General features: G+C 37.4%; 2 protein-coding genes across 2 annotated transcripts; one reads left to right on the forward strand and one right to left on the reverse strand.

Moving 5' to 3' along the window:
* The first annotated feature begins 28,468 nt into the window (after positions 1–28,468).
* On the forward strand, positions 28,469–52,630 carry LOC120525820 (zygotic DNA replication licensing factor mcm3-like). Its single transcript, XM_039748423.1, has 17 exons — positions 28,469–28,665; positions 32,173–32,285; positions 32,372–32,580; positions 33,718–33,848; positions 35,485–35,723; positions 35,828–35,936; positions 36,833–36,986; positions 38,967–39,098; positions 41,921–42,129; positions 44,464–44,638; positions 44,725–44,851; positions 44,955–45,105; positions 45,330–45,470; positions 45,717–45,817; positions 47,680–47,759; positions 50,559–50,643; positions 51,551–52,630. Exons 1-17 carry the CDS (start codon positions 28,591–28,593, stop codon positions 51,747–51,749), a joined length of 2,430 nt encoding a protein of 809 aa, XP_039604357.1. The 5' UTR covers positions 28,469–28,590; the 3' UTR covers positions 51,750–52,630.
* An 11,128-nt stretch (positions 52,631–63,758) lies between these two features.
* LOC120526866 (interleukin-17F-like) lies at positions 63,759–69,468 on the reverse strand. Its single transcript, XM_039749982.1, has 3 exons — positions 69,320–69,468; positions 67,546–67,730; positions 63,759–64,613 (listed from the first exon to the last, which is right to left on the reverse strand). Exons 1-3 carry the CDS (start codon positions 69,341–69,343, stop codon positions 64,379–64,381), a joined length of 444 nt encoding a protein of 147 aa, XP_039605916.1. The 5' UTR covers positions 69,344–69,468; the 3' UTR covers positions 63,759–64,378.
* Between the last annotated feature and the right edge of the window lie 2,621 nt (positions 69,469–72,089).

Consider the following 72,089-nt stretch of genomic DNA (forward strand, 5'->3'; position numbering starts at 1 on the left):
AAAGTCATAAGACAAAGCTTTGCCCTATAAAAGATTTAGGACACCGACTTCTCGGGCAGATGAAGGGCAGGTGTCCTAGGACTGTGCTTCTCTGTCATTCTTACCTTTGCCTGGTGTGTATTAATAAAAGATTTTTTACTAACTTTAATTATATCTCTCTGTCTTCAGTCACAAGAAACGACACTAGAGAAAAAGTGTCCACAATAGATAGATAGATAGATAGATAGATAAATTGAACAGAGAAAAATTGGTAAAGGTTATTTCCACAGTGAAAAAGAAAAAGGGTACGATACATAATAACATCTCAGGCTCATTCGCTCACAAACAACCACATTCACGGTCACATAGAGCCAGTTTGGAAGCTGATGTACTTGGAGTAAAATCTATGCAGACAAGAGAAACACGTCCACACTCCCACACAAGTGTGGGATTCAAACTTAGGGACATGTGAACCAGCAGTGCTAACTTCTGTTCCACAATGTTGCCAGTAACTAATAGCATTTATGTGAGACATTGATCATTTTGGGATAGATAGATATTTAAAAGTACTAAACTTTGAATACCCTGGTAGGCACTGGTAGAAAACTGTTTTAACTAATGCTCCATGTAAGCACCATTTTTCTCTGATTACAGCAAAAGCTGCAAGTGGTCCTCTAACTTGCAGGGAAATCATGGGGGTTGGTGGCAGGATTGACACTTCAGTCACTGTTAAAAAAAAACTCGCGCAGCTCTGAGACAACAGACACGACTCCTTTCTGTTCTCAGTGGGAGTAGTTCTGCTGCAGCCAACAGAAAGCTGCTCACATTATGAAGTGGATGGGGGAAAGCCCTCGAGAGCCCCATACCAGGAAGAGTCAAAACTGTTTGAGAGCCAATGGGGTCAGGCCTGTCAGGGATCAGAATTGGTGTGGTGCTGAGGCGTTGTCCGCTGGCGTCCCCAACGAACTGGAAAACAGGACTTGTTGTCCCTGTCTGGAAAGGGAAGGGTGATCGCCTGGATTGGAGCAAATATAGGGGGATAACACTGCTCTTGGTGCCAGTTAAGGTCCTTGTTAGGGTCGTCCTCAATAGGATCCGTGATCAGATGCTCACCTACCAGCGACCGGAGCAGTTTGGTTTTACGCCTAAGAAGTCAATTGCATCCTGGCACTGAGGGTTCTCATGGAGTACAAACGCGAATATCGGCAGAGTTACAAGCTTGTTCGATTCACATAAAACATTTGACTCAGTTGATCGAGCTGTCCTGTGGGATATCCTGAGACTTTGCAGGATTCCCTCAAGGTTGCTGGATATCATAGGCGGCCTGTACACTGGTACTGTGAGTGCTGTGCACAGTGGAGGCAGAACCTCTGCGTTTTTCCCAGTTGTTTCTGGGGTACATTGCGTCTATTCAGTGCTTGAATGGACATGGTGTTGGGCAAGGTTGTGGGTTCCAATGGCTGTGGGGCAATCTGTTGGTGAAGAAAGATTCACTGATCTTGACCTTTGTGATCTTCGCGGAGTCAATGGAGGCTCTTATCGGGGCTCTCAAGAGACTGAGTGAGGAGTCTGAATGTCTGGGCTTACGAATGTCCTGGATAAAAACCAAGATCCTGACCTTTAATGATCTCTTAGCCACAACCATCAGCAGTGTGTCTATCTGCAGAGAGAGTGTTCACCTTTTCAAGAGGTTTACTTACTTCGGCAGTGACATTCATGTCTCTGGTGACTCTTCTTATGAAGTCAGTAGATGGATTGGGGGGGGTGGGGGTTCATGAGGTTATTGGAAAGGGGTGTGTGGCGCTCCCGATATCTATGCAAAAGGACGAAGGTCCAAGTCTTTGGAGTCCTGGTGCTTCCTGTCTTGCTATATATGGGTTTGAGACTTGGACGCTATCCAGTGACCTGAAATGAAGACTGGACTCCTTTGGTACTGTGTCTCTTTGGAGAATCATTGGTTACTGCTGGTTTGACTTTGTGTTGAATGAGCAGTTGCTCATGGAGTCTTGAATGAGGTACATTACCCGCATTGTGAGGGAACGTCAGTTGCAGCACTCCAGCCATGTGGTGCGATTCCCCGAGGGTGATTCGGCTCGCAGGGTCTTCATTGCTGACCTGAGTGACTGGACCAGGTCAAGGGGACACCCTTGTAACACCTGGCTGTGGCAGATAGATGGTCATTTCCGGAGGGTGGGACTGGACAGTGTGTCTGCCTGGGGGGTTGCTGGCCAGGATCCCAGGCTGTTTTGTCGTATGGTGGGTACAACAACATGCCGTACCAGTGCATGCCCCCCAACCTGACCTGACCTGACAGCAAAAGGTCCTTTTGGGTAGATCGCTATTACTTTAGCACCCCTTAGTTTTGTACTTTTTTCACACTCTAACTAGTAGAAAAATTTAAGCTCAGTGAAAGGGCATCTTCCGGGCATGGCCCTCTTTTGTCAGTTCTCAGATTTTATACAGGATAGTGGTCAACATCCTACTTTCTTAAGTGAAAGTGCTGTACATTGAGTTTCAAAAAGTAATTTTGCAAAGTATAATTAAAAATGCAGTGTGTCCACAGGCCAAAAATACACATGCTGTGGGATTTAAATGGAAGCATCTAATCTGTAAAGAGTGCTAAGATATGCACTGGCTTTTTACTTTAGTGGTTTGAATTCAGGTTTGTTCTTGAGCTCACCTACTGTATTCTGGATTTTAATTGTGTTTCTTTCTTAAATTGGCTTTAAGAATTGCTTCTTTAGTTTAGATTGACTGAACTATCAATAAAACATGCCGATATATAATCATAATTATGATGAAAGTAACCAGTATTTACATGAGCAATGTTCTGACAGTCTTCTGTAGTCTGGGTTAGTTTATTTATTCATTTTCTTAAGTGATAAAACTGCGATGTGGAAGCTCTGTCATTTTCAGGCGTGTTTATACTTGGGATGCTGGCCTTAAGAGTGAAGAATCTCATTTTAGCTTTAATTTTAGCTAAAACATTCATTCAGATTTTCAACAACTATTTTAAGCATTGCCATATTTTAAAAGTATATTTCATTTTATCGCCTAATATGTGATGGATGAGCGCCCCCCAGTGCTGGATTCTGTCTTGTGCCCCCCTGAGACCCTAAATTAGAATAAGTGGGATATTATCTTATGCCATCATCTAGTTTCTATTTCTTCTTACCATTCTTTAATTTTACAGAATAAAACTGGAAACATGGCCTGTCCATGATTACTTAGTTAACAGTCTTTACTAAATCTGTTCTTCCCAATATAACTGTGTTTCTCCCATTCAAATGTAATGTAAAGTACAGGTCAAATCTTTATGAAAGGAACCCCACTGGACTTAAACCTGCACCCCTCCATCCATCACGAAGATCTTAACAACATCTTGAACCCTTTGATTTTTTCAGTGTTACTTGGGCTGGCATGTGGCTCAGGCAGAATTTCTACTTCTATGCTTAGGCTTTTAACACAGAGCTTTCAATTGGTCCTACAAAAGTAGTAAATACACTTTCTGTCAGATTGTATTGCACTAGCCCAGCAGATATTGCAAAAATGAATAGCATTGAAACGATGTATACATCAAAAGAAAAGAGAAAAAAGGTTTTGAAAGTAGCAACAAACTTTATAAAGGGAAAATAAGTTAAGATCTGCATGATGGGTTGATAGAGGTGAAAAAATGAAAAGTACATACAGAAATGACACACAATTCACAAAGTCTACTGCCAACAAAGATCAAAGTCAAATAATCCACTTTCCATAATCTGTTTATTCAATTCAGTTTCTAAAGTTCTCCAGATTCAGTTTAAAAATAAATGTGGCCCTTTGGTATTGCGTTAAGAATGAAACATCTGAAGCTTGAATAATTCTTCTTGCAATGCTTTGCTTGGGGGAACTTATGCCATCTAGTCAAACTCATTAATACAGAAAAGTGGTAACTTTAGTATCAGGCAGTTCTTGTAGAAACCCTTAATGCTTGTCACACCTCATATACTATGTGTAGTGCTGTGGACCTGCACAAATGAAGAAACCACATAGCTATTAACTAGGAACTGCTAGTCTTACTTAGTGGTACTGACAATACCAACTTAACTTTGGAGAAAACAGTTTTACTGGGTACCATTTTATTTATATACCCTAGTTGCTAGGAATTTCTTTTGGTGATAAATTCATTCACATAACAAGATATTTAGAATTAAATAACAATATTCAACACAGGACGTCATCACATCATTATATAACATAGCTAAAAAACACAAATATATAACACTAAATATAAATTATAATTGCACTCTAGCCAGTAATACATTAAGTAAGTCCAAAATAAAATAAACACAAAATAAGCATAATTTGTATTGAATGGAGGAGTTACAGAAATAAGTAAAATATGACTACAGTAAAAAAGAAACTGTTTATATGTCCAGTAGTTCTTGTCTTTTGCAACCGGTAACATTTCCTCAATGGTCACTAAAAGAGATAGTTACCCAACTGTGTAGTCTTTGATTATATTTCCACCATGTTTTCTGATTTGAGATGTATATAGGACCTCAATGGAGTCCAGTTTACAGCATAGAATATTTTCTGCTGTCCTAATGTCATGCTGAAGGTTTCTATTGACTGTTATGGAGAAATTGAGGAAGCTTTCAAAGGCAGCTTGCTAAAACTAAACCAACACTAATTGACGTTTGTTAAACTTTTTAAGTTGGCAGAGAAGAACACATGTTGCTGAGGTTTTTTGATAAGACCAGATACGTTTCCATCCCAGTTCAGACTGTGAGTGATAGTTACACCAAGAAATGTAAAACATTCCACTCTGTTCATGGTGACTTAATTTATGTCTAGGGGAGTACAAGGTGAGGAGTGTCTCCTAAAATCCACAATCATTTCTACTGTTTCCAGGGGGTTCCATTTTAATTTCAACATACATTGTACAATAACTTTGATATCCCAAGTTCAAATAATCATAGTAGTTGTAACAGGCTAAAGAACATCTTCAACTAGATTACTTGTGTAGCTGACGTACAGAAGGGCTAAGAAAGTGAGGGTCACTCCCTGTTCTTAACTGATGAGTGGAATATTAGGGCTGAACCTGACACTAGTTACTATCATTTATCTTGGACATTACAGGCTTAAAATGACTAGGCTGTATATTTTCAAATGAATATTGCAACATAATCAGGTTGATTATATGTTTAATGTCACAGTAAAGATGACTTTTAAGTTTGGCTCTATTATTAAAATTTCCCTATGATGTTTAGCACTTAAAATGATGTTTTTACTGGAATATTTTAGATAAATACATAGAAATGATCTGCATTCTAAAGCCCCTTTAAAATAATGGACATAAACAGAATGCAGATGATATCTAACTGGCTAGAGTATTAGTAAAAAAAACTTTCTTAACCTACTGTAAAGTATGATCCTGTGCTGAATGATTGTGTTTATATTTACCTAGCTTTTACCACAGGTTTTAATGAAACACTAGAATGGTAGGCAGAGCATTCTCCATAGCTATAATGGAGTGGAGTGGTGGCTCTAAGGATCTGTGCTGGTATCCAAAAGGTTGTCGGTTCAAATCCCCGTCACTGCCAAAAACAGATTCTATTCTGCTGGGCCCTTGAGTAAGACCAGGGGCACTGTACAATGGCTGACCCTGTGCTCTGACCCCAAGGGGTACATGAAAACTAACAAATTCCTAATACAAGAAATTGTATAAGGTGAAATAAAGAACAAAAAAAATAACAACAAAGAACTAGAAGTCAGGATGTAATTAATTATAAAGTCAGGATGTAATTAATTATAGTTTTCTTTGCTTACGGTAATATCATTCAAAGACAATATTCCTTTGTAATTTCGTTGTAAGTCTTAAGAAGAATAGACCTTTCAATTTTTTCTTCTTCTTCTTCTTTCGGCTGCTCCTGTTAGGTGTTGCCACAGCGGATCATCTTGTTCCATATCTTTCTGTCCTCTACATCTTGCTCTGTCACACCCATCACCTGCATGTCCTCTTTCACCTCATCCATAAACCTTCTCCTAGACCTTCCTCTTTTTCTTTTTCCTGGCAGCTCTGTCCTTAGCATCCTTCTCCCAATATACTCAGCATCTCTCCTCTGCACATGTCCAAACCAATGCAATCTCGCCTCTCTGACTTTGTCTCCCAACCGTCCAATTTGAGCTGACCCTCTAATATACTCATTTCTAATCCTGTCCATCCTTGTCACACCCGATGCAAATCTCAGCATCTTTAACTCTGCCACCTCCAGTTCTGTCTCCTGCTTTCTGGTCAGTGCCACCATCTCCCATCCATATACCATAGCTGGTCTCACTACAGTCCTGTACACCTTCCCTTTCACCCTTGCTGATATCCGTCTGTCACAAATCACTCCTGACACTCTTCTCCACCCATTCCACCCTGCCTGCACTCTCTTTTTCAATCCCCATTACTCTGTACTATTGATCTCAAGTATTTAAACTCATCCACCTTCGCCAATTCTACTCCTTGCATCCTCACCATTCCACTGACCTCCCTCTCATTTACACACATGTATTCTGTCTTGTTCCTACTGACTTTCATTCCTCTGCTCTCTAGAGCATATCTCCACCTCTCCTGGGTCTCCTCAACCTGCTCCCTACTATCGATACAGATCACAATGTCATCAGCAAACATCATAGTCCACAGGGACTCCTTTCTAATCTTGTCTGTCAACCTGTAATCAACATTGCAAATAAGAAAGAAAATGTATTGATTTTTTTAAATATTTCAGTAATACTTGGTTTTCTCCTTTCTTCCCCTAGCCGCATGAAAGGACACTACTCTGATGTTAGAAGTGGAATTTGAAGTTATGCCTCCAAGTGAGACTGCGAGAGGTGCTACAGAGGTTGCTTTAGCTGGACTGAAACAGCACCCAGGAAAGTGCCGCCTGTTACAGAAAGAAGTCACTTACCTCAGTCACTGGGTAAACGGTGACAGCCTAACCTATAAAGACTCCAAGATACAACCCATCCAAGACAGGTCAGCCCCAGTTAATCAGAGACAACTACAAGGATTTTTGGGCATAGTCTCTTACTACTGGCGGTGTGTACCTCATTTTGCCACCCTGGCTAGTTACTTACACCAACTCACAAAAAAGGGTAAACTCTTTCATTGGTAGGTGAACAAAAGATTCACTGTGCCTGGACCCCTGTTCTTGCTTTGGCTAAACCAGCACACCTTACCTTCCGCATACTTGGAGCTGTGCTGTCCTAAATTTACCCACAAGGTTAGTGCCTATTTTAACTGAACATTGAGAAAGGTGGAGGGAAATTTTTGTGTCACCTGCAAGAAATTGCTGGTCATTGTACAGGCCATTTGCCACTTTAAACACCACCAATTCCATTTCACCTATTCTCTTTCTCTTCTCAGTACTTCAATGTACCACCTGCCAAGTTGTTCTGCCTGCCTAGGGTAAAGTCATCTCTGATGGAGGATTGCAGGAATCGTCAGGTAGAGGGGTCCTTTCATGGGATTGGCTGGCCCAGTGCTGACTTATCTATAGAATGGCCAATAGGGGGAGGCAGCTTGATTCCGAGGTCTCCAGGTCTCTGAACAAATCCAAATCATATTATGTAATATTATATACTGTTGAATTCTGCTCTTTACTTATAATATTTCTTTTGCACTATTATATTGTATTGAGGATTACTTGTGTTCTGTTCTGTGTATTGTATTGTATTGACCCCCTTTTTACTGACACCCACTGCATGCTCAGCGTACCTGGGAAGGGGTCTCTCTTTGAACTGCCTTTTCCAAGGTTTCTTCCATTTTTTCCCTACCAGGGTTTTTTTTTTGGGAGCATTTCCTTGTCTTCTTGGAGAGTCAAAGCCTAGGGGGCTGTCAAAAGGCAGGGCCTGTTAAAATACATTGCAGCACTCCTTGTGTGATTTTGGGCTATACAAAAATAAATTGCATTATATTGTATTCTACCTTGGCAGGAGGCCTTTCACACTTCAGAGTGAGCATGTTGCCCTGCAGTGGTTCCTGTCCTTTAAGGAACCTGAAGGTCTCATTAATCGTTGGTTTGAACGGTCACAAGAATTTGACTTTATTTTAAGATGTGGGGAACAACACCACAAGGCAGATATGCTCTCTCAGAACCCCTGTTTTGAAACAAACTGTAAATATCAACGGCACATGACAAGAAGACCATTTGATATGCACATTTTTGACAGATGAGTGAATAGATTGGGGGGAGTGACAAGCACCAGACCTAGAAGTGCAAAAGAAGAGCAGCTGGCTCAAAACGGTCACATGCCTAGTTGGGAAGCGGCAGCACAGGAAGAGTTAGTATTCAAGGGTCTTTAGTCAAAATGGGACAGTTTGCTTCTCCGGGTGGGTTTTTACAATACCGATGGTTAAGGAACCTTTCTATTTTTTTTTTCATTATTTTAACAATCACATACTCTTTCTCTTTTTCTATACACATAATAGGTTGTTACACTGTAATAGTAAAAACACTTAAAATAACAATCTCAATTACATCTGAAATACTGCAGAAAAGCTATTAAATATATGCCTTCAAATTAATATTTAACAACAATATAACCAAGACACTTTAATTATAGATTATCAGATATAGCTATTATTTAATATAAAAAGTACTCCCTAACAGCATTTACACTGACACAGATTTAAATGATACTTACCTGTATGGGCTCACTAAATCTTTAAATTGTGAGTTCTTTATATGTTACATAATATAAAGAATAATATAAAAATAACAATTTTCCGTAAGGCATGATGGATTATTGCATCACAATAGAAATTATATGAAACCTAAGTTTTTCATTTATAACTAATAAAGAATTCCTGTTTATTTGGTTCTGTTGTCATATTGTGGATTTATTTTTTGTTTTGTAATTATAGCAGAATATGTCTTTTTAGCAACATCCATCCATTATCCAACCTGCTATATCCTAACTACAGAGTCACGGGGGTCTGCTGGAGCCAATCCCAGCCAACAGGGCGCAAGGCAGGAAACAAACCCCAGGAAGGGCGCCAGCCCACCGCAACTTTTTAGCAACATTTGCAAAGAATTTGAAAAGTACCTACTGTCATCATGAACATGACTGTCTGTAACTCATCTCCCAGTGGATTGAAATTTGGCACATTTATTCTTCAAAGAAATCTGTCAGGATTGTTCAGTTTCCATTTATATATCTTGAACAAAACATGTTGTACAAATTTCTGAAATTTCAGAAACTCAAAAACAAAAGCTTTGGTGAATTTTCTTATAAAACTGAGAAACATTTGGTGTGACTTTAATTAGCAGTTAGTACAAATTTCACCATTTTATATTTACCTTTGATGATTTTTTGGGGCTTGTATATTTTATGTATTTTAATTTCTTTTTACTAATCTGACAGCTGCTCCTATTGGTAAACTCCTGGAGAATTATATGCGCTGCTTCTATCTGATGCTGCCTGCAGGAACTGTGGCAGTGGCTTGTGTGAACCTCTGTCATATCAGCCAATTGTCCTGATGCCTGAAGATCTTTACAACCCTAAAAGATAAAAAATGCCAGCAACTCATCGAAAATGAATGGAAGGGGAAATGTGGTTCAGTGATGCAATATGCATAATGTATAGTGAATATTCATGTACTTAGTACTTATGTTACACTGAAAACAACCTCATGGCTGCATTATCTGCAGATCATAACAATTGAGTAGGTCTCTAACACTATATTGTATCAGGAATTACTTACTGTTCATCATGGTCTGAAGAAGTTAACATATTTAGTATGAGACTTCAACATAGAATTTAACTCACCATCTGGTACTTCTTTCAAAATGTCACGTTTAAAGACATCTGAGCTAAAATTAGCAAACCATAGACTCTCCACAACCAACAACTAACAATACTACATAAAGTGAAATTTTGACATCCATTTTAGTCAGACTCTACCATCTATAAAATCTTTTTGAGACACCACAAACCTATTTATGATCCATTTTTAAGTATGTCACATTGTAAAGTGCTATTAAAAAGAATTCATTTTATGTACTCTGCTAACACATGAAATGACATTCTGTTATCACTGTTATTGTTGAAAATGACTCACTGTTACCAAAATAAAGTAAATAAAAAACAACAAAATGCTCCAAATTTCAAAACAGTCAACTATGTCCCCAAATGCTCCTGAATGTTATACCATGCATATATCTTCTTCTTTGTTTTCATTTAAGATAATTTACATTAAAGTACAAATGCAATAAACGTATTATCAAGTGAAATTATAACCAATGAAATCTTTGTCAAGGAAGAAAGAACACTACAATTATGAACAGTCCAAAAATTCACCTCACTAATTGATGGGAATTCCTCCAGCATTGCAGCGGTTGTTAGCGGTGTTCCCATGATGAATTCTGCGGTATTTCCTGAGACAGCACAATATGATGACATAGCTAAAGTTTCCAGTCTGACAATGCAGCCAGGAAGAGAGACAATACATTATCACAAGCTTACATAATTGGACTCTGCCTGAATCTGAGAGCATGTATGTATATTGCATATAATGAACACTCTTATTTACGTTACTTTGTATAAATTGTCGAGTCAAGCAATGTAAAGCTTAACGTGGATTAAATTAATTCCATTTTAAATCAAGCAGTATCATATGATTTATGTTTTAAATATATGACTCTAAGACATTTCTCTATATACTCCGTTTTCTTTTTAAGAAAATCTTTTTTATAGATTACATTTGCAAAAGTGCTTGGGTATAAAATTTTATGCCTGGAATTAACGACCTGTATTTACTTCAGTTTATTTGTTCACGTCTGCTGGCTTAACATAGTAAAGGTTTTATATCTTTGAGCATGGATGGCACCGTGAAAGAGTGATTGCGGCCACTGCCTAAGAGATTTGAATCTTGCACCTATTGTCTGCAAAAAGATTGCATGTTCTAGATCAGGGGATCTCAAACTCAGTCCTGGGGACCCCTGTGGCTGCAGGTTTTTGTTCCAACCAGATTCCTAATCAGTGACAACATCTAATATCACTGATCTAATTTAATTAACTGGTATTATTTATCTTTTATTCTACATTTAGAAAAGCACAGCAGCATGATTTTTACATTTATAAGAAACTTAGAAATATTTCTGTTTTTGCTATGGATTTAAATGCTTAATTCTCTTTTTATTATATTTCGCCCTTTCTCTGTGCAGTTTGCTCCCGTCATTGAATCTTAATAATACAATACAAGCAGAGCAGAAACCCAAGCAAACAACACTCAATCGTGAAAGGCTGCAACTACTTTAGCGTCATCCCCACAAAGTAGTAAATAATGGATTAATTAAACAATTAGAACACCTAGAAAAGTAGATCAAGATAAAATAGAATAGAGTCAATATAAAAATACTGTATAGAATCAAGATAAAAATACTGTTAAAAAGAAAAAATATGTATAACTGCTTAGTACATTTTAATACTTTTTTTTTTAACAAGCTTAGTTCTCTAATTTGTATATTGTTCCCAAAACAGGGAATCTGGGAAACAATAGTTCACTTAATTAGCCCAGGAGTCCAATTAAATACAGAGACTGGTTGGAACAAAAACCTGCAGCCACAGGGGTCCCCCAGGACTGAGTTTGAGAACCCCTGTTCTAGATGCTTCTTCATTGGCTTTAGGCTGAAGACATATAAATTAGGTAAATTAATGATTCTAAATTGGGTTTAATTAGGTTTATTGGTGAGTCTAAAATGAGTTTAATAATGGTCTAGCAGCCTGAACAAGAACATTTATTTGTATAGTGCATTTTCGTACACAGCTGAAACTGCTTTGCAAAATTTCATAGAAATAGTTACTAACAAAGAAAAGCAAATTAAAATGATATAAGAATAATAATGAATAAATAACATACGAAAAATAAATAAAACACACTTAAATAAGTTAGATATATAATTAATAGAGAACGTTACTAAGTAGTTCTTTATAGTTTTTTTTAGGCTTTGTCTTTGAGGATTCAACACAGTGGGTCTCAGGAGAAGTGTTGATTCCTGCTAAGGGCCTGATGTTGCTGAGATAGGCTCTGCTCCCTGCCCTAAGTGACTTTGAACTGTATTAAGCAGATTTAATATTTTGCTTTTTCTGAGCACTGAATTTGGTTACATTTTTAACGTGATTATTAGTTAATGTAAGATGCACTTGCTAGCTACCCAGTAAAACTACAATAGTGAAGAATATTTTAATTAGAGTTTCTCCAGCTTTGAAAATCTTAAAGGTCATAGTTACTGCAGAGTGGGTAGCACATTCAGTTTATTACTTATTTAATCTTGTCTTAAAATAATCCTTCCAGTTTTGGATTGTGAAGTCAATCTGGATAGCGATACCTTTATTGATTATTGGGGAACGCTACCATCACAGCAGGGGTTCACTCAAAACCAATCTGGCTCTCTCCAGTACAGACAACTTGCAGGAACAGTTGGTGCCGCTAGAGAAAATTTTGCCTGTACAACATCAGGGTTTGATCATTTTATCTGGGACACTAAAAGTGTTAACGGCAGGGTACTCTGATGTAGTACAGTATGTTGTCCGCTTTAAAAGGACCTTCCACCCCTCAATCCAGTGATCTTAAAGTTGCTGGCTGGCGACAAGGGCTCAACTCACCAGAAGGAGAGAAAGGAGTAACAGAATGATAGAAGGTGAGCAGGGAGAACACAAGTGATAGAGTATCTGGGGTTACTGCTGTTTAGTTATTCCTCGGGGCTGAGGTGTGTGTTATTTTCTTCCTTTGTTGTACTTTGTTGTTCCCCTGTCTCTGTTCACTATTATGTTTGAGGTTTGGAGACTGCTTGTATCCACCCATACAGTCTACAGGAGCTTAGTGCCAAGTACCCAGTTTTTTTGTGTTACAATTATTATAAGGGTGAATCAAAAAGTATACTCATATTAATTTTAATAGTTTATGGTATTTGCCCAACCAGTGAATAAGCATTCAGTTGTAAGCATGAACCATTCTTAGATTGCAGTTTAATATGTGGTTTTCTGCTTTAATTATATATTTCACTAGCAGTAATGTGATTCCTGTTTGATGAAGTTGTTAGACATGTGAAAATTCATTTCTGCTGTTGATACTTGGAAAGACATTTTGTGTACCACATCTATGGATGTGTGTCTTTGGTCTTAAACATTAATCTGCACCCTTAGTTAACATCATAACTGACATAAAGAAGTGAATTACCGTGTTAAGATGGATGTAAATAGGAGACTGATTTGTACGTAGAAACGGTATGGAAGGCACTGTTGGTACATTTTGTTGAACCTGTAAGCATGATGAGTCACTTACGGGTCATTTACAAGGGACATTTTACTGTGTCTCCAGGGATGTGGTAGGGAGGAGGAACTATTATTCACACAGTTTCCATTTTTATTTTTAGAATGTAAGATCATTGCCTGGAAGAATACTGAGTTAACATGATAGACTTTTTGGATATCCAACTTGTGACATTTCAGCTTTTCACTTCAGTGCATTTGTCTGTGTTTCTGTACAGAGTTTTGGAAGAAACGTGAGGTTGTGCTGGAAGTAATTCAAGTTAAACCATAGTTTCTGTGAATATAAAGTGCAAGGTAAATGTGTTGAAGGTGTACTGCATTGCTCCAAATGCAATTTTACTACATTTGTGGCTGGCCAGGTTATATTTTTTACTTAATGCAACAGACTTGTGTTAGATCAACAACACAACTGGAGGATTTAGGTAGCACTGTTTCCTCTGAATTGTCCAACTTGAAATACCAAATTTGCAGGACATTCATGTAATATTTCTGACTTGGAAACGTGGATTTCCTGTCCGATAATAAACGTAAACGATGTAAACACAGACGTTTGTAAAATCTCCACCCTTCTGGCCTGGACAAATAAAGTTGCCATACCACCAAAGGAAGTCATCAAATGCTCAACAGATGTCAAGAAGATGCTCCTAAAATATTTCTTCTCTACCTGCACTACAAATGCTGCAGCATTTCTCCAACCTACTTGTTGCTGTGTTGCCATTTATGATCAGGCTATTAAATGGAAGAGTCATCATGACTAAGCAAAGTCTATTAGAAACTCATGTTAAATGCTGAAAGTTAATTACTGCTTACTATAAAATCACAGTGTAGAAGTAGAATGTGTAAGATGATTGTATTATTCCACAGCAATTCATGGAGAAAGGCATTGAGCTGTTCAGAAATGGACAAAACAATGTTAATTGACCATCTGAAACTGCTTAGTTCATTCACCAAGCAACACAACCAGATTTCTGTCAATGTAAGTCTATATATCATATTGCATTCTGATCTTACCTTTTCCTTTTAAGGTACAAGGAAATAATAATAACTCTTCAAATAAAGCAGACAGAAAGGAATGAACAAAAGGAGTGACAAAAGCAAAAAAATAAACAATAACAAAACAGGTTAGTTACTTGGGTGGGCTCTTTTGGTCTACTTTACTTTCAAATTACCCTTTTCTCTTACTTCCTATACCTTCTTCTCTTGAATTTGTCCTCTCCCATCAGTGGAGGCCTTACTCCCACTCACCTTCCAACTATACATTCAGAATTGTGGACATTACAATTTGACCAACCATTGTAACAGACTAGATCTTAGTCTAATGATGTCCCTACAACACTGAAATGTTTGTAAACTCTACAGTAAATGGTCATTTTTAGTTCTGTTTGTTATCAAACAGTCAGATGGCCGTGTCTCCCCAGTTGTCTAATCCTCGTCCAAGGTTTGTCAGGAGAATGAACATTAGGCACTCTCCAATTCCCAAGCCTCTGCCATTTTCTCTATTTTTTTTTGTAGTAGTCTCTTCCTGACACACATCTAAGATACTTTATGGAGGAAATGCTGTCCCATAGTGTGTGGGATTCTTGTACTGTTATGTTTTAGCAATGGGTTCCTTCATGAAATTAGTTATTATTGTATTTGTTTATTCTCTTTAGTATTGGTTGCATTTTGAATTATTATGTAATGACCCGGCAGTCTGCGCTAACAGCCTGGTGCATTATGGGTATTTCTTTAAGAGTTTACTTTTTATGTTAATTAAGCAAGGCAGTCGATTTCTTTTGTATTAGAGATGTTATGTGTTTATGTCAAGTTAGTTTGGGTGGATTTTGTTCATTTGCAGCCCAGTTATATAAAAGTGTAACAGTTACCATCATGGAGAAAAATGTCTTTATGAATGACCTTGGCAATGGCCTTGCAATGTGTTAAGCTTTGTTTTTGACTCTCTGCTCTATTAAAGAGGTTATAAAGGACAGAGCTGTGTCTTGTTAGATATTCCATCTATGCAATTATTTACAGAGACACTCAGGGTCGTGCGGTGTATGGGACACGAGTGTTCGCCTGCTTACTGAGCTAGGTACAGCTGCGTGTATGGCGCTGGCATTCTGCTAGCTGATAGCTTGGGGGAAGTGCGCAGCAAAGTTCAGCTCTGAGAACTTCAATACTCAACTACCAGTTGTTACAATATTAATTAGAATCATTTTATTTTCTTTCTTGTTGGACTGTTTTTTATTTTATATTTTCTTGTTTATTAATTATTCTGTGTAATTTGCCTTTTCTCTCCAAATTTTGTGATACTAAGGTGTTGTACCGTGTTAGACATTATGGATGTAGTGAGAAGTCAAGAAAAATTACATTTTATTGGCTAACTAAAAAGATTACAATATGCAAACCTTTGAGACAACTCAGGCCCCTTCTTCAGGCAAGATGTAAGTACACACACTCAAGACTAGAAGAACAATTACCTTTAGCAGATGTGGAAGCTGGCCCAGACACAGACAGGCGGACACGTTCATTTCACCCACAAACACGTTTATTTACACTAATTACAGTTCAAAGTGCGCCACAAACCCCCAAAGTCCTGGCCACACAATTCCTTCACTTTCCTCTTCAGGCCGCCTCCTTGCCTCCTCTAGCTCAGTCCACTCCGCTCCCGACTCTCACCTCGAATGAAGGGAGGCGGCCCCTTTTATAATCACCCGGATGTGCTCCAGGTGGGTTCCGGCAATCACCCGCCGACACACCCCTGTGTGGCGGAAGTGCCGTCTGCATCCCCGGAAGCACTCCGGGTGTCCCTGCTCTTCTTACCCCCAGCACTTCCTGGTGTGGCGGAAGTGCTGAGGTCCAGGGCTCCAAAGGCATGGGGGCGCCCCCTGGCGATGACCATGGGCCCCTACAGGGTGGAGCTTCAAAGCTCTGTACCTGTGGCCCCCAAAGGAACCAGGGCGGTCACTCCCAGATGGTCTGGGGAAGACGCAAGCCCTCCTCCGGTCCTCCTGGGCCTCCCGGCCGGGTTGCCACCCCAGCCACCTCTGACACTGTAAACAAAATAATTCAGAGCTCAACAGCATCTCTTCAAGTAAAGGGATTCAAAATACGTATACCTCTAGGAATAAAAGATTCTTAAATATGTTGCTCTTCACCCTTGGGAACCTAAATCTGCAGACTAATGGCAGCAGCTGAGATTTACAAAAAAGAGTATGGCTGCTATCTGTCAGAATTGAGTCTGCCATCTTTCTAACCTCTTTATGATGCTATAATAATTTTACTGTTAATTTTTACAATGTTGTTAAAACATTTTTTAAAATTTGATAAAAGACATATAAAAATGCCATTATCATTTTGCCCAGTTTAAAAAAATTTGAGTTTCCTAAGAAAGAAAAAACATTTCTATTCCCTCTTATAAATTTATTCTGTGTTCAGATCGGGAAAGTTAACCTGAAAGAAAGTTAACCTGTTGTCAATGATTGACCCCAGATATTTGCAGTACTCCACCATGTCCACATTGTCTCCTTTTATTATTGTTGAGAGAGCTGGAGGTGAGGCGCACCAATGTGTACAGCCATGTTCTTTGTCTTAGAGATATTGAGCTGTCAAAAGGAACGATCACACCATTGAACAAACTCATCAACAATAGGTCCATGACTGTCCTGCTAATCTTGTAGATGACTCACAATGACAGAGAAATCTGCAGATTTCAGGATATGTCTGTTCTTGTGTAAACTCTAACAGTCATTTGTGTTTAAGATAAACAGAAGAGGAGACAGAGAGCAATCTTAAAGTGATCCCATAGATATGTTATGACTATCAGAGAAATAGCCATTAACACTCACTCTCACTCTTTCTGTTTTGTTAGTTAAAATGTTCAGAATCCACCCCATCAATATAGGGTTGAAACAGAATTGATCAATTACTTTGTGGAGCTGTGTTGTATTAAAAACTGATGAGAAATCTATAAACAGCAATCTTAAATGTTTTTTTGGTTCTGCCAAGTGCTCAGAGGTGTTACTGTGGCATCCTACACTCCCTTTTTTGGTCTGCTGCAAATTGGTAAGGGTCCAGATAGGCCTCAGCTTTGTTTAGCAGCTCACTCTTAATCAACATCTCAAAGGATTTCATGATACGAGAAGTTAAGGTTGCTGGTCTGAAGTCACTTGCTGCTTTTGTGTGTATAGTTTTTGCTATTGGAATAACATTTACAGTTTCCAGAGTCTGGGCACCTGCTGTAAATCCAGAGGAATCTCAAGTAAGAAATTAAATATTGGAGAGTGTTGCTCTACAGAGGAGCAAAGCAGATGTCCACTTATACTTTCTAGACCAGAATTTTATTTTTATTACTCATTTGAATATTTTTTTAAGTTCCCTTTTGGATTATTGGTGTTTTGGAAACTTTGCCCTCGCTTTTGGTTTCAATTATAATTTTTGGTTTTGGTTTTTGTTCCCTTTCATTTTGTACATATATTTGATTGATTTTACTGAACAGTGTTCCTTGTATTTTGGACCTTTTTGTTAATAAAAATCCTTAAAATACTGAGAAATAGAAGTTGTGTTCTTTGCACCAGGGGTGTTTAAACAGTCCCCCTGTCTTTTAACTGAATTTAATAGACCTCAGATCTTTTGAGGCTGTAGGCTCGAGGCCTGCTTGAAATGTTTAGGCCTGTTTTACATTTTTTGGTATAGAACCAAAACAATAAGAGTTTTTTTTGTTGAAGAATTTAAAAGAGAGAGTAAGAGAAGATTAATTTTTTCATTTTTTAATAAATCTTTAACAAAGATACAAAAAGTAGTCATAACAAGAAAGGTCAGATATATTAAAGATAGAGTTAATAAAACCAAATATAAATAAAAGTGCAAAATAAAAACAGTACTCATTTAACAAGCACCAGATTCAAAAACCACTAAATAAATAATTGATTAGCTTAAAAGTTATGCCGAGAGTCAACTCTGAAAATAGACAAAGACCAAACATTAAGAAAACAGATTTTTTTAAGTAAACCGATAATATTTTATGGTGTGAAAGAATAAAGAGACACCAAGTCACAAAGTAGAAGTCTTTGGAACTTTCCAAAAGGCTACCCTAGTCAGACACCTCATGATTGATTAGGAGGAAACCCTCCAAGAAGAAGGATAATAATTCATAAGGGAGAGAAGAAAAACAAAATACAGAGAAACCTCCTTTGAGATTAGCACATATTATTGACCAGGAAGCTAACCCAGTCTGGCTTTCTAAAATGCAAATAAAAAAAGCTTAAATTCAACAGATTACATCAGAGATTTAATAATAATTAATTTTGTTAAATATTTAAATTTCAACCCTTTTTCAAAAAGAAGAAAGTTAGCTATGAACCATTAAATGCCCAGAGTTAGCGGAGAACAGTATATAAACTGCAATATTTCTCAAAAGAATACAAAAAACAATAAAAGCTATTTGTGCTCTTCTGCTGTGGATTCTCTGCTTTACGGTTTTCTACAGAGGCAGCCTATTCATAGCAGAAGCTTAATGGAGATGACAACTGCCTATTCAAATCAGTGTAAACAGAATCTACTTGAATCACTAGCCTAAAGGCTGCAAAGGAGTCTGTTTAAGATAGAGATAGGAAACAAAAATAATTTTTTAAAGAAAATGGCATCTTGCTGAGAACTGCTGAAGTGTGTGTACTTACCAAAGACATTTTACAGAATGCATTATCAGATATGTGGCCCCTAGTGGTGATATCTTTGACAAAGTCAAGAGGGGTCAAGACAATAATAGGTTACTTTAAAATAAATGAGCTCCCAAACTGGGACTGAGAGCTCTGGCCTAGAATTCAGTGACACTCAAATATTCAGCTCTGAAAATATAACCTGAGTATAGTAATTACTGAGACCAAGCTTTCCTTATTAAGAACAAAAGTTTACAGACTTTTATAGATATAAAAGACAATGAACAAAACACTATAGAATATAAATGCAATAACTGGGTTTCTTTCACACTTTTTCTTCTGTAAAGAGGGTACAAACTTATGAATTGTTTTTTTTTTTTTTTTGTTTTTAATTCACGTCCAAACAATCTCCCAAGAAATATTATTTATTCTGGCCAGGCTTTTAAATACTTTTCTTAGCCAGTGTAATAAGAATGAGTCTTCAGACATCATAAAGGTTTGGGGCAGCCACCCGTATATTATTTCCCAGCTGCAAAAAGTTTTTTGATATTTGAACAGAGAGTCCAAAACAGAACTGATCATTCGGAAGTAAGATGGCAGTTTTAAGGGCTTGGGAAGGAAATGATGTCATCTAATCCGGAGCCGGAAGTGATGTCACCAGAGGCACCGGAATCTGGTGAGATTTCCCGGGAATAGTCTTTAAGAAACTGAGAGAGACAGTCAGCACACCCTGCCACTCCCTGGTCTGGTGTAGTATTACAGTTCCCCAGGCCCTTTAGCTGTCTCCTAAATGCACGTGTGTGACACCAGTTACACTGGTAAACTTTTGCCTTGCTTATAATTTTCTCATTCTAAATATAGCTTGTGTTTGTGAGCATGTGTTTGTGTGATGTGACTACCAAGTCAGAAGTTTACTTCTATCTATCTATCTATCTATCTATCTATCTATCTATCTATCTATCTATCTATCTATGTAAAGAAATTCTGTAAAGTACCAAATTTCCCCATGGGAAGGAGGGGATAATGTTCTATCTATCTAACTTGAAAAATACCGAACATATCCTTTAATCATAATGGAAATAAATAAAAATACTGTTTGCAGGTAGAAATTACACAGTGTGGCAATAAAACCATAGTTAGATTAGTTAAGATAATTGTGTTTACATTGCAGTTTATATACTATATAATCTAAAAAACAGAATAGTGGTAGAAATTAACTACTTAATGTAATAACGAGTGGAAATCAAAACTAAATTGATGTGTGCCTCTGAATCATCATATATGGCAGAAGTGAGAAGATGCCAAAGCTGCTTTCAATGACACATACTTGTGAGTCCTTGCAGATGCAGCCCACTGATTGTTTCATTGAAGAGATATGTTTATTCCTTACACAAAAGGTTGCCCTTCAGCTGCAGGATCACATTGGCTATTTCTGAAGGTACATTGTGTCTGCAAAAAGCAAGATAAAAAGAGAAAGAATGAGAGTAGTGTTCTGAATGCACAGATTGATAATTATAAGAAATGATAGGAATGATCTGCATACTTGCACCAATTAGTTAAACTGGGAAGCAAGCCAACATTCTTGTGGCTCAGGCCATTTTGTATGTAGCAATTTAAGCAACACCAACAAATTTAAAGGGAAATAAACCAACCATGCTGCCAGATTTTTTTTTACATCCAGAGCATCTGCTTTGATGAGTGTTCAATGGTGCTAGCAAAAAGCTCAAGTCCACTAATTACCCAGAATTCCTAAATTCCTTCTCCTTTCTTTCCCAAGTATCTCAAAATTACTTTGTGAATTAGAAAAAAAAGCAATAAATTCTGTACAGTTCAGCCCTGACTGAAGGGTACTGTTGCTATAATGACAGAGATTCTGTACTTATTTACAGTGATCTTTGCATCTTGTGTGGTCTAGTCCTTTGATGATGAGTTTATAGATACATTCATAATCTGAATATTATTACATATTCAAGTAAGAAATTGCTTGTTCCATAGTAAATAAACTATTACAGGTAAGGGTTCTTACTTCCTATTACTCTGAAGTAGAATAAGTGAACTTGGACAAAATGATGGATGGATTCATGAAGCTGTACTTCTAGTCAGGTTGCTATATCCCAATAGCAACAATATTTATTTCTATAACACTTTTACATACAAATGATCAAGTTTGCATAGTGTTTTACAAGATATTAAAGAAGCAGTTACATGAAAAAAACACAAAGTAAAATTGATAAAAAATAATGCATACATAGTATACAAAAATAAATAATACACACTTACATAAGATAGATATTTAATTAAGAGAAACAGAGTCCTTGCATATAATAGTTTTTTAAGTCTCTAAATTATGGTCCAATGATAAGGTAAAAATAAGATAAAAAACTTCATATTAAGTGAATGGGCCAATAGTGATCGGCACTTGATAAAGTGACATCTTACACCTAGGCATTCTGTACCCTTATTACAATGTTGTGCAGATAAGCAGTGAATCTCTGCATAACTTACAGTAAATACTGTAGAAACAACAGGTTTAAAAAAGGTTGGAATGGCATCAAGATGCTGAAGCCCAAATGACTGAAAATACGAGAGAAGAAAGTACAATCAAGATGGACAGAACAGCCTTTCTGCGACTAATCCTACACCAATAGGAATTACTAATGTACGATTTTTGCTTTTGCAGTTTGAATATGGCATTTATTTAGGTACCGGGTTCGCTTCCCGGGTCCTCCCTGCGTGGAGTTTGCATGTTCTCCCCGTGTCTGCGTGGGTTTCCTCCGGGCGCTTCCGGTTTCCTCCCACAATCCAAAGACATGCAGGTTAGGTGGATTGGCAATTCTAAATTGGCCCTAGTGTGTGGGTGTGTTTGTGTGTGTCCTGCGGTGGGTTGGCACCCTGCCCAGGATTGGTTCCTGCCTTGTGCCCTGTGTTGGCTGGGATTGGCTCCAGCAGACCCCCGTGACCCTGTATTCGGATTCAGCGGGTTAGACAATGGATGGATGGATTTATTTAGGTATGGAGTTTATCATTATAGTTATGGATATTATAACAGTTAGCTTTACCTGTATTTTTGATCATCAACCTTTGGCTAACTAGTTTCTAACTATGAGAAGTGGCATCATGGCAGATGAATGCACAGGAATCATAGAAACAAATCCCAAAATAGATCTGTGACAATTCAGGAATTTTAATGGGTGTCATCAGTCACTTTCCTCACTTGATTTTATGTTTTGAGAATGTTCGACTGTAAGATTATACTGTGGTAAAAAAACAACTTTGCTTTTTTGTTAGAGAGTTACTCCAAAATTTGTATTTGCATTATTCAGAGTAACACCAGATAGGGCAACACCTCGTCACAAAAAAGTCAAATGTGACATATTATATTACACTACTCACTTGTCAACCTTCTTAATTGGAACAATGGGAAAAAAGCATCTTATTTTATTTAAAATTCCTCAAAAAGAAAGCTATGTGAGAATCCAAACCTTTTCCAGAATTTGACAAAAATTTGAAATTTCAGAACTGAGCAAATATTGATCTGTACTTTTGTAAAATAAACAAGCTTGACCTACTTTTGTGATGCCTCGTTATATATGTATGTGAGACTACATAGTAGGCTTTAGTTCACAAGCTCAGCTCTCCAGGCTGGATACAGAAGGGTTGCTGAGATTTTATGTGATATGATACATAGATGTAAGGAAGTAGTATTGATTGCATCCATGATTGTTCTCTGCCACATTCATTTAAAAAAAGTGATTTATAAAAATGTATAAAAATAAAAGATACATTGAACAGGCTGCTGCTGCCCTCTTGTGGAATTATTTTAAAGTTTAAAAAATGTCAGTTGTGACTTTCATTTACAGCAGTCTACTTTTACTAATTTATACCATGATGAAGTTCAGTCCTGGGGAACCTCTGTGGTTGCAAGTTTTTATTGTAAGCAGTTTAACAATCAGGGCATCATTCTTACTGGTCATCTACCCATTTGTAAGAAATGTTTATTAGTGAGCAGATGAGTGAAAATGGCAGTGAAGTAATTAGGTTTAATTAAAGGGGCAAACTTTCCATAAAATGTCAAATTACAAAGAACGAAGTAAAAGAAAGGAAAAAATGTATACTATGGCAAAGAATACAAATATTTATACATTTCTTAGAAATATCTGGAGGCAAGACAACTAAACAATGAGATCAATAAAACTAAGAATGATACAGGGATTTCCCAGTTGCTTGGAATACAAACTTGCAGCCAAGAATATGCTCAAGGACTGAAGTACTGTAAAAAAAACACTGCTTTATGCCATAAACAAAAATGTATTTCCTACTGCAGATGCTTCCAAAGAAACACTTGAACATTTTAGCACAACAAAATATGTGTTGCCTTATGTTTGCTACTGTTGTAATTAGTTTCTAGAAAAAAAGCAAGTGAATCTGTTCATCCCTCTATTTTCATGCAGCATGTGCACTGAACTGCTGAAAATGGGTCATTTTTATGTTCTAACATTTTAAGACTAAACACTTCCGTAACATTTCAGACTATTCTGAACATATGGTTAGGTAAAGACAGGATAATACAATATAAGAAGCATTTTGAAAGTAGCACCTAAAAAACAGTTAAACTGAATCATTCTCCAGAATTAAACCAGCAAAAAGATGCCTGGTAAAATCTCTATATATAATGCTCATTTGGATCTTGATCTTTGTTTGTCCGCAAATGAATTAGAAGAAGAAGCACTAGATGGCAGTAGAGAGACAGCTAAAACATAGGCATTGCATTAAGATTCTCCTCCAGGCTTATACTACTGAAGACTGTAGTACTCCAGTCACACCTTAAAACACAGACATTCAAACTAAACAAACTGTTGTGCTTTAAATTAATTAAAGAGATCTTCATTTAGATCTTGATATTTGCTTGTCCGCGAATTCCACGCATGCGTAGACCACCTTCCAGTTTAGTACGGTGTTTTTACTCACAGATGTCAACAATGTGCCGGAATAACGAAAGGGGTGGTGGACAGTGTTACGCTAGTTAGCTCCTGAGGCCTGGTTAGAGAATGAGATTGCCGAAGATAAAAGGTGCGTGCCTACGTAACATATGAATGAAAGAAAGACAGTGGGTAAAATGAATGAAAACGTAACAGCACGTTCCGGAAATAATTATTGTTACATTGTAGCCGGCGAGTGCTGCGCGTCTCACGGTTGTACCGTGGCTTGCTCACATGTCAGTGAAGTGATCCCTATTTAAGCTTTAAAGAGCCTGGATACCTATGTGTCTCCCTTTTATAACCATTGCTCCGTGTATATTGCCTTACTCTTTGGATTGCCACAAAGCAACCTGCGAGATTGGAGAAAGCTTGAGAAGAGATCGTGAGAGGAAATGATAGCGTCATGAAAACGAGACGGACTGTGAACCGACAGAAGCAGAAATGCTCCTACACCACCACATAATTACTATTCGGACAGTGATTCCGAGTAGGCCGTTCATATCGAATCAATATCCAAGGGTTTTCTTTTGTAATTTTGTTTCCCTTATAAAAAATCTTAATGCTGTGCGACGAAGGGCCCAGTTCACGACTGGCAGTCGTGTTTAACCAGGGAGCCCTTCACAGACACATAATAATAAACAGCATTTACAGTAGGTGTGGCAAGTCTTACAGCACTTGGGAACTTGGTTTCAGTCATGATCAAGAAGATGTCAGTGTGGAATTGGCAAATTCTCTGTGTGAATGTCAGTTTGATTTCTTGGCCCCTGTTGTCACACACACACTCAAAGGGACCAGAAAACGGCAAGTCCACGCCAGGCCAGTGGTCGGCGGGTTGCGCTAAACCTCTCTCTTTCTCTCTGCAGACCAGATACGTGAAATCCTGTCTGTCCAGGCCCTGAGGACATTACTTCCTGTCTAGGCTCTGAGGACGTCACTTTCCTGGAACCGACTATAAAAATCCTCATCCTCCATACTTGGGCAGTTCTACTTTGTACTAAAACTTAAACCTTTTTGCAGCCAGGGAAACTATACGGGTGGCTGCCCCAAACCTTCGTTGTATGTCTAGCCATTTATTTCATACTGTATTCTAAGAGTTTGACTGACCCAGTATGTAGGTGCATTCTAGTGTCAGATGGTGCACTATACCGGGCTTGTTACTATGTTTTGCCATTTCTGCTAAGTTATACTTCGACTCTCAGAAAACCTGACCACAAAAAAGCAGTTAAAGAAAACTAATGACTAGTACTGCAATGTTCACATTCTTCTTCAGTGATATTTCTGGAACAATGAATCTTGAACTGTTTTATAACTGCTTCTGCTTAAGGAATACTGAAGCTCTGATATATAGTAAAAGCAGAACCATATTCAGTGTTCCAATGTTTAGCATCACTTGAAATAAAACAAACAAACGTCAGTATGACATGAATGAAGAAATGTATCTACTCGCTCACAGATTAAGTTAGAACTTTTATTTTTTATCATTTTTTATTTAGTAAGACTATCGTTTGCAAGAAACATTTTAGAGTCAACGTTTTGGAACAGATTAGAAATTACACTGTTCCTACTTGGATAATTAAACATATCATAGGATACATCTTTACTATTACTGCATACAAGTGCAGACAGCTGGCAGTTGTCACTGAGATTTCACAACACTGGCCTTTAAATTCTCTTCTCATTTTTGCCACAGATCCAACAAAGTAATACCTTTACTGAAAGTATTATAAAATTAATGTCAGGATTGTTAATTCTTCTTAATACATTCCATTAATGTCAAAACTCAACTTCTAGGTAATTACTCTATGAATATTCTACTGTACATGCTCTGATTCATTCTCTATCAACTTGATCACTTTTACCACACTACCATCTTACTTGATCTATGACTATTTTTGAAAGGTACTGGCAGCTTAGCCTGTCACATGATGCTATTTATAATTTTCATATTTAATTCTTGAATATTGTCATTATAGAATAATCATCACTGAATATTATCCAATCAGTCAGTCATTCCCCAACCCGCTAAATATCCTAACACAGGGTCACGGGGGTCTGCTGGAGCCAGCCCCAGCCAGCACAGGGTGCAAGGAAGGAACAAACCCCGGGCAGGGCGCCAGCCCACCGCAGGGCAGTTATCCAATCAGCTTTTTGAACATTAGATTTTGATATTGAATTATTTGAAGAGTATTTGCCACCATTTCAGGCAATAACCAAAAAGGAAATGTAGTATTCTACTGAATAGCTACCAGCAAATATCTCAGTAACTATACAAAACAGCTCAATCCAAATAAGCACTTTATTAATTCAATATCAAAACATGCTCTATTACCTTTACTTTGACATACAGAGTTAAATGAGGCACAGTTGTTAACTATTGAGGCGGAAGGCCGGAGCCCTTACCCGGCTGGGATGCTCCAACAATGGAGGGTCCGGGGAAGAGAGTATTTTCAGGACTGTTTCTCCCCTTGACCAATAGAGGGTTACAGCAGGGAGTTGTGGAGTGTGGAAGCACAACCCTGCTTGGGCCTGTGGCCTCCTCCAGGGGGCGTCTGGATGTTTACAGGGTCCTGTAAATAAAAGTGTGCTGTGTGGAGAAACTTGCATCCTGCCTTTCTGTGTTGGGTTAGGGAGGCTGCGTTTCACACTATAGATCACCTCACAATGTGCACTGAAATCCTCTCACCGTGTATTATCTCAAATAGCTTCCTTCAATTTGGGGGTGCTGAGAATAACAGTCTATAATGGCAACACAAGTTGCATAACCAGAATCAACAACTAGAAAAGACGGCAGTCCATTGCTGGTGACACTCAAACACAAACCCAAAAACACCAACCAATTCTTTAAGATGTAAAAGGAAACCACAGTGCCCACAGAAAATTGGGAAATAGTGCCAAATCAACAAAGACAGTGGCCAGGCTAGGAACTAAACATCAAATGAGAAATGCAATACCGTTATTACAGGAGTTCAGTTATCCTCCTGGAGTGTATAATATGGAATATCCCAAAATTACTTTTTCTACATGGAAGAACATTTTGCACACTTGAACAGTCACCAAACCCTTATTTAATAAAATACAGCATCCCTATCCTCCATCTTCTGTCAGTTTATCCCTCCTCACACAAATAAAAACATTTAATAATACATCTCAGACAAGGGTTTCACTCCACCTCTCGTATTTATTGTATACATTGCATCTTGTCTTTCTTCTAAGTCTGCTATAAAAACTTTAAAGACAACTCTTGTCCATTAGCAAGTTGACTTGTATTCCATTAAAAAATCCTCATTCTCTGGTGCATCTAAGAAAACTTTTTTGCTTGTAGCTGCTCAACGATTTCACCCAAATCTAAAAATATCCTGTCTCTGTTTTTATAGAAATGTTTCAGATTTTTTTTTTGCTCATTTAACTAAGTCCACTATAAATCTTAAGTAAAACTGATCCATTTACCAGTCAGGTATAATTAATGACTACTTTGTCATATGGAATTGTTTCCATAATTTCTGAAGCCTTTACAGTTATATCATCAACAAATAAAAACAAGGAAAATGAATGAGAAGACCCAAAGCATTATTTTCTTTACTGCTTCTCCCTATAGATTTCATTCTAGTTCAAACATATACTTTACAAGGTTATAGTTTGTAAGTAGTAGGGAGTTGCACCGTGTTAGCCATTATGGATTCAATCGGAGGTCAAGCAAAATTATCTTGTCAGAAGAAGGGGCCTTAGCTGCCTTGAAAGCTTATATATTGTAATCTGTTCAGTTAGCCAATAAAAGGTGTCATTTTGCTTTGTTTATACTTTGAAACGTTGGTTTGATGTAGGTCTGTAAATAGGCCGTTGTGCAAATGAGCATGGGTGAGTGCCTTGTTCAAAGCCTAAACTTTCAGTCAAGAATAATGGGATAAAATAACATTAAGTGGGGTCAGAGAATTGATGGATGTTTTAATATGATATTCCTTTTTAATATACACCTTTCTTATGCCCATGGAATAAGTCTTTTTATTTCTGAATATTAGATGTATACATTACTTTTGATCTTCAAGTTGTTATATTGCGATTAATGTTGTAGTTTTTGTGTTTACAGGCCTGCGTTTTGAAATATATAAGTTCACGGAAGCGATTGTTATTACAAAATCACTCCTTTAACGAATTCTTTACGTACATTTTACTCTTTAAAATCAAATAAAAAAGCTTTTAATGAAGTGCGCTAATTTAATATTCTTTGAATTCCCCATGATTTTTCAAATCACTAGAGTTACTCGCTTTACTTTAACTTCACCCGAGTACACTTTATTTCTTACAACTTCCGTACCGTCTTTCTTTTCTCCCTCCATTGAAGATATCTCGGAGACAAATCGACCTCCTCACTTTCCTTGCAAATGCAAACAACTTGAATGGCATGAATATGAAATCCAGCCTCTTGAAGAAAAACGAACAGCATTTACGCTCTTTTAGCCTATCCATGGCCAGCATGCAAATAAGGCGACGGGGAGGGCGAGCAAGTCATATACGTAAACGCGCTCTTCTTCATTGGGCCAATAGGCTTAACAGACAACGTCGACGCAGGCACTCCTGGCGGGAAATTTCGGCCATTTCGCGCCACCAGGGTGTCGCGCACAGTTAGCGGTTTGCACGCTCCTGAAGCAGCATTGCTACGTTCGTCTTTTATCTAAAAAGTATACATCAACACAATGGAGTTTGAAGTCGTGGATGATAGAGAAATGAGAGAGGCACAGCGGGATTATCTCGATTTCTTAGACGACGAAGTAAGTTTGCTTGTATATAAAGATATTTGCTTGTTTCTAGTGTATTGTGCTTCCTGTGATGGTGTACTGTTAAATGGTAAAGTGGTTTAAATGCATTCCCCTTTGATTTCGTTGTGTATTTGCTATTGTGGTTCCCAAAACGAAGCACAGTTATTCTGTATGCATATCTATCGAGTGTTTTTTTTTAATACTTAAACGTGTAGCGTCCCATGATTACAATACAGCAATATTAATATCTCCAAAAAAATACGAGCCTAAACTTTTAAACATGATTGGAAATGTAATTAATTTTTTGTTAAAATATTTTTTTTCTGACTCTAGGTTTTTTTTTTTAGCATTCTTAACTTTTGGAAGGGATCTCTTTGGAATGCTAGCACTTTTATTTTCTCAATATACAGATATAATCGCAGCATGCTTATTTGATTGTTCGAAACTGTTTGTACTCTGAAGCCCCTAAACTGTCCAATGCCTTTGCCGCGTTTACTTTTCCTATTTTCAGTTTTCACATTTTGCTGAGTCCCTGAGACTTGTAAACTGCCTAATTACTAAAACTTCATTGTATGTTACACTGTAGAACACCTCCTCTTCCTTGCAGTGACCCAATGGTGGGCGTGACTATACGAGTAGTCAATCTGCTGATGTCATAAGCATGCGCCGTAAGTGAAGACAAAATGGAGTATCGCGTGGGTCAATCCCGTGCAGTAACGTGCGAATGGGTATTACGTGAAGCTAAAAATGAATACATGTGAAGCTTTTTACCACAGAGTTTCGTTTGGAATGTCCAGAAAACCCTCGTATCTCAACATTTGTATCATGAAACGTTACTTGGAGGTGTTAACACCAACATAAGACTAAGTTTTGTCACATGAGATAGATACTTTATTAATCCCAAGGGGAAATTCACATACTCAAGCAGCTAACTGACGAAAACAATATTAGAGAGTAATAAACATGCAGGTAGAACAGACAATAATTTTGTATAATGTTAACGTTTACCCCCTGGGTGGAACTGAAGAGTCGCATAACGTGGGGGAGGAACGATCTCCTCAGTCTGTCAGTGGAGCAGCACCGTGACAGCAGTCTGTCGCTGAAGCTGCTCCTCTAACTGTTCAGTGGATGCAGTGGATTCTCCATGAGTGACAGGAGCCTGTTCAGAGCTTATGAGAAAGATATATTTTTGCAGTATCTAAATTAAATTGTTACCAGCACATTTTAAACCTTCAAGAAAACGTTTTTGAAACAGCCCATCCCACGAACAACTTGATGTCAACCCATTGTGTAGCTTATAGGTAATTCAATTTAAATTAAAAGGCTGACATGTTTTGGGATCCTGAAACCCTTATTCAGGACTAAGCTATAAAAATATTACCTTACCAATAACGGCATATTTTCATCTATTAAAGAATACATTGAACAACTTTCATAAATATTTGGTGTATGATATCTCTTCCCACAAGAGCAGCACATTGAATTCCTCTTACGAGAAAGCTCTTCTTATTGGGAGAAATCCTCTGTATGCACAGGAATTGTGATAATTAGTGAATAATGTGGGGTAGAAACTAGCTGCATGTAGTTTACTCTAGGGTTTATGATCCTATTGGTTTAGTGAAGTCTATAAAGCAAAATCTTTCATTTGAATGATTGCAAGCATATCTAAATATAGTGATGAAGACTATAAGTAATCGTGAATTTCAAGTCCCACCCCATGTTTGTTACACTTCACAGTACTGGGTCTGATATCAATCCATGTAACTACACCTTTTTGCTTTCAGTGAAATTTATCAGTCATAAAATTCATCTCCAGGGTGCGAACTTGCAGAGCTCAAAGATTAATTTAGTATAACATACCAGCTGACCATCTTAGCAAAATATTTCTAATAGTAGGAGATTATTCTTTTTTGAGAATGTTAACATGTAACAACTCAGTGTCCATAGTAGCAGAACACTTGTATTTAATTTACAAATACTAATTTTATAATTCTCCAGTCCTTGTGTAGACCCTAACAAATGTTTTTATATTAAAATCCATAAACTTTGTTATTGGTTACAAGAATGAGACAATTGCCTATTTAAGCCAATTAATTTGTTGAACCACAGATTTTGTCATTATGACATTGTGACCTATGAGGTTATTTTTTTTTATTAAACACCTGGAATCCAAGCTTTAATGTTTGATTGGTATTAAAGTTATAACTTTGGCATTGATATCAGCTTTAGGACCTCAGTACCAGTACTTTAACTGTACTGAAGCAAATAACACATCATCATTCCCTCTCCACCACGCTATCACGCTCCTACCTGATGCGCCACACATGCATAATTTAGCACCTCGCTATTTTTCCACTTTGAATTCTCCAGTGGGTTGATGACCTTCAGTGCATTGAACAGCTGGGGATTTCATAGAGGAGTCTGTGACCACAGAGTGTAAAACACATCAGAAATAGGGGTAGCTAAAGGCTGGCTTACTGTACACTGGATGTGTCTGTGCTGGGCGTTGTGGTGAAAATTACACCAGACACAGAGATATGCCGGTACTGGGTTTTCTCTGTGTGTGGATCTTTTTCTAACTACTTGGCGATGCAGACGTAGTGCCATGTATCCAAAATGTTAAGTTTTGAGGAGCGGCTTGTTACGTGGGTGTCAGAATAGGGACTGAAGGGCTGAATATGATGCAGTTGGTCATTAAAGCACAAGATAGACGTGCAAAAATATTTCAAGTGCATCTGTTCAACATGTAGGTCACCCACACATGCAAACATTACTCTTGCTCTCCTCCCATTTCTGCTTTTGGATACTCCACCTTTTCCTTTCTTTCCTGTCGTCTTCCATCAGCTGTCTTGTTTCCTGTACTGTGACATTGTCAGGTATGCAAAACTGACCAAGAACTGTCACCTCATGATTACAAGAATATCAATGCACCAATTGAAATGGCTGCAACAAGTGTGAATGTCTTTTGGTTGCTGACTGTGCATGTGCTTTGTATTGCAGTGAATGATGTGGCTTCACACAGTATTTATAAAGAAGTCTTTGGGTATCATTGACCCTCACAGAGTCAACCGCATACCTTTGTGCCCTTTTCTGCAAGTTTTGATTCCTTTTTTGAATTCTGTAGTGCATCAATTGTTTTGTCCTCTGAGGAGCGTACAGCATGTCAGTGAGAGGAAGAACAAAGATCTGAGTACAAGTGTCTTTGAAAACTATTGTTTACTTCCAGTACCAAATTACTGAAATGCTGGTACTGTACTTTTTTACAAATTGGATTTTCGGTACTTTTTTTAGTACTGGTATATTGTACAAACTTACAGAAATCAGATTTTGATGACACATTTATATGTATTCCACATTAATTAGTGAAGCAAGATTTTTCAAGACGTGTCTGTTATATCTGATATTTAAAAATTTTTTTTTTATATCTTGATAATGAGTTAGATCATTTTTTTTAACTTGCTTTGTGTGCTTAATTTATTATTTTTCACTAACAATTGTACAAATCTTTCCCTGCTATAGCAAGATCAAGGTATTTACCAGAGTAAAGTAAGGGATATGATCAGTGACAACCGGTGTCGTCTTATTGTGAATATCAATGAAGTACGCCATAGGAATGCAGGCCGGGCTGCCAAGTGAGTATTACCTTTGTTTAACAGTTTAATTTTGAGCCATCGGTGTAATGTCTGTAAAACTGATTTTTATAATTTTGTTCTGACAGGCTATTGAACAATTCGGTAATGGAGCTCCTGGCCTTCCAGCGTGCCCTCAAAGAGTTTGTAGCAACAATTGATGCAACATATGCCAAGCAGTATGAAGAGTTCTATGTTGGGTTAGAGGGAAGCTTTGGAAAACAGCATGTAACTCCACGCACCCTTGCCTCTAGTTTTCTGGGCACTGTTGTTTGTGTAGAAGGAATTGTCACCAAGTGTGAGTACTGTCTTAAGTACTTTTCAGTTGCTAATTGTTGCTTTGTACTAATTTCATTTATTGTCTGTTAATTGCACTTTTGCAATTTGTGTAATGTCATTGTAGAATATTCTTTAAGCAAGAGATTATGTTGATGAGCTGAGCCCATACTTTTTATCTGGGGTTTAAAAATCTGGAATCTTTGTTTATTCTATAATTGCAGTTAGGGGTTTATTGGTTGACCTTACCTAGTTGTTTGTTCCTGTTTGTGGTAGAGAAGCATAGCCCTTGGCTTTTCTAGGTAGTGTGAGAACATAACATCCCCAAACATGTTCTGAGAAAATCTGTTTCCTTATGATTTGAGCCAAAGGTGAGTAAGAAGAATCAATCCACAACTTAACCCAAAGCTGAATCAAATACATTAATAAAGAATTTTTTTGATTGCTTATTTTGAATAGTGTTGTGCCACTCAATGTCAATTACCACCTCTATATGTCAGTGTCCAGAATATTTATAAAGTCTTCTGTATGTACATTGTTTTCATGAGCAGTCAATATCGTTTATGAAAAGTGTTGTTAGCAGAAATGTGTAAATTGTGTAATTTTTTTATTTTTTTTTCAGTTTTCTGCATGAGTAGTTTATCATTTGTCTGTGAGCTAATTTTCATAGTTTTGAAGTATGTATGCATGGAAGTGTGTGTGTGTGTGTGTGTGTGTCTGGCCTGGAAGTGAGAGGTTGAGTCGGGGTAAGGGCTCTGCCTCTGAGGAAACGGAAAACTTGCTTAGTTGCTAATAACATAAACAAGGTCAGCAAAATGAAACTACAGAAGAAAGACAAAGTCACTTAGCCGTTAACATCAGCAAAACTGTATCCCTTTTACTTTTCTTGCTGCCGCTAATGCACAAGCGATGCACGCATGTCGACAAAACCAGTCCTCATAGGAGAGAGATGCCCAGAGTAGTTCCTTTTGAATTACCTGACATCTCTACATTTCATTTTTTTTTTTTTTTTTTTGATGATTTCAATAGTTTCTAGGACCCTGGGCTTTTTACAGCATGGGTTTAAACAGATAGTATATATCTATATTTATATATCATGCTAAAATATTTACTATAGCAAAACTGTTATCGATTCATATCCTTTAATGTGTTCTTATAGGTTCCCTTGTCCGACCGAAGGTTGTACGGAGTGTTCACTATTGTCCTGCTACAAAAAAAACCATGGAGAGAAAGTATACAGATATGACATCACTAGATGCCTTCCCATCCAGTGCTATTTATCCTACTAAGGTATGCAGAAATGTTTTAGATCTGGGTTGTTTCAGTATATAGCAGCTTCAGTAGTGGCTCAATGGTCCACTTTTATTATGAAGTGTTCAGTGGTGTTGTAAACCAGTAGCTTTGATTTAAAGGTTTTCTCCATGAATTATGTCAACCCAAAAAATGCTACAAATATGAACAGTATCCAATAATTCTAACAAGGAAGATGAATTGAAAAATATGTACAATTACAATTAACAAATTCTATAAAGGCTAGTACAGGTGTACTTTGTTATGGCCCTGGAGCTGTGCAGTGGCAGCAAGTTTTTGTTCCTTTTGTAATTGGAAGACAGGCCTAACAGATAAAGAAACTTGGTATTTAATATTGTGGCTTGTTAATTCTTTCATTTTTCTACCGCAATAATTGTATGTTTTTTGTTTTCTACAAATTGTGTAAGTATGGTTTGTGGCCCTTCTTTTCGCTCTCATTTGTATCAAAACATTTTATTAACACATGCATGCAGGTTAGGTGCATTGGCGATCTTAAATTGTCCCTAGTGTGTGCTTGGTGATTTGGTGTGTGTGTGTGAGAGCCCTACCTGGGGTTTGTTTTCTGCCTTGCACCCTGTGTTGGCTGGGATTGGCTCCAGCAGAGCCTCGTGACCCTGTAGTTAGGATATAGCGGGTTGGATAATGGATGGATGTACTTTATGATCCATGTACACTGGTTTAAATGTAAGCATGGAGAGCCGGTGGTTCCTTTGTTATTGGCACCTATTATTAACTGTTGGCTGATTAAGAAAACAAGAAACAATTAAACTAAGTGTAGCAGTTTCAACACTAAAACAAGCAATTAAGAGTTCAGAATTGTAAGAAGCAAGCTACATCGAAAAATTTATAATTTATTAGTCAATACATTAATAGGTAAGAATAGGTTCTAATCAAGTAACTGGTTAAAACACTGTAAACCTCCAGGACTATTACTGAGTACCCCTAGTCTAGGGGTATAAAAGTGGATACTGCCACCAGATGCTAAAAGACTTGTGAGCAGTGATAAAAACAATACACAAAATATGAAATACTCAAAGGAATAATTTGCATTTGTAAGCTTACTTTGCAGATTTGTATAAGCTCTGTACATTGTACTCACAGAAATTACTGCTGAAAACGAAAGAGAAAGGTATAAACCAGATTTTAATGGATAAATGTCTTGTCACGGAAGATTCCCCACATCGGCCATGTGGCGTGATTCCCTGAGGGTGATCTGGCTCATAGGATCCTCATCGTTGAGGACATGAGCGGCTGAACCAGGCCAAGGGGGTGCCCACATAACACCTGGCTGTGGCAGATAGATGGTCATTTCTGGGAGGTGGGACTGGACTGTGTGTCTACCTGGAGGTTGCCAACCAGGACCCCGAGCTGCTTTGTCATTTGGTGGGTGTGCCAACGCATGCTCACCGACCTGACCTGATGGAGAAATGTGAATGAACACCAGTTCAGTTGCTAGATAACTTTACCCAAAATGACACAAGCCAAATTTACAACTTTAGGAGAAACCGTCAAATCCTGAGTTCTTAAGTCAATTTGGAAAGATGTGTATGAAAATAGTTAATTGCTTGGACAATTAAGGTATCAGTAAATTTTTATTTTATTTTTTTAAATTCAGGATGAAGAGAACAATCCACTGGAAACAGAGTTTGGTCTATCAATTTATAAAGATCATCAGACTATCACTATTCAAGAGATGCCTGAAAAGGCTCCTGCTGGTCAGCTGCCACGATCTGTAGACATTGTCTTAGACAATGACCTTGTGGATACAGTCAAGCCTGGTGACCGTGTTCAGGTTATTGGGACCTATCGCTGCTTGCCTGCCAAGAAAGGCGGGTACACTTCTGGCACTTTTAGGTAAATAAATTATACAAAAAAAAATTGTACTTTTGTGATATTTTTAGTCCTAATGTGTTTTTTGAATATCAAGTAATGTTCTAATCACTGTTTTTTTGTTTTAGAACTATCATGATTGCTTGCCATGTGAAGCAGATGAGCAAAGAAATCACTCCATTGTTCTCAGCTGATGATGTGGCCAAGATAAAGAAATTTAGCAAAACCCACTTCAAAGTGAGTCTTTAGTCCGGCAGCCATGAAAATGTGAGCTGCTGAGCTGGTATAGGCGACCATAAAATTCAAACTTTTAAACATAGTAAGCTTAACTTGGAGAAAAACACGTTTTATTTCATTTTATTTGGCGCAAGAGTAGGTGTCCAATGTACTGTTTTTATAACCTGATCGACTGTGTTACTTATTATACTATACTTATTATACTTCTGTTACAATCAGAAGTTCTGCTGTGATGGAAAGTTGCGTATATATTTATATTTAATTAAAAGGAGAAATTCTGGCATGTGAGGGCAAAAAGCCTAAACACTACTGTTGTTTTCTTGTATATTCTCTTGTCAAATAAATAAAAAATGCTATAGTTACATTGTACTAAAGGATGATTGAAAATAATTCTGTTTCTAGTCTAGTTAATTCGGAGCGAAAGATGCTTCTGCTTAGTTATATGCATAATAACTTGTAAAATGTTTTTTGTAGTTTTATTTACTGGTGTCTGACCCTATGTGTTAACAAAGACAATCGGTTCTTTAAATTTTACAAATCTGTATCAGATTTCACAACAGAATTCAAACTAAGTAAATAGCTTATCACTTCTTTGGAAAAAATAATTTTAAGCCAACTTTTTATTTGGGTTTGGTGCATTTGTGATTAACCAGTACACTAAGGAAGCTAACTATGAATTAATTCCAATGCTGAACAGTAAAAGAATGTGATGTACATGCAATCTGTTTGAGTAGAGTTTTTAATATCTTAACATTGAAACAGTCTGGTATATGGGCTCCCATAATTGTTGGTGTTGTTTCTTTAACCATTTGAACTTTGATCTGAGATGCTGGATGACTCCTTTTTATATAATGGTTTGTGAATAAGACGTAATATGGTTTTGCTTCTGTCTACAGGATGTCTTTGACCAGCTGTCTCGCTCCTTAGCTCCCAGCATACATGGACATGAGTACATTAAGAAGGCTATACTGTGCATGCTGCTTGGAGGAGTTGAAAAAGTTCTGGAGAATGGCTCTCGTATCCGGGGGGATATTAATGTACTACTTATAGGTACTTTCTAGATTGTTTTTCTTTAAAAGATTGTCTTGTAATTCTTTGGCACCTGTATTTACATATGTTTCTCTGTGCCTTGTAAATTTTTGACCGCATGTATTTGCTTCCTTACAAGCTCCTTATGAAAGGTATTGTTTTAAGTAAGGTTTGATTCTTTTTAAAGTTAAACTTTTATACATAATAGCCAAGTTTCCAACCAGTTTTTTGCAACGTTTTGTTATCGACAAACAGAATATACGTAAAGAAAATGTGCGAAATTGCTGTCTCCAGCCGGTTTCCATCCAACTGGCTTTTTATCGATAAAATGGTGTGCGTGATGACGTCACCAACCCCCCCCCCAAACGAACTGTCGCATAAGTTTTGTTGTATCGCGAAAAAAAATCTGCCTGTGAGCCGTTTCCATACATAATTTTGTGTATGTCGCAAATTATCTACCTTTTGTTTTCCACGTTACACCCCCTCCACTAAACAAAGAAATGGAGAGATTAGACAGTTTTTTGAAATTTGCCAGCTTACTGTTATTTCAGTTTCACAAATAATTGGAATTGTACATAATATCCGAAGACGACAGCAGAATGAAGCAGTTGCTTATCCGATAGCCCTAGAGCTCGAAGAAAGTACCCCAGTGCGACGAAACCCACGGGTATGGGAGAGACGACGAAATAAGACCTTCTGGGAGGAGGTGGTGGAGAGACACTTTACAGAAAATCTCTGGCTGCAACATTTTAGAATGACACAGCCAACGTTTGAGATGTTGTGTGGATTCATCAGTCCTGATGTTGCGCCAATCACAGGTTGCCATCGACCACCGGTTCCAACCCAAAAGCAGATTGCCATCGCCCTTTACAAGCTGGCAACCTGCGCCGAGTATAGAGTAGTTGGAGAAACTTTCGGGGTTGGTAAAACTACCGTCCATCGATGTGTATATGCTATGTGCACCGCTATTAAAGAAAAATGAATGCGGCGTTATATCAGACTTCCGACTGTAGCGGAGGCCAATGAAATTGCATACCGCAATTCCTTGGTGCGTCTTGTGCCACAGATTTACGGTGCGCTGGATGGCACGCATGTGCCTATTCTTCCCCCGACAGAAGGCTACCGCAAATACATTAATCACAAAGGCTGGCCATCTATTGTTCTCCAGGCTCTTGTTGATGACAGGTGCATGATACGAGACATTTGTGTTGGCACTCCTGGAAGTGCCCATGATGCAGCTGTGTTTGCAGCATCGGATCTGTACAGGTGAGCATACCTTTCAACATCCCTTCTCTGTGCGATAACAACTGAATTAGTACTATAACCTGCTTCCCTTAAGGTTTTTAATTAAAACTGAAATTTGAATTAATACAAAATAACGACATTTAATCAAAAAAAAACTAAAGTTAATATTAATGAGAGAATTTCTCATATATGCTAAAACATCTGTCATTTAATAATAAGAAAAAAAATGTTTAGATAATGAAACACACGGTTTATTAAATATTTTGACTGGCACAGTAAACTACCTTTGTGGTTTTTGTATTATTTAGACATCCTGAGAGACACCCCCAGGCTACAGTTGATGTGGAGGGAGTTCAGGTACCCCTTTTAGTAGCAGGAGACCCAGCCTATCCTACTGCATTGGCTCATCACGAGAAATAATGAGTCTCTTCATCAGACCATGCGAACCGCTCCGCTATTCTCGTTTTGATTGCACATGATGAAAATGTATCATGTGACACATTTATTTGCGTTAAAGCCCCTTTTTTCCGACAAAAAATGTTTCCAATGTAGTTTTTGCGACATCTGAAGTATCGATATGGAATTTATGCGCTAAAGTTAAACGGAAAAATATGTCGACATGTACAACATTTTATCGGTAATTAGCATTTCCATCAGCTAAAATTTGAAGCGCTAAATATTTTTTGGCATAAACTCCTTGGATGGAAACCTGGCTAATGATAGTGTTTATCTTGATCTTTATTCCACATCCATTAGGCGATCCATCAGTGGCCAAGTCTCAGCTTCTTCGTTATGTTCTGCATACTGCACCTCGTGCTATTGCCACAACTGGACGAGGCTCCTCTGGTGTGGGATTGACTGCTGCTGTTACAACTGATCATGAGACAGGTAATTTATATGTTGTTGTGGTGGTGTTGGTTTTTTTTTTTTTTTTTTTCTCTTTACATATTTGTCAACAGTATTTACACTGTTATGTATTGAGTAGCTTTAAAAGATATATACAAGCCTCACAGCTATCATCTCAACAACTGTTTGTAAGAACCCTAAAAATTCCTACTGTTGTCTCACAAACAGCACACCCTTCTTTTCTTTGGAGTTTGTTAGAAAGGAAAGAAGATATTACTGTAATCAAAGATGTTTATATCAATTCATTTGTAATTTTTACCTAATTTGTATGTTTTGGGGGGAAAAATGTTTTTGACACTGAGCTTCGTCCTCTTTTGTGGTATATGTATAATGCGCTATAGAAATAAATGTTGTTTTAGTACCTTTATTAAGGAATGTATCCTGTAACCCCCCCTTAGAAATTTTTGACTTTAGACCATGGTTGTCATATCTCCTAAGTAATGGCTTTTGTGTTAGTAGGTGGTGATGCAATGGCTAAATTGCACAAAATTTATTTTTAGTTAAAAACAAGTTTAGGGTGAAAAGAATTTAAAAAATGAATCTTGCTGGAATTGAGTTAATAGAATTTGACTGGTCATGTCATCTTGTGTTTTTGTCAAAGTTCATGCCCATTTTATGGAGGTTTAAGAGTTAAAAATATGTTGATCAGTTCAGTTTATTTGAATTTATGACTGAGGATTCTTGGAAGATAGAAAATGTAATGCCTGTGTTGCAAGGGGATGTGTCATTAATACCAATTGGTAACAACAGACATAACCTTACATAGTAAGGCATAGATACAGTGCATCCGGAAAGTATTCACAGCGCATCAATTTTTCCACATTTTATGTTACAGCCTTATTCCAAAATGGATTAAATTCATTATTTTCCTCAGAATTCTACACACAACACCCCATAATGACAACGTGAAAAAAGTTTACTTGAGATTTTTGCAAATTTATTAAAAATAAAAAAATTGAGAAATCACATGTACATAATTATTCACAGCCTTTGCCATGAAGTTCAAAATTGAGCTCAGGTGCATCCTGTTTCCCCTGATCATCCTTGAGATGTTTCTGCAGCTTAATTGGAGTCCACCTGTGGTAAATTCAGTTGATTGGACATGATTTGGAAAGGCACACACCGGTCTATATAAGGTCCCACATTTGACAGTTCAAGATAAATCACAAACCAAGCATGAATCAAAGGAATTGTCTGTAGACCTCCGAGACAGGATTGTCTCGAGGCACAAATCTGGGGAAGGTTACAGAAAAATTTCTACTGCTTTGAAGGTCCCAATGAGCACAGTGGCCTCCATCATCCGTAAGTGGAAGAAGTTCGAAACCACCAGGACTCTTCCTAGAGCTGGCAGGCCATCTAAACTGAGCAATCGGGGGAGAAGGGCCTTAGTCAGGGAAGGGACCAAGTACTTGATGGTCACTCTGTCAGAGCTGCAGAGGTCCTCTGTGGAGAGAGGAGAACCTTCCAGAAGGACAACCATCTCTGCAGCAATCCACCAATCAGGCCTGTATGGTAGAGTGGCCAGATGGAAACCACACCTTAGTAAAAGGCACATGGCAGCCCGCCTGGAGTTTGCCAAAAGGCACCTGAATGACTCTCAGACCATGAGAAACAAAATTCTCTGGTCTGATGAGACAAAGATTGAACTCTTTGGTGTGAATGCCAGGCGTCACGTTTGGCGGAAACCAGGCATCGATCATCACCAGGCCAATACAACTATCTATCTATACCATCCCTACAGTGAAGCCTGGTGGTGGAAGCATCATGCTGTGGGGATGTTTTTCAGTGGCAGGAACTGGGAGACTAGTCAGGATAAAGGGAAAAATGACTGCAACAATGTACAGAGACATCCTGGATGAAAACCTGCTCCAGAGCGCTCTTGACCTCAGACTGGGGCGACGGTTCATCTTTCAGCAGGACAATGACCCTAAACACACAGCCAAGATATCAAAGGAGTGGCTTCAGGACAACTCTGTGTATGTCCTTGAGTGGTCCAGCCAGAGCCCAGACTTGAATCTGATTGAACATCTCTGGAGAGATCTTAAAATGGCTGTTGCACCAACGCGTCCCATCCAACCTGATGGAGCTTGAAAGGTGTTGCAAAAAGGAATGGGTGAAACTGGCCAAGAGGAATGGGTGAAACTGGCCAAGGATAAGTGTGCCAAGCTTGTGGCATCATATTCAAAAAGACTTGAGGCTGTCAAAGGTGCATCGACAGAGTATTGAGCAAAGGCTGTGAATACTTATGTACATGTGATTTCTCAGTTTTTTATTTTTAATAAATTTGCAAAAACCTCAAACTTTTTTCACGTTGTCATTATGGGGTGTTGTGTGTATTCTGAGGAAAAAAAATGAATTTAATCCATTTTGAAATAAGGCTGTAACATAACAAAATGTGGAAAAAGTGATGAGCTGTGAATACTTTCTGGATGCGCTGTATGTAGCAGATACTGTCCTTTATAAAAGGAGAGAACTAATGGAACAAAATGTTGCCTAGGATATGCCATTTATGCCTTTCCCAAATTTAATTCAGAAAAGAATATGGGTATAACTTAAAGACGTGTCATTTTAAAGTATTTAAGTTAGGCAGAGCTGCTTTCTAGCCATTTTAGGTAATTATTAGAATGACCTTGAAGCAAGGAAGGGAAATTTAATTAAAATTGTCATGGCTGCAAAGTTTACAGCATTTGATAAAGGACAGAAGTGCTAAAATTAAATAGTTTCAGCACTTTGGATTAATATGCAGATCTGTATGTTTTGCTTTCGTGATTTTGTTAATTTTTTTAAACATCTTCCTGTTTTAGGTGAACGGCGATTAGAAGCTGGTGCAATGGTCTTGTCAGACAGAGGAGTGGTTTGCATTGATGAGTTTGATAAAATGTCGGATATGGACAGGACTGCTATCCATGAAGTTATGGAGCAAGGTCGAGTCACTATCGCTAAAGCAGGCATCCATGCCAGACTCAATGCTCGCTGCAGTGTCCTGGCTGCTGCCAATCCAGTGTATGGCAGGGTAAGTATGCTGTTGTAAGTCGTTTATTTAACGTTTGTAAAATGGTTACTTTTCACATACTGTTTAAAGAACTAATTTTTGTTAAGAGTGCATGCCCAGCTTTAACCTTTAATAAGGAAGTGAAGACATGTTTATTTTGTATTATATGCCTCTATCAGTGCTCATATTACAAAATATCTTGATATTGGAATGCACAATTGCTTTAATTTCATGCATATTTGACACTGCACAAAAAATACAAATTTGCTATTTATTAGGTTGTGAATTACAAATGACACACTTGGGGGTGGGGGAAAGTACATTATGTAATATATGTAATGGACACTGGGCACCAATGAGCCCCAAACACGAGCACACAAAACAGTCCCAGGTTCAAATAAACAGGTGTTTATTACAAGAATACCTCAGTATAAGCACAAGTTTTCTCCTCTCAATATGTTTCCTTTCACCACTGTACTGCCCTCTGCCAGTCGAGTATTAGCTTCCTTCCTCCCAGCTCTGATTTGTCTGGATAAGGGGGTGTGGTTCCTTTTTATTGAGGATCCAGAAGGACATCTGGTGCCAGGGCTGTTGCCTTTTGGAAGTACTTCTGGGTCACATGGAAGTCCCATATAATAGGGAGAACCTCTCCCTGTAACGCCCTTTTGTGGCACCCATGGGCCCCAGCAGGGCTTATCTGTGCTTTTATCTTGTTTAGGGAGGTCCTCGAAAGATGTCCAGTCAGGACGCCTTTCTATTTGCTTGGGGCTTCCTGTCTGGGTATGGAATATGTGGTCGGGATGTTCTTCTCTTCTTCTGAGGAGTCTCTTTCGGGTCTGGTGCCTTTCTTTCCCTAGGCCGGGGTATCTGTCTGTCCTCCGGGAGCCTCCCGTACCATCTCCTCTCCTGGCATACAGAATGGACTGGCATCCCGACCACTTACAATACTGAGTATAAATATATACAATTCTGCTTTAATTCAATTGTTTTGTTTTTCTGTAATCTATTGTTAATGAGGTTAACAAAAAGACTTTGCAGACCAAGTCAAGCCAGGCTGTATTTCCCTGTCCTCGGCCAGTCTCCCAGGTCCTATTAGAATAGGTGGGAGATATAATCTTTTTATGTAGTCCTTCTTTAAGTGGTGCTTAGTTTAGACAGAAGGTACTAAAGAAGCATTTTTGGTGGAAATCCGAAAAAAATCCTTACCTAGTTTCTCTTCTTTCACAACAATAGGTGCACTATTCTGGGTTATTATGCTCTTTGTTTTATTTTAGAAAGTGAATCTCACAACCTTGATTGAAGACCTCCATTATGGTCTTATAAAATTACTACTGTGTCTGAATCACTATGTAGTTAATTTACATACATCACAGTACATTATTTACTTCATTGTAGAGACTGTCAAACAGACTTTGTCTTAAGCACTTATCACTTGCTTTAGTAACACTGATGTTACTGATGTTGCCAACTGATGGCAGTCCACTGTGCCTACACTCACGAGCAAGACATCAGAAGACTAAGTACCATGGCTTTGGATGTGAACGTTCATATTTTCATGCAGGATATTTTTACTCTGCTCTAAACCGCTCCATTAAATTATTGGTTGGGGTTGCAGACAGGAAGGATTCATCTTTCAGAGTAGGTTGGCAAACTGAACATTTCAAATTTCATTGCAAGGTCCAAAAATTGATCTACAGTTTCATGCCTAGGGCAGAACATGCATCATTCTTCCACAAGTCCATTGGTTTACTCATCTAAATTCTGGCACCTCCATTTAGTCAGAGTTCTCTAGTAATGATTAAGAATGGTTCTATTGGGAAATTGAATAACATCCTTCTTGTGTGGTAGGTTTTTTTTTTTTTTATTAATATTAATTTTAAATTAGGTCAGTCATTCTAATGACATAGTCCCTATCATTCACAGTAGACAGCCCAATAATATACAACTTAAATGCTGGGTATTAAGCCTTGCATTAGTAAAGATGATCTGCCTTTAAAAGGACCATTTCCCGTTTGGTTGTCTTGTGTTTGTCCATGCAATATGTATCCATTCCACTTGCCACATTGTGATGTGTAAAGATTTTCATAGAATATAGGCCTTATAATGGATAAAACGAGAAAACTGACATTGTGCTTGGCTACTAGTTAGCAATCTTGTACATGGTTTTAGTTTTGGCTAGAAACAAAAATAATATAAAACATTTGGAGTAAATGGGTTATGTACATTGTATACATACATACAGGCTTTCTTTTTATTCTTATTTTGAGACTTCTGTATTTGGTATTTTGTAATAGAAGTAGCATGTTTTGTGAATTGTGAAAAGTGTAAGGTTTTTTTCCCCCACCCTTTTTCTAGTATAATCAGTATAAAACACCCATGGAGAATATTGGACTTCAGGATTCACTTCTGTCACGTTTTGATTTACTCTTCATAATGTTGGATCAGATGGATCCAGAGCAAGATCGTGAGATTTCTGATCATGTCTTAAGGATGCACAGATATCGAAGTGCTGGAGAGCAAGATGGAGATGGTATGGGTGTATTCATTTCCCCAGCTATGGTTATGTAGTAGAGAAATTAAACTTTATGTAACCTCTGCTTTCCTGGTGTTGTTTAGCATTGCCTCTGGGAAGTTCAGTGGATATACTAACAACTGATGATCCCAGTTTAATACGTGAAGAAGAAGAACAGCTTCAGGTGTATGAAAGACATGACAACCTTCTTCATGGAAGCAAGCGTCGCAGGTATGGCTATCCCCTTTTTTTTTTTTTTCTCGAAAAGCATTTTATGACTGTTGGCTGTATTATAAATCATGTCTGTGTTCTTTCTCCCTACTACTTTATTTAGGGAAAAGATTGTTAGTATGGAGTTCATGAGGAAGTACATTCATGTAGCCAAGCTAGTCAAGCCATGCCTAACACAAGAAGCAGCCTCACATATTGCTGAAGAATATTCTAGACTTCGCAGTCAGGACCAGATGAGCTCTGAAATTGCTCGGGTATCTATCTAATCTATCTAACCTGTCTGTCTGTCGTCACTGTGTTTTAAATACATACTACATCTGATTTAAAATTAGTTTTTCTCTGATTGATACCTGAAAGTTAAGTTAAATATGCTTATTTAAGAAAGAGGAAAAAAAAAACTTATCTGAAATATAAATTTTCACGTCAGATCATTTTACTCTATCAATATATAAAAAGTAACTAATCCTTTGTATTTTAGACCTCACCTGTAACTGCTCGTACATTGGAAACACTTATCCGACTGTCAACTGCACATGCTAAAGTACGAATGAGTAAAACTATTGATTTACAAGATGCTCAAGTGGCTGTGGAGCTGGTGCAGTTTGCTTATTTCAAGAAGGTAAGGTATTTGGCAAATGCTCCATAATGTGGAAAAGAAAGCATAATGTGAAGTTTTCATTTAGGAGGATATTTAATAAAACATCAAATGCAATACATAGAAAACCCAGAGCTGGAAAAGCTTTGGAATAATTTTATTCAAATTGATAGTAATTTATTTATTTTGTATGTTTTAAAATTTGAGTATTTCATCACTTTTATCTAAACCAAAATTTTGAATGTACTTTTTTGGTTTGCATTACACAAGGTTTTAGAGAAAGAAAAGAAACGGCGTAGGCAAGAGGAAGGTGATGATGAGACTGAGGAAGAGGATGAAGAAAATACACCATCCCAAAAAAGAAGTAGGAGGTAAGAATGCATCTTGGCTAGAGCTGCAGTAGTTGTGGTGAATATATGAGTTTAAGCTGAATATTATCCAGTATAAACTGTTGTTCTCCAGATAATTTGAGGGTATGGCTTAATCGTATTAATTTTTTTCATATCGGTATACAGTATATCACAATATAATCAAATCAGTATTTCTGTCAAGCTTAAAGATTCCCTTTTACTCCTAAGTGATATGTGGAAATACTATATCATAAGGTTAATTTTGGTTTTATTTTCTGTCAGTAGTTGAAATGACAAATATGTAATGTTCTACAGTAAAACTGTATTTCAAATAAATAAAATAGATATGAGTAATAAACTAATATCTTAATTCTGACAAGTCAGGAAAGCACAAACAAAATGCACAAGTCAATTCCAAATATACAAAATAAAGTTTCAGTTCTCGCCAGTCAAAAGCTTTCACTTTTTACAGGAGAACACCCTAAATTTGTTGGTCAACTCCAAACAAATAAAAACCTTAAATCTAAAACTAAAATCTTAATGTAAGTTTTACATGAAAACACAAAGTAAATTCTTTGGTCAGTTCCAAATCAATAAAGTAGATATTAACACAAAATAAAATCTAAAAAAAAAAAAAAATCTATACTGTATCCTTTACTTTGTATAGATTCAAACTGCTTCAAGTGGTTGGGAAGCAAACCCACAAACATTAAAAAAAATTCTGAATATATCTTCAGTACAGAACATAAACAAAATTTGACATATTTGCTCAATTGTGGCCAGCTTAGTCTCCAAGGCAAAAAAAGACACAAGAAATCCCCCATTAGTGCAGTAACGTCTTGCATTGTGTGTGCTCTAAAGGATGCCACTGCTTCAAATGGTCCAAAAGATTGGTGGTATTACCTGTCTTTGTGGGAATATGCTTTTGACATAATTTGCAGTGCACACTACCCAGCTTCTTGTTGGACTTTAAAGAGCCAAAATATCTCCAGACCACCAAATTCCTCAGACCCATCTTTTGAACAATGTCCTTGTCTTTTGAGCCTTGGGCTGTATCTGCTGGGGTGTCTTTTTTGGTAATGCTGTTTATTACTTATTTATTTTTTGAAATCCTGAGTTTTTGCTGAAAAGAGAAAATGACTAAAAAAAATTTTTTATCTTGCTCCCAGTGCATGGCTGCGGTAGCCCAAACATTAGCATGTGTGCTACTGGCAGCTATCGCTCTTACGCTCATTGCTGTGTATGTCATCCTAAACTGACATGGCTCTAACTCTATTCCAGCAATATGATTGGTGTTGAGCTATTCTCATTAGCATTAGTTTTCATGTTGTTTGTCAAAACATGGATGTAATGAGTTCTGTTGACTTTGTAGTGACCATGTCTTGTAGTTCTATTGAGAAGTTATTTTGCGATAATTACCCAGCCCTATTCCAGGGTGAAATTAAATAATTTTAGGGGTGGGGATCGATCTGTTCTTTTTCTTTTTGTAAAAACTTGATTGCTTTGTATGGATTGCAATAAAATTAATAAAGAAAAAAAAAATTATTTGAATGCACTCTTTCAGTTTGTATTCTGAGGTGTTGGGACACAATGAAACAGTGCAAGAAGAAAATAGGAATTTATTAGTGTTTCAGTTAGGCACTTTTTTTGGTGTACCTGAAACAACTATAACTTGTAAAATATGGTCTTCCTTAATTGTGGTAAAACATTATTTTATTTCTTGAAATTTGCACATATTATAGCATTATATTTAATCATTTCATTGTAGAAACACAATTATGATGTGGGAGCATTCATTTTTAAGATGTTTTGTACTATTAATGTATTTTTGTTTGAACTCAATATGTGTACCTCATTGCCTTCCCCCTCTAATTTTGTTGAAGGTCTGTTAAACGCCAACCATCAGGGAGAGAATCTGTTGATCCTTATGATTTTGCAGGTGCTGAAAAGGAGATCCCTGATTGTAAGTTGTTTCTTACTTTTTTTTTTGGTTTAAGATGTATTCTCATATAACGCAAAAAAGCACCTTTTTGTTGTTGCCTTGTTAATCCTTATGTATGCCTGCCTACATGATACAATTCTGCTCCCGGGGGTTACGTTTTTGAAAGATAGCACTTTTGTTTTTTCAGTTAAATTGTATTTTAAAAGTTCAATTTTCATTCTTTATATCTTGAATGGAGTGGGCTGTACAAGTATTTTATATTATAAAGTCTACCATTGAAAAGTAAAGCAGAGAAACTTTTTATGCAGCTTCAATTACAGGTTAATTTACAGATTCAAATTTGAGTTGACAAACATTACTTCACCTTGTAAATCTTTTGAAATATTCCGTTAATCATCCAATAGCCACTCTTGACTGCAAAATTGAATCTCCAGTATAAGTTTGTCAAACATCCAGGGAGTTGGCTTGCAAGAAAGCCACTTATACACGAGTTCACTTCCCCTGCTGCTTGAAGAAATTTAACTGCAAAAGAAATAAAAGGGTGGCAATGCAAAATATCATTATCTAAAAGTGATTTTAAAAGGAAAAGACTTCTGTAAAAGTCGCTCTATAAGCATACAGCAAACATGTACAGTATGTACGTGGTATTTGTTGTATTAAAAATAACCTCATGGCTACATTTTCACCTTGTAATGAGTCAGTAATTCTCTGACACTATAATTCAACAGCAGAGTTCAGGACCTGCTCTCCATCATGGTCCAAACAGCTGACGGTGACAATTTTTAGCTTAAGACTTCGATATTTTTTTTTTTTTTTTAACTTTCAAAAGTGTTACTTGGTCAAAGACTTTCCAATACAGCTAACACTAACCATCTATCAATGCCATTTTTACACTTGAATTGGAGTGTGTTGTCATTGAAAGGTATTGGGGTACAACGAGCCTCTTTGGTCTACGTTTTAAGTATGTAACATTGCATTCTACATTAAATGTAGTCTACCAGCACATGTAATTTCATTCTATTACTGTTAGCAATAAGTCATGTTCAAAACTACATAAATCTTTAAAAATATGATTAACTGTTTAAGTAACACTTTGAATTGGTAGTAGCCAACTGTTTAGATAGATACTTTATTAATCCCAAGGGGAAATTCACATAATCCAGCAGCAGTATACTGATACAAAAAAAAAATAAAGAGTAATAAAAATGCATGTAAAAACAGACAATAACTTTGAATAATGTTAGCGTTTACCCCCCCTGGGTGGAATTGAAGAGTCGCATAGTGTGGGGGAGAAACGATCTCCTCAGTCTGTCAGTGGAGCAGGACAGTGACAGCAGTCTGTCGCTGAAGCTGCTCCTCTGTCTGGAGATGATCCTGTTCAGTGTATACAGTGAATTCTCCATGATTGACGGGAGTTTGCTCAGCGCCCGTCACTCTGCCACGGATGTCAAACTGTCCAACTTCATTCCTACAATAGAGCCTGCCTTCCTAACAAGTTTGTCCAGGTGTGAGGTGTCCTTCATCTTTATGCTCCCTCCCCAGCACACCACCGTGTAGAAGAGGGCCCTCGCCACAACCGTCTGGTAGAACATCTGCATCTTATTGCAGATGTTGGACGCCAACCTTCTAAGGAAGTAGTATTTACTTAAGTGTGTGTAGGGTTGTCAATATATACAAAAATTAGGATTTGAATACTCTTATTAATGGACGAGTCATATGTAAGAGCTTATGCTTTGCTAATGTGCCACTCCCAAAATACAAAAATATTAATAAAAATACAAAGTTACATTAAATACAGGTATAAACGTAGCTATAGTTAGAAATTTAGCCTGCTAAATACATTCTAATATATGCTTTACATTTAATGCAGCCTTCAATTGCAAAATACTTTCCTTCACACACAAAAACATATCTTGTCTGTGCATGGAAAGTGACATAATAAACAAGAAAATTGGAACCAAGATACTTCACATGCCTGTAATTCCTTACGTGAAACCCCTGCAAAATTGGTCCTAATTCCTTGAACACATTAAACACTCTCCCTACTTTAGTGTATGTTGCATTATAATGGTCTTTTAAGTATTTGCTCCTCTTTTTTTTTTTTTTTTAATTTGGCAAACACTTTCATTGCCAGAAACTTAAATCTGCTGCTAAGTAAGAAATATGCAGTAAAGTTTAAAAATAATTCACAAGAAGCAAAGGTTATTGTATAAAACAAAAAAAAAATGCAGCTTGTGGAAGGTGGAGCAGCCTGATTTGATAAGTTTGTAGAATGAGGAGCCAGTCAAGTTACTGCTGAGTGGATTTAGTTGTCAAAGAAAAATCATACCGGAGTTCTTTTAATCCTTTACAGATTCGTCAAAAGTATAATACTTTTAACCTTTTCTTATACTCCTATATATTAGGAAAATTTTCAAGTCGGCAACCTCCAAAAGACATAGGTTGGCTGAGGTAGATAAAATGCTTCCATGAAATTGAAAATGATTTTTAAAATTGTGATTATAATCGCCACGTTTGATTTTCCTTCTCCCCCCCCCCCATTATGTTTGTTTAAAAAGGAAACCAGCTTTTGTTTTTTTATAATGAATTCTTAATGGAAACAGGATCAGGAGTAAATTGATACTTTTTAGGGTGCTGGAGAAGTGTTGAAAATCTGTTGTTGGTACACCCATTGATCAAAAAGCAATGAAGTTGAAATTGAAATTTGATTGGCATATTGCACTGTCTTCATTTTTTTTTTTCTTGATAGGGTGAATGAAATAATTTAATGGCCATATTTGCTAATATGTTTTATGGTATTTCTTTTTTTTTTTGTTCAAGTGTTGGCTTCAAAGACTCCAGAGCGTCAAGAAGAACAAATGGAAGTGTCAGAAAAAGTTGACAAAGTTAAGATGACCGATGCAAGGTGAGTGTTGTGGTTAAGCATGGAATGCAAATGCTAGACGACGGGCAATAAATTGTGGTGGAGATTTGAGAGGCTATAGGTGAAAGGCTGTCGGTGTCTCACTAGTACAAGGACAACAATGAAAGGTAAAGCAGTAAAGATCAAGAAGATTGTCTGCCATGTCGTATTGACGATGTTATCTGCATTTGAGAGACGTCCAGTTTGGTTTTACCTTTTAAGTCTTTCCTTGAAGTATGACTTGGTTTGGTTGCCCTGCCCTATTGTTAACCTCTCCAAATTCAGCTTAAGGAATGATGGTTCCTTCTGACAGCTTATTTTCTTTGCCCAGCATAATGTGTTACATTTCAGTGAAAGTATATGGATTTTTGCGTGCTTTAAATATAAAAATATGTGGTTATATTTTTCTGTTACTGTTTTTTGTATGTGTAAGCACAGTGAACCTTTGTTCTTTGAAGACCACTAATAACTTGTGTGTTTAGTAATACAAGTCCAGCTTGTGGCAAGCTGGTGTTAATATTAAAATTTCTGTGAGAAGTTTGCTTTGTGGCAGACATTTATGTCCCTAGAAACATGTTGCCACCACACTGTCAAGGATACCATGACATTTAAAAAGTAAATGCCCACCAATATTTTATTTGCCTTCAGTAGCACTGCCAACAACTGTACACAGAGCTCCTCCCAGGAGTCCACAAAGTTTGAATTGTTCGTTTGAGCCCCATAAGAAACACTGAAATCAAATTGTGTAACACGACTATTGTGTTGCATTTTTTGTATCTTACTACACGATATTAAGAGTAGCATTTTAAATATATTGCTCATTCTTTTTTGTGTAAATGTAAGTCTTAGTAGCACTTTATCATCATTCATGCTTTGATAAAATCTAAACTTAGTCTTTTTTTATTTTTAGATTTAAAGAATTCAAAGCAGCACTTTTTGAAGCTTTCAAGGCTGCACATGCTCAGTCCATCAGTATGCGCAGTTTAATGGACACCATCAACAAGAATAATCTGAATCCGTTCTCTCAAGAAGAGATCAAGACAGCCCTTGAAAGCATGCAGGATGACAACCAGGTCATGGTTTCTGATGAGATTATCTTTCTCATTTAGGACAATGCTAAGACTTTGGAATCATTGTTTTTCATTAGTCAGTTCAGCATTTACTATAATTCTGTTCAGTTACTGAATTAACTGTCATGTGCTGTGAACTGTACAATGTCTCCTTATGAGTTAAATTCAAGCCATGTAAAGGGAAAAAATACTACAAGTTAGTAAGTATTCAGTTGGCTCATATAGGAAACAATTTGCTTTAAATGTAAAGGCATTTCCCAATCAGAGGTTTCATGTAAGCTTCAAGTATGAAATAATCTAAAATGTGGTTTTACAGAGAGAGGTCTGTATCATTCTTTTATATCTGCACATTAAAAAAATAGGCTCTGATAGAAAAAAAAGCCAAGTAAAAGGCAGTGGTTTTAAGTGGTTTTTGTATTAAGAAGTCCAGTTTTTAGTAAAATGTACAGTTTTGACCACTTAAACTTTAGAAAAATGCTTTAAAGTTTATATCATGCTTTGTGCATTGATATGTATGGGGGAAAGTTAGGATTTTTTTTACATTTTTAAACAGAAATATGTAAAAATTGTTAAATGTAAAAAAACATTTATTTCATAGTCAACTCCTGCTTGTCTGTTTCAGAAGTTCACAGATCACAGACAGTCGAAATTACATTACAGTATTTAATCTGTTTTAAAATGTGGTTTCTTTGTTCCTAAAGTTAACAGCTGGTTGATTTTTAGATCTGTACAAGGAGACCTGATTGACCTAATTTTTTTTTAAACATTTAGTGATCTGTTAAATCACTTCAAGACTAAAAGTCTTGGTCTGTATATATCTTGTTACTGTTAGCTGAACACAGTTCTGTTCACATCAGCTAAACTGCAGTTTTTAGCATCATTGATGCTAATGCTTTTGTAAATTAAAGGTTAATTTTGTACCTTTTTTGTGTGTGGTGATATTCTCGTTTTCAGGTATGCATACAAGCATGTGGGGGCCATACAAACTACTGAGTACGATTTTTGAGTTGCCGCAATGAAAATTTGGCAAAATGGACTAACCTGCAACATCATTCTTTCACTTTGATTTTCAGAGTGTCTTTGAATTTAGCCCTCTGTAGGTTGATAATTTTCATTTTCATCAAACAATGTGGCATCCTTTCATTCCTAACACATTACCCAGTCCATTTCAGTATAGATATCCAGCAGGATTTTTCCCCCATTGAGATCTGATGTGTTTTCAAAGTGTTCCTTTAATTCTTTTGAGCAGTTTACATGAAAAGAATTTTGAAGGCCCCTTAATCAACATTCACAGTAAGCAGATGTGCACATAAATGTTAATAAATGTTTGATGGTGCCGTGGGAGTCCATTTTAAGGTCCATAGATGTGAACATGCTGTATCTTATGGTGGAGAAGCTCACATGTGACCCCTTAACTTTTTAATTGTAAGCCATCTGTTCTCCTTGTCTTGGATCCAAGGTAGCCACTTCCTCCTCTACTTCTGTCTCCCTGCAGTTTTGCTTGGAGCAAATCAACACCAACACTCACAGCTGCAGCGTCTTGCACCAGCCCGCAAGGTTTGTAGCACACTTGCTAACCTTTCAGCTTTGCATTTTCAATTAGCTGCACTGAACTTTCTCTTTCTATTTCTCACTGTAGACGGCAAGCATGATTGTATCTGTGTTTTCTTGTCCAGGATGTAGCAGTAACAAGATGTTTAGATTCACAGCATTCTAAAGTGGTGATTTGTTTATTTTGTTTTGGGGACCCCAACAATGCACTCAGCCTTGACCCAGCTCTCTCACACAGATGGAGACATGTGACACAAATGAATTAATAATAAAGAATATGTTAAACAAATAAAGAGAACAAGAAGCAATTAATAAAATGATCATGCAAATCCCATCAAGTTTCCCTAACAGCGTTAATCACTTAACTAATACTGCACAAAACAATCAACAATAAACACTCCTGACAAAAGTCCAAACACTTTCTAGTACAATAAATGCAGATTATGATTGCAATTGAAATGAACACCTCTGTAAATAGCCTTCTGAGTAAAAATTAAAGATTTGTCCTACCAGGTTCCAGTTCCTCTGAGAAGATTTGAAGTGATTGGGAAGTCTCCCCAATCGAAAACTACACAAACAAGCCAGGCCCAGGACAAGAACATAAATCCAGAAAAGTTGTTCTCTAAGGTAATTGCATTTGTAATCAAAATGAAGGTGAAGGATGGAAGCTTACAGGCACAGATGATTGTGATTCCTCGCTGGCCCTTTGCTGTGTCATGTGCAACTTCACAATGATAAACATTACTCTTTCAGCACCAACACTCTTGTGGCAGAAGTTCCCTTCTTGAAGTAATGGCTGCTTCTCTAATTGGGCTCGGTTACTGGCACAGCATGGCTCGGTAGCGTGGCTTTCGGCTTTATAATTCACAAGAGAAGAGATTATCTGCTTCCAGCTCACCAAAGAGAGAGCGGCTCATCAGTTTTTAGATTTCAGAGATGAGAGTTTTAAAGAATGCAGGAGGTCTTTTCTGTAGAGTGATAGCAGATTTCCCCATGTGAGGATGAGTGCAGCTAGTTTTTGAATGAATGTGTAATCTCTTGGGATGGTTTAAAGTCACTTCTAGTTACAAAATCAGTGCCTTCTTTTGGGCACATTTTGTTCGTCATATTTGCCATTCATTGAATGATAGCCCTTTGTTTGAACTCAAGTCTGTTTGGGCCTCTGTGAAGCTATTGGTTTAACTCTGATCGACACCTTTGTTATCAGATTAACTAAGGCTGAGATTGTTATGAACTGCAGTTCAGCCACTTACAGTAGTTTGAATGTTAGTGGTGGAATGTGAAGCTGGATGTCTGCATCCCTGTTAAATCTTCCTTCTTTACAACCCTGGGGCCTCATGTATAAATGGTGCGTACACACAAAAATGTTGCGTACGAACGTTTCCACGTTCAAATCGCAATGTATAAAACCTAAACATGGCGTAAAGCCACGCACATTTTCACAGTAGCTTGAACCCTGACATACACAAGTTCTCTTCTCGGTTTTGCAAACTTGTGGAACCCAGTGTCAAAGCAGTGCTACTGTTTCAGTGTGGTTACCCTTTCATTTTTAGATCCACATCCCTGATGCGGCTTTATCATATACACTGAACCTAACTGCATATTGTTTATTAGTTTAATGCATCTGATTGTAATTAACCTGTAAAATATAATGGTCCAGGGAATTGCCAAATTATTCTAAGTACCACAGCTGCTTTAGTGTTGTTACTCTCACTGCACCATCTTTTTCTTCTTTCAGCTGCTCCTGTTGGGGGTTGCCACATCGGATCATCTTTTTCCATATTACTCTCGCTGCACCACTCAGAGTATTTGTATCACTGTATCTGAGTGTGGAATCACAGCTCTGCAGCAGCTGATCGGAAAGAGACTTCTCGGTATACAACATCACACGCTGCCTCAGCCTTGCTGTCTGTTGAACTGCTCTCATACGGCAAACGCTTCAGAGCCTTTCCTCACGGTTCAGAAACAGTTTCATCCCAAGAACTATAAACGCACTCAATCAGTCCAAGTGCTCCTTGTAGAATGCATTGAACTTATAAGTACAATTACCTCACTGTAAACTTGCGATACACTTATAATATTGCACAACCTGAACCACTTTATAAAGTGTGTATTTACATATGATGATGATATACAGTAATTTTTAAGATGAAATGCAGCAAAATGTTTATTATATTAAACAGATAAAACTTTAGCTTCATTTAAATAAGGTATTTTGCTAATAATTAAACATGTGAGGACACGGTGCCACAGCGCTAGCAAGGAGCTGGCGCTCCGTTCACGGATTGTTCCTGCCTCACGCTGTGTTCTTGCTGGGGCTGGTGCGACACTGGAGGGATAGATGGATAGAAGAATTATACATGTATTACGAAGATATTTCAATGTTCCTTAAAAGTTTTGAAGAATCAGCGTTCTAAGCTTACAGTTGGCTTAATGTCTATTACAGAGCTGATTGTGTTTTGATTGGGTATTTGGAGAAAGAAATGGAAGGACAGGAATTGGTGGTTAGTACGTTTTAAAGAGACAGTCCTGCTGCAATAAATTATTTCATCGAAACTAATGCACAGCAAAGCAAGCATCTTGCGTGAGGCAGGAAAAATGACTGTGCCACCGTGTTCCCATGTTTAATAACATGCTTTAGCTCTTGAAAATATCACGTATACATCTCAGTATTTTAATTATTCAGAGAGCTGTAATATCACGAATATAATGGATTCTGTGTCCTGTCGGAGGAAGAGAAAGCCCAGAAGCACGTAGTGATTCACACACATAGAGCATATAGAAGATCAAATGCAAAACAAAGCATTTAACGTGCTACTTTAATTACGATAGGATTTAAGAAACTAGTAAATTAGACGATTTTAAGATGAAGTTTATGATGTTCTACTTTAATGACAAAATAAACTATGAGATTAAAGTTGACATTTCGTGCTTTTCTTCGCACTGTGTACCTATTTTTTTTTCTCTGTACCCTAATAAGCTTTCATATGACACTCGGACAATGGGCTATGACTCGCCTTTTCACGGTGACTTTGATATCTGACAATTTCTTTTTTATTTCAGGCACTGTGTGACTTTGTGAACTTGAGCTTTCTAGTTTCTCCAACACTCTATGTCACTTGATCAACTTCCTTTTGTTGTTTATACCTCTTTTTAAACCAACAAATAATACGTTTTTCCTTGCCTCCACTTGGTATTCGCTGAAATTCTTCTATTCCCCTCCGAGCTTTTGCCTTTGCCTTTTTACAGAAGGCTGAGCTTAAGAGCTATTTACATTGACTTGCATATTCAAAGAGGTGTAATTCTGGGAGAAGTTGGGGCGGGACAGCAGGCACATGCACGTGTGTTACTTTTAACGCTGACAGGGATTTATGGAGCAGAAGAACGTGGAAATTGGCGTTCCCACAGATTTATGCATATGGATTTTTTTGTGCATACGAACATTTCCGCTTTTGTGCTTATGCCATGTTTTAGTGTGAATTCTACGCACGGCGTTATGCATGAGGGCCCTGGTGTGCCACTAACACCTAGCAGAATGAGCAAATGACAATTTTGTCCTAAAGCAGAGCAATTATGTTAGCGTAATAATGCATAGTATTAACACATAAAAAGTGCAGCTATAAATATAGGTTGGTTAGTTTTATTTTTGCTATAAAGTCACCAAGTTTTAATCAAATCAGTCAAAAGTATTTTTGAGATTTTGTTTTTTTATATTTTGGTGGGTTTAACCATAAATATCGATATATTGAAATGTCCTTTCTTACCAGATAAATACAGACATGATATGCCATTCTGGCAAATTTCATGTTTATAATTAAACTGTGTGGAGGATTGCTGGCTTTTGGTTCTGGTCCTCACCCCCAGGCCACCAGGAGGAGCTCTCCCAACAGCAGGATCATGCCCCGAGGTCCAGCAGGGCCTCATGGACTTTGTAGTGTTTATACACAACCCTGCTGGATACCTTGGGGGCCACCAGAAGTCGCTGTAAGGGGGCTTGTGGGCTCTTTTGTGCCTTATGACCTGGGAGTATGTCACGGTCACGTGACGGGAAGGAACAACGTGCTCCCGGGGTGAAGAAAAGGACTGTTTGCCCTGACCCGGAAGGAATAAGGAACTGTGGTCTGATTGGACAGGAACGCCTCCGGGTCAGGGGCTATAAAGGGACTAGAAGCCAGTCCAGACACTGAGCTGAGCTGGGAGGAAGGGTGGCTAAGTGTCTGGGAGTTGGAGGATTGGTTAAGAAAGTTGATAATTTATGAGTAGAGTGGAAGGTGCTTGGTGCACTGTGCTTAAAAATAATAAACAGTCTGGGACTTTTACCTGGTGTCTAGCGTGGTACCTGAGGGTTTAAGGGAACACTAGCGCCCCCTACTGCCACAACTGAAAATAGTGTTTTTATTGATGAATGAGTGAGTCAGCATTGCATTATATATATATATAGATTTAACTTCACTGTGCTTGCAAAATGTTATGGCATGTTGAGTCTATAAATAAATGTTAACTTTTAAGGAACGCACATTTGAAATGGATTTTCACAAATGTGATTTATTTCTTTCCACCTCATCATATGCCTGATTAACTTGTGCAAGGGAGATTCAAAAATAAAGGGGCTTATTCCCAAGAAATAAACTCAAATCTATTGAGTATTTTGTCCAACTTAAGGTAATAAAATTGTTATGGATATTGAGAAAATGCTTCTATACTTAAATTTTAACATTCATCTAGTCTACCATCCATTTATATGAATTTGCTTAATGCAGTTTTAAGGCTCCAGCAGCCTTAACTTGTCTTGGATGTGGTGCCATTTCATGACAGGGCTCACACACAGTACATATATGCATACATTTGAACAATTCCCATCCACAATGAAAAGTTGGAGGAATGTTATGTCATGTACAACACCTTCACGGCTTGATTTTACATGAGTCCACCCAGCAGGTTTGGATGTAAGGTTTGCATGTGTATAGTGAATAAAAGTGGTTTAGTGCATAAGGCAGGCTCATTTTTGTTTTCTAATAAATGAAGTGATGTATTTCTTCTTTTTGTTTACTTTGACACCTGAGAGGGGTGGTACATTCTGTTTTTATTGGGCATGAAATTATGGATTTCACTATGTGAAAGTACTAAAGTATAATTTTACAAAGGAAGGGTCAATAGTGTACTAAACATTACTTAGCTACTATCAGTTACATTAACACCTAGACTACTTAAGTGAGAGAGCATTTCACTTTTGAAGTTTCCCTCCATGTTAGGAGCAGCTATAAGAGGATGAAATTGGTTTAGTTTAGAAGTTATCAACCTACTTCTTTCTGTAAGATTATGTTATATAATCTAAAAGTCAGGACTTCAGTGCGTCTTTATTAGTAGCAACATTGTCTGTATGGAGTATAAATTTACTCGTGGTGACTGAGTGGTTTGTCTGTAATCATTCCACAGATGCGCTTATTAAGTTAACCATGTACTAGAAAGTGTGGCTGTGTGTGTAGGAAAGGCCAGTGTTTGGTGCCATGCCCAAAGATGATTTCTGCATTTTGTACAATGTTTCCAGTATAGACTCTTCATACTTCAGTTAATTTATTAGCCTTTTGTATGTAACATGGAAACCTGCACTGCACATTTAATAGTAAACCATAAGACATCCTTAGCAATTCTATACAACTAGAGCTTTTTGAGGAAAAACCTTTTTGGATTGATTATATTCCTCTTGTACTTTTACTTTATCTCACCCCTTTATCTCACGTTGTAAGAATAGTACAGAACAGCAGAGGGAGCTAGAGGCACCTGTTTCATCAACACTATATCAAAATTGTAATTTTTATACAGTACATTTTGTTATAGCTATACATCATTCTTTGTTGGATAAATGAAAATGGGGGAGTTGCTTAATTGGCTAAAAGGCTCCTCTCATGTTACCAAATTTAGTGTAGCGTTTGCTTTGAATTTAACAATTACTGCCTTTTATGAAACTTTTATGGCTCACAAAGATTATATAATCTCTGACTAATTTACAATTTAATAAATTTTTTGTTAAAGAAATATTTGTAGTTCTCGTCTTGGATATCTTTTGGCCATATAATCAGAACATTTAGTCTTCTTCAATATTATTGGAGTCCTTGTTATCATGAAACTTAGTACTGCCTCATTTATTAACACTTTTCAGTACTTGTCTGAGGTTTAAGGGTGGGGTGATAATTTAAAATGGATTGTTAATCAAGTTGTGTTATGCTGCTGGCAACAAGTCCTTACATATGATGATCTCTTGGAATCCATTTAGGGATTATTTTGCTCACCATGTACAGTTTTTAATACCTTTATAAAGGTTGGAAACATACTTCTGAGTCAGTCCTCCATGTGACCTCAGCATTTCCTGAATTCATCAAGGTAACAACACACTTCTTAAGATTACAAAATGTGCACCAAAAGTTCAGAAGCAGTGTCTAAAGTGAAATTTTTAAGATGGAATGTCAAAGGTCTCAATCATTATCTAAAAAGAAAAAAGTATTCTTCTACCTAACAGGCCTTCCTGGCAGAATGTTGTTCAGTCCATTTGAGGACCTGGCCCTTCAAGGTGTGTAGAAGACTTTATTGTGGACTGGTCTCAGGGGCAACCAGAAGAGAACAAAGCTTTTTTGGCTAGGGCTTCATAGTGTCCTACCTGAACCCAAATGTGATTCTCTGACAGGACTGACATGACCCCAGGGTAGGTCTTAAAGCTGCTTCAAGCTTAAGACAGTAATTGAGCCTGGATTTGGAAGTGAGTCAGGGCAGGGTGAGATGTAGGGAGACCAGATTGAATGAGGTAGAGGACACCTCACTCTTTAGACAGGGAGCACAGAGTTTTGATATTTCGGTTTTCTTTGTAGTTTATTCCTGTTTTAAATGATTTTTTCTAATAAAGGAATAAGATATATTTTGGCAATATTTGTGTTATTCTGGATTTAGGGATGCCATGAAAGTGCTTCAACTTGCTTACAATATTACTCTACAAAAAATATATGTTAATGATTACAGTTGTCCAAGGACTGCTCTTAAATAATTCAAAGCTGGAGATTAAATAATCGGGAATGTGATGGTAAACTTGGTGGCAGTTTTCTATTTTACTAATCTACAGTATTTGTTGACTCTGCAAATGCAGCCACAATAATTAGAATCTTTGTAGACAGATTAAAAAAAATGTTAATATTCTCTTTGATGACAAATTTACCTTTCCACTAGACATATCCATTAAAAATAAACTTCACTGTGTTTGTCTTGTGTGGTAAGGCGTGTTTTGGGTTTCGATCACAGCAGGTTATTCATGCACTAAATTGTAATGAGTGCAAGACAATGCGGTATCTGTAGCTGCCCTCTGCTAAATTGTGACATATTTAGCAGTTCTTCATCCAGATGAGGCAGCACTAGAACTTGGCCTTTTCCCTCATACACTGCTGCTATAGTAGAGTAATTGCACAGACATAATCAAAATCACATGGTCTTTACCAGATTTATGGATTGCTCAGTTTTCATAAGCTTAGAGCAAAATAATTCACTTCAGTATTCTTTGAGAAACCATCAGTGCCATTGATTTCATCTCATTAAATAATATGCTCTAGAGAAGAGAGGAATGAAGACAATACATGTGTGAAAATGAGAGGGAGGTCAGTGGAATGGTGAGGATACAAGTAGAGTTGGCGAAGGTGGATGAGTTTAAATACTTGGGGTCAACAGTATAGAGTAATGGGGATTGTGGAAGAGAGGTGAAAAAGAGAGTGCAGGCAGGGTGGAATGTGTGGAGAAGAGTGTCAGGAGTAATTTGTGACAGACGGATATCAGCAAGAGTTAAAGGGAAGGTCTACAGGACGATAGTGAGACCAGCTATGTTATATGGGTTACAGATGGTGGCACTGACCAGAAAGCAGGGGACAGAGCTGGAGGTAGCAGAGTTAAAGATGCTAAGATTTACATTGGGTGTGACGAGGATGGATAGGATTAGAAATGAGTACATTAGAGGGTCAGCTCAAGTTGGACTGTTGACAGACAAAATCAGAGAGGCGAGATTGTGTTGGTTTGGACATGTGCAGAGGAGAGATGCTGAGTATATTGGGAGAAGGATGCTAAGGATAGAGCTGCCAGGCAAGAGAAAAAGAGGAAGGCCTAAGAGAAGATTTATGGATGTGGTGAGAGAGGACATGCAGATGATCGGTGTAACAGAACAAGATGCAGAGGATAGAAAGATATGGAAGGAGATGATCTGCTGTGGCGACCCCTAATGGGAGTCCTCGAAAGAAGAAGAAGAAATAGTCAGGTACAAGTTTTGTTTTATATAAATTATGAATAAACAACTATACATGTATGAATGAGCCCATTGTTTTCTATAGATACTGTCACATCTACTATGCAGCATTATGGTTAGTAGCTCTCAGTGCGAAAGTGACATAGTCATGATCTCACTGATCAGATCAATAATACAATTGTTAGATCTATTTTCCCTAGTATATTCAATAATATCCTAGTAGTATGTATGCTGTTCTGATTTTTATATCCTAAAGAATTATAACCAAATCAAAAAGAAATACCCAAACTTGTGAACCAAAAAGAGTTCCAAAGCTGAAATTTAACTTTTCTATTTTTGTTTTGTTTTTCTATCCCTTTGATTTTGTCATAATTGGACTTTTTATCTTTCTTCAGATCCTGAAAAGGATCAGGGATGTAAAAAGCCTGCCAATACATTACTAACAATAATGTTTGAAGTGTAGCAGTGGCAACGTGTGATTCTCAAGAGATGACTTCCTCACAGTTAAAGGTTCTCTAATTCCTTTCTCTTGGTCAACTGTAGAGATGTCCTACAACATGGCCGTGGATGATCTTTGAAACACAGCAGGTGCTAATGGTAACTTCAGAAGGTAAATGCTTGTAGCAGTTTGTTGTTTCGTACTTGGTGTCTTTTCTTATGTATTTGTTGGTAATCTGGCCAATGTTCAATCAACTTTCAGAATTGTATTGCATTGTTGTAATAAGTAATAATATATCCAATACTTTTGGAGTATGGTTCTAGAGCCATCTGGTTTCAAGACTGGCACTTCATGTGGTGTGAATGATTGTTTAGAGTGTTTATATAGTTTTTTTAAGCAGTGGGGATTTAAAAAGCAATGCAATTATAGTCAAGTGAAATGTAAATTTGAAGATTTCTGGAGTTTCTAGAAACCATTAAAATATGGCTAGATATACCATTCTGCACCCTTGAACTTTAATGATAGTTTTTAGTGATGGTTTGAAAGCTCTGCTTAGAAAATTCAGAGCTGTCCAGAAATGCTAAAGTAGTAATAATAATTCTTTGCATTTATATAGCGCTTTTCTCACTACTCAAAGCGCTCAGCGATTCCAGGTTAAGGGCCCAACAGAGCAGAGTCCCTTTTTGCATTTACAGGATTCGAACTGGCAACCTACCGATTGCCAGTGCAGATCCCTAGCTTCAGAGCCACCACTCCGCCTCTACTAGCAAATGGACAGATAGGGATTTCAAAACCAGTTGGAAGGGAATAGAAAATAATTTCAAAAATAATCTATATTAGAATGGACAAAAAGTGAGAGAAACTTAATTAAGGTTAAACATTTGTTAACAAAAAACTACATAGAAAACAGACCACAAACACCATAAACAATCAGAAGAAAGATCGCCACACACATTCAGTGAAATATGAGTTCATGTTGTAGAATATGCTTCATGGACAGCTTAGTTGATGTTTGATTCATTGGTGGGAAGGGACTGGGCTAATTCCAAGGACCATTGCCAAACAGGAAAGGAAGCGTTTAGCTGATTGAAGCTAAATTAACCATCTGCCATACTAGGCCTTGCATTTGTATTGTTTCAGTCAAAGTGAGGGGCTACTATGGGATGATGGTATGCTACACAAAAAAAAAATATATCTCACAGAAAATGGAAATAACAAAGGTCTCACTTTATATTGGAGAACTTTATTGCCAATGAACACACAGTGACTGATGACACTGATGTTGGAAATAGGGACTGTAGAATTTTTTCTTTGTATATAGTTAGTTTAAGAATGTGACTTGACTTTGGATATTTAACATCATAATTGGGCTAACAGTTCCAGCCAATTATTGGCACTCTTATTGGAAGATGGGGACGTATCCTGATAGATAAAAAAACAACTAATAAATCTATAGCTAATATAGATGGGGGTCATTACCCTCCCATGGAAATTTGGCTCTACACTGTGCCACTCTGCCCCTAGCATGCTCTTTCAAGCCAGGCCGGTCTTCTGAGGAACAGCATCATATTTTTTAACCTAAATGGTACATTAGCTATGCTTTTTTGATATAAGATCTAACAATTTTCTATGTATGTGTCCCCTGTGATTCCAAACACATATTTAATAGCACAAGCCCTTTTTATTATTCTTCCGTTCACGTTACTCCTTAGTTTGGTGTCAAACCAAATTAAAATATCAAACTTGCGAAAAACAACTTATAACAGTCATAGTTTATTTTGGTATGCACAGTTGTTTTGCACAATTGAAGTGTGAGTTATAGGAAAAGCAGAATAAAAATCAATACAACTCAAGTTATAAGCAGAGCTGAAATATTGGAGGTCAGTTGGGATTAGAACAGCCAATTAATTATCAAGTGTAAATCTATAAAGGAATATGATTACTGCTCTGAAATGTTATACAGTCAATAAATATATAAATAAACAATGCTACACTTTTACTGTACAACAAATAACTATAAATAAATAAGATAATAACTTAATCGTAATGCACTTCACCATATACATTTTTGACTACTTAAAGCCCAGCACTCTACGTATTTAGATCTGCCTCTTGGTTTATCTGAGTTAATGTTGCATATCTGTTGTGGAGGGATTTTTGTCAGTGTGTTGCACATTGCACTATATAAAAAAAAATAAAATGTCTGTATACTGTATGGTTTCACTGTTCAGTTTATCTTACTTACTAAAGTCAACATTAAATATATCCCCAGTGCAATGAGCTACAGCCATCACATTCGCCACCTGCTTTTTATGTATGTTGTTTTCTTGGGCTGAAGTAGTCAACAAAATGTAAATGAATCTAAAACATATGCATTTGTTGTTTCTGAAACATTTCCTTAAACAATCATGAGTATATAACCATTGGGTTTACGCAAGTGCACCCTACTGTGACATTCAAAGTTTCCACCCTGTAAACGGGCAAGCATCCCCTGGTTTCATTTATCTTGAGAACGAGGATTTGCTGATGAATTTCTAAAGAGTTCAGTGTGTCATCTGGTACTCCTGAAATGCTGATGCACTTATCAGGACAGACTGCCTCGGGGATAGAGCGAGGAATCCTCATACTGTCATGATTCCACCTGAAAGAAAGGCCAGATTCATCTCTTAATATCATTGGAACAAGCATTTAACAACAGGATGTGACATTTATAAAGCCTGGCTGGACTTTCAATGATTTCTAACAATGATGAGGATATTAAGACAAGTAAATATATGTTTGTAAAATACTAGCAAAAAATACTAAACTTCTGATTGTATAGTTAGAGTCCTCACCTTTGCGGGAAGCTCAAAATATTTAATTATTCTTTCTTCAGAAATATCTATTTACTATCCTATGGATGTAAAATGTGGATTGAAGTGCCAGCACAGAGAATTTTTTACGTTCATAAGTATATTAGAAGCCTATCAATGATGTAATTTTTATATTATTATATTAGCACATTAGTATAATGAAAGAGGCAAAGTGATTTTTAATGTAAATAAAGCATCCAACACTTCAGAGAAAATCATGACAACAATATCCAGCTATTCATTTTATTAACCAGTTTTTTCCATTACAGTGTTACAAGAATTCAAAATGCATCTCCGCACAGCTGAGCACAATGTGCCAGTTCATAAATGGACATACACAGTCCTGCCAGGCCAACTGTATGTAATGTTATCTGCTCTCTTAAAAAAATCCACACAGCAATAAGAACAAAGGTACACTCCACAAACTGTGATTGCGCTCGTAAATTTACTCAGGTCCCTGGAGCTTTATGTCTGCAGCACTAACCAATGTGCCATTCACGTCAAAACCGCATGTAAATAAAGCATCCCAAGTGCAATGTATATTTCTCAGGTCAGTTTTAGGACATTCGCAATAGCTGACTTAGCATATAGGGTTGCTAAAGAAATAAAATATTTTTATTTTGTGAGAAACTAGGAACTTTGCCCCCTGCTCGCTTCCAGTGTACATTTGTGCACACACCCAGTCATGAATAATTAATCCAACTATGCATGTCTTTGGGATGGAAAACTGGAGAATCTGAAAGAAAACGCCGGCACAGACATAGAAACTCAACACATTTAGTGCTTGGGATTCCAATTCTGCCACAATAAGTTTTATTAATATCATAAGTTGTATTATTATTATTATTATTATTAGTTTTAATAAAATAATGTCACTTATAAATGCTAGTAACAGTTTTACTGAACAATATTTTTATACATATAAAATAGATTTATTGTTTCATGCTGCATTTGCATTTGATTAATAATAGAATCCATAAGAATATTTAGTTTAACACAGATTTGTTCAAAAATATTGCAGCTATTATATTTATTCATTAAATGTAGGACTTTGTTATATTTGATCATACTTGTTTCATTGTTTCTCTATCATAATTCTCATTAAAGTTCAGTGCATTATTAAAGAATGAGAGTTTTTTTCCCCAAGTAGAGGAGACCACCCAAAGAAGACACTCCATTTTAAAGAATCCAGCCTTTCAACACCCTTAGGTAGGAACTCATTTCTCTAATAGATTCCAAAGAATGAGAAAGCTCAAGCTAACAACTTTCTTGCATTTTTTTTTTATATACATGATTAACTACTTGTTTAAAGGCAGCACGGTGGTGCAGTGGTAGCACTGCTGCCTCGCAGTAAGGAGACCAGGGTTTGCTTCCTGGGTTCTCCCTGCGTGGAGTCTGCATGTTCTTGCATGAGGTTTCCTCCAGTTGCTCCAGTTTCCTCCCACAGTTTAAAGACATGCAGGTTAGGTGCACTGGTGATCCTAAATTGTCCCTGGTGTGTGTATGTCCTGCGGTGGGCTGGTACCCTGCCCAGGATTTGTTCCTGCCTTGTGCCCTATGCTAGCTGGGATTGGCTCCAGCAGACCCCCGTGGCCCTGTGTTAGGGTATGACGGGTTGGAGAATAACTGACTATTTGTTTATTGGCATTGCTGATGTGACACATTACTAATTGAAAATAGAAGCTCTGGTGTTTCTGGAGCACTAAATATTCTTTATATGACAATGAATGTTTCTAATTTTTCAGAATAATGTTTCAAGTGAGAATTCTGATCAGAATACAAGGAAGGTTTTCAGTAACTTGTAAGTTCCACCTCATCTATTGTGCTGAAAAACTGTAGGCATACCTGAAGGATCCTGAAGTGATACTTTTACTTTGAATGCCCGGTAAAACCTGTTCAAAATTATCTGCAGTGTTCTTTGTGTTTAGAAATTCTTCCAATAATTGGTTTGAAATCTACTTTTAACCAGTTTCCTTGTATGTCCCTGTGCTTTTGTTCAAAGATTATTTTTAAAGGAAACTGTGGGTTTCCAACCTCCTAGATCTCTTCATTTTATACATTTCAGTTTTATAAACCTCTATCAACCTCTTTTTACGTTGGCTTAAAACAGTTATACTCCCTATCAGTTTCTCTTCATAGCTCATACCCTGCTCTTCTGTAATCTGTCTAAGTAGCTCTTCCCTAGAAATTTCTTTAAGTTTGACTTGTCTGCCTTTTAATAACAAGATGAAAACCACACACAGTGTTGTAGGTGAGGTCTCATTTGTACACTATAAAATGTAACCTGTCATATAGAACCTTTCATTCTTATTTACTAATTTAGCTGACACTTTTATCCAAGCTGGCGTTTCTTTGTTTTTCCAATTGGAACACAGTCAGGTAAAGCGACTTGCTCATCATCACAGTGTTGGTAGTGGGATTTGAAGCCACAAAGTAAGAGTTTACAGTTCAATGTCCAAAGCCTTAACCACCACATCCTTTCCATTGTTTCTGAACACTTTCCATTTGTGGAAAGTCCACTTGGATTGTGGAATCTCTCTCTTAAGAAAATTTTTTTAGCTCCAGGAGGAGAACACAGAACTAAGAGTAGCTCAGTGGAAACGAACCGTTTGGTATATATCTCAGTACCATTTATTCAGTATATTACATTTCCATAACACTGTTCTGTGTCTGTTGTTAATTGTTAACATTTGAAATTTAAATATTAAAAAATATACTAACCTCCAAGTCCATGGAGATAAAGAGCGTTGATTTATATCTCCACTTCCGGTGTGTTTAGATCCGTTAAATCCTGTGACTTTCTTCAGAAGCAAGACAGTGTCTTTTTCCTTCACACAGTTGACTTTGCTTGCTTGGACTGTCTCATACAACAGACATTTCAAAACAATGGCCACCAAACAAGTAAACTGTAAAGGAATCAAAACATTTTATTTTAACAATAGGCTAAATTAAATATATTTAAATGTGCCTAGGGTGGCACAGTGGCGCAGTGGTAGTGCTGCTGCCTCGCAGTTAGGAGACCCGGGTTTGCTTCCCGGGTCCTCCCTGTGTGGAGTTTGTATGTTCTCCCCTGTGGGTTTCCTCCCACAGTCCAAAGACATGTAGGTTAGGTGGATTGGTGATTCTAAATTGGCCCTAGTGTGTGCTTGGTGTGTGCGTGTGTTTGTATGTGTCCTGCGGTGGGTTGGCACCCTGCCCAGGATGGGTTACTGCCTTGTGCCCTGTGTTGGCTGGGATTGGCTCCAGCAGACCCCCGTGACCCTGTGTTCGGATTCAGCAGGTTAGAAAATGGATGGATGGATGAATGTGCCTATATAGTTTATAATAAAGCCAAGGGAATATAGATGATCAAAGTTTACCCCGTACCTTTCAAACTGAGCCTAATCATAAAACAATTCATAAAACCAGCATGTCATTGATAAAAGAATAAAACAGCACATATAGTTCTTTGATTGGGAAAAAAATGTAAAAGTTGGAAACACCAATGCATCTTCAGTCTTAAAATCTGTCAATTATCCAACCTGCTCTGTCCAATTCAAGGTGCTGCCAGCTCTGAAATCCACCACACTGCACACTGACACAGCCACCCACTCATATTCAGAGTCATCTTATAAGCTTCATGCCAGTTTTTATTATATCGTACCATTCTGTGTCATATTTTCAAAGCCTGCATAATCCAGGTGCCTATCTCGGCAAGCATAAGGCAGTAACAATTTCCAATTTATTTTTTCAGTTGTGTCCTAGTACTTAACTATATGGCAAATTTCAAAGTGTGCAGGACAGAAAAAAAGCTGTGGTGCAGGATTTTTAGTTTAGGTTAAATTACAGTGTAACAAACTTTGAAGACTCCATACAAGTAAAAATGAAGTGATAGTACATGACTCCACACCATAAGTTAAGTGATTTAACCAAATTGGTCCCATATGAGTGACTGTCAGGGTGTGCGTGATTGATCAGTGCTCCTGCCAGGTTTGGTTCCTACCTGTTGTCAATGTCGATTTGACTTCAACATTGTAGATGGTCCAATGCAGGTGAAGAAAATGGATGAAAGTATGGATGACAAGTGTATTGGAGGAATATGAGTTTGCACATATCAAAAAACATATTGCGAAATAAACAAAATGAAAGAGATGTAATTTCTATGTTATCTTTTGAAGCATTGGCCTTTAGAAATATTCAGGTTACAGTTTTGCTGTTATTCATGTTTAGGATGTCAAATGACACATAAAGCTGAGAATTAAAACACAGAAAGTGTCAAATGAACATTTCAAATTGTGTATGTGGGCACCATTGCTCCCACTTTCACAAGCTAATTCCAATTGCAGAAGCTTCACTGTATGGTTCTTATTGCTGAGCCTTTAGAAGCTCAACGGTTGACTAATGGTCCCTGCTGAATCTGAGTTGCTCTCCCACCCTTCAATTTAAGTAAACCCAGCTGAGCAAACTTTGGTTTTGCAGAGATTCCTATATTTGCAATAAAGGTTTCTTAACTTACCAGGTATCCTCTGCATCTGGACATGTTTGAGTCCTCTTGAACGTTCAATGCAATGTTTTGTACTTGCGTTGATGTAGCTTCTCAGAGAGCTGCAGTCGATTAACTGTGTTTCTTCACCTTCAGCTCCCTCCATTTTATTGTCCTCCTGGTGTGACATCAAGCATCACACAAGATGCTAACCAAGCAGATGCAATAACCTAATTAAGAAAAACCACCAAAGGAAATCAGATGAAGGGGAGATTCTTTAAGTGATACACCTACTAACTGCTGAGCAATGACCTGGATTAGACTTTGTTCAAGTGACATGACCTCAAAAGCAGCCAACAATCATTTTGTGTCCTGTTAGAGTCTTTTGAAGTTGGGGGAACAGTGTTGTTACTGTAAAATGAGAAATTGCCACTTTTATATTTTCAATTACTTACCTTCTTCTTCTTACGTACACCAGTGCACTGATTCTCAAATTATTGCATAGCACAGTTGCACTGCTTTACATCGGAATTCGAGCGTCTTAAAAAAAAAAAGTTTTATTTTCCAATGACACAAACCACATTTCAATTTGTTAGATAAGATCATCAGAGGAGTTGATGATGATGATAGACTTGGTCATGTCTAAATTTTTCTAGGTAAGATGTACTCAGGATCTGAGCACTTCATGCATATCTTGACCACTTTGAAAAAAATGTCTGGATGTTAGTGAACCAAATTAGCATGGGGTGATGGATTGCTTTTATTTATTTACAGCCACAGTCCTTTCACTGTCACTGACCAACAAATCAGGAGCGCAATCTTCATTATACCCTTTATTGGAATCAATGTAATAATGTGAAGCCTATTATGCCTCAAGACCTTTTGAAATTTTGAAATTCAAAAGTTACAATATTTTCTGACCAGCTTCATTTCAAGTTTATGGTGGGAGCTCATTCAAAACAGAAAACAAAAACTCTTTAATAGAGGTGTTACTGGACAAAGTCAAGTACATACAAGGCCCTGGTAGTGTTTACACAGGATATGGCAACACAACAACACAGGTACACGATTTGGGAGGATATGAGGTGCCTGTGATTGGCTGCAGGCAGGGGCACCATTAGGGTTAAACAGAAAGTTTGTCGTGGGTCAAAACATACTGTGTTACTTTAGGGTGATTGAGAGAACACCACATGGCACAGTACAGGATTGCCTGAATCTCCAGTAAATATCGGCTGACCATTTAAGGTCTAATAACAGGGAAAACAGTGAATGCAGGAAGGAGCTCGCGCCTTGAGCAAATGGAAGGCTGGCCCTAATTTAACAACAACAACAACAGCAACATTTATTTGTATAGCATGTTTTCATACAAATGATATAGCTCAAAGTGCTTTACAAGATGAAGAAATAAAAAAAGAAAATATATATAAACATCTAAAAATTAGGCAATACTAATTAACAAAGAATAATGTATGGTATGATGGTCAGGGAGGACAGAAAAAAAGAGGAATGGAGCAAAAAACAAAATCTTAAACATGATCCTGAGCCATAGATGTGAGTAACCATGAGATAGGCCAGGGACAGGGGATTGTTAAATTTGGAGGAACTTGACAGGAGGTGGAGAAGGAAAAGAAATGCTAAGAAGAAGGTAAAGGGGCACACTGGAGTTAACATTTTAATGTATGGTATTTGTCCATCATAATGTGAGCTAGTGGTCAAGCCATCCCATAAATTTTACCTTTTAATCTAACTCTAATCCTTTTCTTACTAGTTTAAGTTTAAAGTTCTGTTAGGAAACTACTATTTTTGTATTACAGTAGTTTCTTCTTCTTCTTCTTCTTCTTTCAGCTGCTTCCGTTAGAGATCGCCATGGCGGATCATCTGTTTCCATACCTTCCTTTTCTTTACATCTTGCTTTGTCACACCCGCTACCTGCATGTCCTTTCTCACACATCCATAAACTTCCACTTAGATCTTTCTCTTTTCCTCTTACCTGGCAGCTCCATCCCTAGCATCCATCTTTCAATATACCCAGGATCTCTCCTCTACAAATGTCCAGACCAATGCAATCTCATCTCTCTGGCTTTGTCTCCAAACCATTCAACCTGAGCTGACCCTCAATGTACTCATTCCTAATACTGTTCTTCATCGTCACACCCAACTATTTACTTAATTGTTTCTCTTTGTTTAACTGTTCATATTCTTTGTTCTTTTTGAATCATTTTGGGTTTAAGGTTTCAAGTATTCAAATTCTACTCCCTGAAATTTGGATAAAAGTGGAGAAAATGTATTTAGCTGTGTGTATGTTATTTTTACAGCGTTACAGTGTAAACCTATTGATTCTATTTGTGAGCCTGTTGTTATTTTACTATAAGTGACTATAACTTGTCAATAAACATGTAGCTGTACTCGAGAATTCAACCCAGACAGTCATCGTTATATAGATAAAATATTTCCGTAGTGTTTGTTATCAAAGATTATGCTCTTGATAAAAGAGCTTGTCTTGATTTTTGAAACTTATGATAAAGCTTTTAACTTTAATTTTACATAGAAACCAAACAGAATGGAAAGTGTTAGTATCAGATACCAAAGATAATGGTATACCAGCCACTTCAACATAGCATTCTTTTTATATATTAGACTTACACTGTAATAATGTACAGTTAATAACTGATTGTGATGTTCAATGGACATCACTCAGGTTGTCTCACTGGTTTTTAATTTACAAGCAATTTGTGTTGTAAGTACTCGGGTTTTATGTAAAATTGAAGAGTGGATGCCCAGCTGGGCTCACATACTGTAAGTC

This window comes from Polypterus senegalus, chromosome 3 (assembly GCF_016835505.1).
Source record: "Polypterus senegalus isolate Bchr_013 chromosome 3, ASM1683550v1, whole genome shotgun sequence".
In the NCBI taxonomy this organism is placed as follows: Eukaryota; Metazoa; Chordata; class Cladistia; order Polypteriformes; family Polypteridae; genus Polypterus; species Polypterus senegalus.

Bases quoted from the DNA above. Each gene is read 5' to 3' on its own strand.
- LOC120525820 (XM_039748423.1), top strand. From the start codon at position 28,591: ATGGAGTTTGAAGTCGTGGATGATAGAGAAATGAGAGAGGCACAGCGG. The intron at 35,724-35,827 runs GTAAATAAATTA...TTTTTGTTTTAG, and splicing joins TACACTTCTGGCACTTTTAG to AACTATCATGATTGCTTGCC. The intron at 44,639-44,724 runs GTATGGGTGTAT...GGTGTTGTTTAG, and splicing joins TGGAGAGCAAGATGGAGATG to CATTGCCTCTGGGAAGTTCA.
- LOC120526866 (XM_039749982.1), bottom strand. From the start codon at position 69,343: ATGTCCAGATGCAGAGGATACCTG. The intron at 67,731-69,319 runs GTAAGTTAAGAA...ATTCCTTTACAG, and splicing joins CCAGATGCAGAGGATACCTG to TTTACTTGTTTGGTGGCCAT. The intron at 64,614-67,545 runs GTTAGTATATTT...CCTTTCTTTCAG, and splicing joins TTATCTCCATGGACTTGGAG to GTGGAATCATGACAGTATGA.